The following is a 60948-nucleotide window of genomic DNA, read 5'->3' on the forward strand; positions in this document are numbered from 1 at the left end:
TTTATTGAGATATATTCATATACCACTCAGTCATACAAAACAAATCGTACTTTCGATTGTTCACAGTACCATTACATAGTTGTACATTCATCACCCAAATCAATCCCTGACACCTTCATTAGCACACACACAAGAATAACAAGAATAATAATTAGAGTGAAAAAGAGCAATTGAAGTAAAAAAGAACACTGGGTACCTTTGTCTGTTTGTTTCCTTCCCCTATTTTTCTACTCATCCATCCATAAACTACACAAAGTGGAGTGTGGTCCTTATGGCTTTCCCAATCCCCTTGTCACCCCTCATAAGCTACATTTTTATACAACTGTGAAGAGACTTCTTTTTAAACAAATATCTCAGGCCGTCCAGAAGTTCACAGGTGTACTTTTGTTCTGGTTCATCAGGGGAGTCCACCGTTACTGCGGTTTTTCGGCTAATGGGAGGTGGGTCTCTGTCCTGGAGAGTTGTGGCTTGACTCTGGTGTGGTGAATCCAAGGCTTTATTCCCTGTAACTTAAGAGAGGAGTAAGTAACCAGTAATACCAAGTAAGGTCCAACCCATTTAGGATTTAGTCGAGCCTGGGGTTGTTGGTCCTTCCAGTTACGGAGCCAGACCCAATCCCCAGGCTGGCAATGGTGTAAGGGGGTATTAGTGGAGAATTTAAGATGATTAGAGGCATAATGATTAATTTCAGTTAAAGTAGCACTGAAGGATTTTACATTTTGAATTGTAGCTAATTCTGAACTGGGATGCACGTTGCCTGCATGCTCAACCTTTAGAGATGGCCTTCTAAATGTCACTTCATAAGGGCTCAAACAGAGCTTGCTTCGGCGTGTTACTCTTATCCTCAAGAGGGCAAGAGGCAGAGCTTTGCCCCATTTCAAATGAGTTTCCAGGCAAATGTTTGCCAGGCTGTCTTTTAAAGTTCGATTCATGCGTTCTGTTTCTTCTGTGGCCTGTGGCCTGTAGGTGGAATGTAGCTGCCAGTTGATGCTTGGGAGTCCTGAGGCATCTTTTACTATCTTTAATATAAAAGCTGGTCCTAGTTGTATAAAAATGTAGCTTATGAGGGGTGACAATGGGATTGGGAAAGCCATAAGGACCACACTGCACTTTGTCTAGTTTATGGATGGATGAGTAGAAAAATCGGGGAAGGAAACAAACAGACAAAGGTACCCAGTGTTCTTTTTTACTTCAATTGCTCTTTTTCACTCTAATTATTATTCTTGTTATTTTTGTGTGTGTGCTAATGAAGGTGTCAGGGATTGATTTAGGTGATGAATGTACAACTATGTAATGGTACTGTGAACAATCGAAAGTTTGATTTGTTTTGTATGACTGCGTGGTATGTGAATATATCTCAATAAAAAAAAAAAAAAAAAAAAAAAAAAAGCTGGTACTTTGTTGCTCTGAATAGAAAGTGAGAGTTGGGACCTACGGATTATTTTTTTAAGTAACCATTTAACAACTTCTTGTGTTTTCTCAGTTAGTCAAGGTAAAGCTTCTCCCACCCAGTAAAGCTGTCCACAAGTATTAGCAGATACTTGAAATTTCTGGGGACTTTGGGCATTACTGTAAAATCTACCTGCCAGTTCCACCCCCACCCCCATCCCACAACATAAGCCTCTCTACTGTACTCCTTTCGTGAACAGAAGAACTTTGCAGCCGGGTCAGAGATTAACTCTGGCCCAGGTTACACATTGACTTCTTACATTTTGTATGGTTTGGCATAGGTTAGAACCAACCAGGAACCAGCTTATTCACTGGAAGAGTTTCTCGTCCATAATGAGTTATCTGATGGAAATAAGTTACAACAGGCTTTACCAAGTTCTCAGGAATAAGTAATTTATAACAGTTTTTATAGTCCTCTCCCCTCCTAAGCCAGCCTTGATATGTTAATGCAGTAAATTCCCACTCCCTTGCCCTTGCCAAGTCCTTATCTGTGTACTGGGGCTTTCCAAATTTTAAGAGTCTAGGGTCCCATTCACTCTGTGGCAGTAGTGGGGGCTTTTGATTAGGATCATGAGCAACAGCAACCGTTCCTGGGGTAAGCTTCTGCCTGGCTGCTTCTGTGGCCACCTTGTCTGCCAGCCTATTTCCTATAGCCTCCCTATTATTCATGGATTGGTGTCCTTTGCAGTGGGCAACGGCTAATTATCTGGGATCTATTACTGCATCTAACAATTCCAAAATCAGATCTACATGTTTTATGTCTCTGTTGGCTGCAGTTAACAGACCACGCTCCTTCCAGATCATTCCGTGAGCATGCAGAACAGCAAAGGCACACCTCGATTCTGTGTACACGGTGACTCTCCGTCCTGCACTCAGTTGTAGAGCTCTCAGACCAGCAACGAGCTCTGCTTTCTGTGATGAAGTTCCTGGAGGTAGAGGCTTTGCCTCCAGTGTTTCTGTGAGGGTCCCCACTGAAAATCCTGTTCTCCATTTACCCTGGTCCATGTAACTATTTCCATCAGTAAATATTTCTAGATCTGGGTCAATACATTATATACTTTTTTTTTTTTTTTTTTTAATCATCATTTTATTGAGATATATTCACATACCACGCAGTCATACAAAACAAATTGTACTTTCGATTGTTTACAGTACCATTACATAGTTGTACATTCATCACCTAAATCAATCCCTGACACCTTCATTAGCACACACACAAAAATAACAAGAATAATAATTAGAGTGAAAAAGAGCAATTGAAGTAAAAAAGAACACTAGGTACCTTTGTCTGTTTGTTTGCTTCCCCTACTTTTCTACACATCCATCCATAAACTAGACAAAGTGGAGTTTGGTCCTTATGGCATTCCCAATCCCACTGTCACCCCTCATAAGCTACATTTTTATACAACTGTCTTCGAGATTCATGGGTTCTGGGTTGTAGTTTAATAGTTTCAGGTATCCACCACCAGCTACCCCAATTCTTTAGAACCTAAAAAAGGTTGTCTAAAGTGTGCGTAAGAGTGCCCACCAGAGTGATCTCTCGGCTCGTTTTGGAATCTCTCTGCCACTGAAGCTTATTTCATTTCCTTTCACATCCCCCTTTTGGTCAAGAAGATGTTCTCCATCCCACGATGCCGGGTCTACATTCCTCCCCGGGAGTCATATTCCACGTTGCCAGGGAGATTCACTTCCCTGGGTGTCTGATCCCACGTAGGGGGGAGGGCAGTGATTTCACCTTTCAAGTTGGCTTAGCCAGAGAGAGAGGGCCACATCTGAGCAACAAAGAGGCATTCAGGAGGAGACTCTTAGGCACAAATACAGGGAGGCCTAGCCTCTCCTTTGCAGCAACCGTCTTCCCACGGGTAAAACTTATGGTAGAGGGCTCAACCCATCAAACCACCAGTCCCCTATGTCTGTGGTCATGTTAGCAACCTGGAGGTGGGGTAGGCGAATACCCCTGCATTCTCCACAGGCTCCTCAAGGGGGCACTACATCTTTTTTTTTTTTTTTCCTTGTTTGTCTTTTTTCTTTTTTTTTTTTTTTAACTTTCCCTTCTTTTTTCAAATCAACTGTATGAAAAGAAAAGTTAAAAAGAAAAAAAACATACAATAAAAGAACATTTCAAAGAGACCATAGCAAGGGAGTAAGAAAAAGACAACTAACCTAAGATAACTGCTTAACTTCCAACATGTTCCTACTTTACCCCAAGAAAGTTACATAATATAGCAACATTTCAGTGAACTTGTTCCTACTACATCCATCAGAAATTAACAGACCATAGTCATTTCTGGGCATCCCCAGAACGTTAAATAGCTTATCTGTTCTTCTTGGATTATTGTTCCCCCTTCCTTAATTGCTCTCTACTGCTAGTTCCCCTACATTCTACATTATAAACCATTTGTTTTACATTTTTCAAAGTTCACATTAGTGGTAGCATATAATATTTCTCTTTTTGTGCCTGGCTTATTTCGCTCAGCATTATGACTTCAAGGTTCATCCATGTTGTCATATGTTTCACCAGATCGTTCCTTCTTACTGCCGCGTAGTATTCCATCGTGTGTATATACCACATTTTATTTATCCACTCATCTGTTGAAGGACATTTGGGTTGTTTCCATCTCTTGGCAATTGTGAATAATGCTGCTATGAACATTGGCGTGCAGATATCTGTTCGTGTCACTGCTTTCCGATCTTCCGGGTATATACCGAGAAGTGCAATCGCTGGATCGAATGGTAACTCTATATCTAGTTTTCTAAGGAACTGCCAGACTGACTTCCAGAGTGGCTGAACCATTATACAGTCCCACCAACAATGAATAAGAGTTCCAATTTCTCCACATCCCCTCCAGCATTTGTAGTTTCCTGTTTGTTTAATGGCAGCCATTCTAACCGGTGTTAGATGGTATCTCGTTGTGGTCTTAATTTGCATCTCTCTAATAGCTAGTGAAGCTGAACATTTTTTCATGTGTTTCTTGGCCATTTGTATTTCCTCTTCAGAGAACTGTCTTTTCATATCTTTTGCCCATTTTATAATTGGGCTGTCTGTACTATTGTCATTGAGTTGTAGGATTTCTTTGTATATGCAAGATATCAGTCTTTTGTCAGATACATGGTTTCCAAAAATTTTTTCCCATTGAGTTGGCTGCCTCTTTACCTTTTTGAGAAATTCCTTTGAGGTGCAGAAACTTCTAAGCTTGAGGAGTTCCCATTTATCTATTTTCTCTTTTGTTGCTTGTGCTTTGGGTGTAAAGTCTAGGAAGTGGCCTCCTAATACAAGGTCTTGAAGATGTTTTCCTACATTATCTTCTAGGAGTTTTATGGTACTTTCTTTTATATTGAGATCTTTGGTCCATTTTGAGTTAATTTTTGTGTAGGGGGTGGGGTAGGGGTCCTCTTTCATTCTTTTGGATATGGATATCCAACTCTCCCAGCCCCATTTGTTGAAAAGACCATTATGGCTCAGTTCGGTGACTTTGGGGGCCTTATCAAAGATCAGTCGGCCATAGATCTGAGGGTCTATCTCTGAATTCTCAATTCGATTCAATTGATCTATATGTCTATCTTTGTGCCAGTACCATGCTGTTTTGGCAACTGTGGCTTTATAATAAGCTTCAAAGTCAGGGAGTGTAAGTCCTCCCACTTCGTTTTTCTTTTTTAGAGTGTCTTTAGCAATTCGAGGCATCTTCCCTTTCCAAATAAATTTGATAACTAGCTTTTCCAAGTCTGCAAAGTAGGTTGTTGGAATTTTGATTGGGATTGCATTGAATCTGTAGATGAGTTTGGGTAGAATTGACATCTTAATGACATTTAGCCTTCCTATCCATGAACATGGAATATTTTTCCATCTTTTAAGTTCTCCTTCTATTTCTTTTAGTAGAGTTATGTAGTTTTCTTTGTATAGTTCTTTTACATCTTTGGTTAAGTTTATTCCTAGGTACTTGATTTTTTTAGTTGCTATTGAAAATGGTATCTTTTTCTTGAGTGTCTCTTCAGTTTGTTCATTTCTAGCATATAGAAACATTACTGACTTATGTGCATTAATCTTGTATCCCGCTACTTTGCTAAATTTGTTTATTAGCTCTAGTAGCTGTATCGTCGATTTCTCAGGGTTTTCTAGATATAAGATCATATCATCTGCAAACAATGACAGTTTTACTTCTTCTTTTCCAATTTGGATGCCTTTTATTTCTTTGTCTTGCCGGATTGCCCTGGCTAGCACTTCCAGCACAATGTTGAATAACAGTGGTGACAGCGGGCATCCTTGTCTTGTTCCTGATCTTAGAGGGAAGGCTTTCAGTCTCTCACCATTGAGTACTATGCTGGATGTGGGTTTTTCATATATGCTCTTTATCATATTGAGAAAGTTTCCTTCAATTCCTACCTTTTGAAGTGTTTTTATCAAAAAGGGATGTTGGATTTTGTCAAATGCTTTTTCAGCATCTATTGAGATGATCAATTGATTTTTCCCTTTCGAGTTTTTAATGTGTTGTAATACATTGATTGTTTTTCTTATGTTGAACCATCCTTGCATGCCTGGAATGAACCCCACTTGGTCATGGTGTATGATTTTTTTAATGTGTCTTTGGATTCGATTTGCAAGTATTTTGTTGAGGATTTTTGCATCTATATTCATTAGGGAGATTGGCCGGTAGTTTTCCTTTATTGTATCATTTTTACCTGGTTTTGGTATTAGATTGATGTTAGCTTCATAAAATGAGTTAGGTAGTGTTCCATTTTCTTCAATGTTTTGAAAGAGTTTGAGTAAGATTGGTGTCAGTTCTTTCTGGAAAGTTTGGTAGAATTCCCCTGTGAAGCCATCTGGCCCTGGGCATTTATTTGTGGGAAGATTTTTGATGACTGATTGGATCTCTTTGCTTGTGATGGGTTGGTTGAGGTCTTCTATTTCTTCTCTGGTCAGTCTAGGTTGTTCATATGTTTCCAGGAAATTGTCCATTTCTTCTACATTATCCAGTTTGTTGCCATACAGTTGTTCATAATATCCTCTTATAATTTTTTTAATTTCTTCAGGATCTGCAGTTATGTCACCTTTTTCATTCATTATTTTGTTTATATGGGTCTTCTCTCTTTTTGATTTTGTCAGTCTAGCTAGGGGCTTGTCAATCTTGTTGATCTTCTCAAAGAACCAACTTTTGGTGATATTTATCCTTTCTATTGTTTTTTTGTTCTCTATGTCATTTATTGCTGCTTTAATCCTTGTTATTTCTTTTCTTGTACTTGGTTTAGGATTGGTTTGCTGTTCATTTTCTAGCTTCTTCAGTTGATCCATTAGTTCTTTGATTTTGGCTCTTTCTTCCTTTTTAATATATGCGTTTAGTGCTATAAATTTCCCCCTTAGCACTGCTTTTGCTGCATCCCATAGGTTTTGGTATGTTGTGTTCTCATTTTCATTCGTCTCTATATATTTAGCAATTTCTCTTGCTATTTCTTCTTTAACCCACTGATTGTTTAGGAGTGTGTTGTTTAACCTCCAGGTATTTGTGAATTTTCTAAGTCTCTGATGGTTATTGACTTCTAATTGTATTCCATTGTGGTCAGAGAATGTGCTTTGAATAATTTCAATCTTTTTAAATTTATTGAGGCTTGTTTTATGTCCCAGCATATGATCTATTCTCGAGAAAGTTCCGTGAGCACTAGAAAAGTATGTGTATCCTGGTGATTTGGGATGTAATGTCCTGTAGATGTCTGTTAAATCTAATTCATTTATCAGATTGTTTAGGTTTTCAATTTCCTTATTGGTCTTCTGTCTGGTTGATCTATCTATAGGAGAGAGTGATGTGTTGAAGTCTCCCACAATTATTGTGGAAACATCAATTGCTTCCTTTAGTTTTGCCAATGTTTCTCTCATGTATTTTGTGGCACCTTGATTGGGTGCATAGACATTTACGATTGTTATTTCTTCTTGCTGAATTGCCCCTTTTATTAGTATGTAGTGGCCTTCTTTGTCTCTCAAAACATCCCTGCATTTGAAGTCTATTTTATCTGAGATTAATATTGCTACACCTGCTTTCTTTTGGCTGTAGCTTGCATGAAATATTTTTTTCCATCCTTTCACTTTCAGTTTCTTTGTGTCCCTGTGTCTAAGATGAGTCTCTTGTATGCAACATATTGATGGTTCATTTTTTTTGATCCATTCTGCGAATCTATATCTTTTAATTGGGGAGTTTCATCCATTTACATTCAACGTTATAACCGTGAAGGCATTTCTTGAATCAGCCATCTTATCCTTTGGATTATGTTTGCCATATTTTTCCCTCTCTCTATTAATATCCTTTATTGTACCCATACCGAATCTCTTTAGTACTGAACCTTTCTCCAAGTCTCTCTGTCCTGTCTTTGTTTCTCTGTATGTAGGGCTCCCTTTAGTATCTCCAGTAGGGCAGGTCTCTTGTTAGCAAATTCTCTCAGCATTTCTTTGTCTGTGAAAAATTTAAGCTCTCCCTCATATTTGAAGGAGAGCTTTGCTGGATAAAGTATTCTTGGCTGGAAATTCCTCTCACTCAGAATTTTAAATATATCGTGCCACTGCCTTCTCACCTCCATGGTGGCTGCTGAGTAGTCACTACTTAGTCTTATGCTGTTTCCTTTGTATGTGGTGAATTGCTTTTCTCTTGCTGCTTTCAGAACTTGCTCCTTCTCTTCTATGTTTGACAGTGTGATCAGTATATGTCTCGGAGTGGGTTTTTTTGGATTTATTCTATTTGGAGTTCGCTGAGCATTTATGATTTGTGTATTTATGTTGTTTAGAAGATTTGGGAAGTTTTCCCCAACAATTTCTTTGAATACTCTTCCTAGACCTTTACCCTTTTCTTCCCCTTCTGGGACACCAATGAGTCTTATATTCGGACGTTTCATATTATCTATCATATCCCTGAGGTCCATTTCGAGTTTTTCAATTTTTTTCCCCATTCTTTCTTTTATGCTTTCATTTTCCATTCTGTCATCTTCCAGGTCACTGATTCGTTGTTCAACTTCCTCTAGTCTTGTACTATGAGTGTCCAGAATCTTTTTAATTTGGTCAACAGTTTCTTTAATTTCCATAAGATCATCCATTTTTTTATTTAGTCTTGCAATGTCTTCTTTATGCTCTTCTAGGGTCTTCTTGATTTCCTTCATATCCCGTACTATGGTCTCATTGTTCACCTTTAGTTCTTTGAGTAGCTGCTCTAGGTGTGTCTCTTCTGGTCTTTTGATTTGGGTGCTTGGGCTTGGGTTATCCATATCGTCTGGTTTTTCCATATGCTTTATAATTTTCTGTTGTTTTTGGCCTCGTGGCATTTGCTGAACTTGATAGGGTTCTTTTAGGGTTTGTAGACCAGTTGAAGTCCTTATCTCTAATTTGTCAGATCTACAGCTTCGTGGAGTACACTTTCTCTAACTAACCAGCAGGTGGCGTCCACGAGCCACCTGTTCTCCACAAGCCAGATCTCCCCTGCTTAGCCTTTTTGGTGAGTGGGGGAGTGAGTCTTGTGGGGCCCAATTGGTGTACCAAGCTTGCGTGTGTAGTTGGTGTTGCCTGCCCTGTATGTGGGGCGTGTTTCTGGGCAGACGGGGAGGGGGGGTGGCCCTAACAATCAAATCTCCCTGATGATCCTAGAGTTTTAAAGCTACTGCAATAGTCTAATCCTTCAGTTCAGTCCTGCCACAGTTTGTCTCTGCCACTGACCCACAAGTCTTTGGTATTGGCGTATGGCTCCTGAGACTTGCAAGTGGGCCCCTCTTCCAGGCTGTGCACCCCGGGTCCTCTGTTGAGGGATGACTGTGCTATGTCACAGGTGAGTGCCGTCCCCCCAGGGCAGTTCTGGGCTGCTGGGCTGTGTTGGGAGGCTCCCAGTCTGCTCAAATGATGGCTGAATGGGGCTCTGTCAATTCACACTGCTCCCCCTTCCCAGCTCTGGGACATTCAGCTGAGGTTGCAGGGAAGGCTAATGTCCACGCCCAGTTTTGTGGTGTGTGCCTGTTATTTGAAGCACTTCCGTCACACTGGGTTGTCTGGGGCAGCTCTGGGCTATGGGGCTGGCGATGGGCAGGAGTGTTTCCTGTCCACCAGGATGGTGGCTGTGAGCGGACACCCCCCTTTTCTTGGGAAGTTGTGTTGTTTAGTGAATTTTCTCAGCCACTGGATTATTGCCTTTTTTCTCAGAGCTCTCTTAGTTCTGCTCTTGACTTGACGTGCCCAAATTTCAGTTCTTTGAAGCTTTCTGTATTGAGCTTCTTAGAGTAATTGTTTTAGAAAAAGCAAAAAGGATTTAAAAGAAAAAAAAAAAAAAAAAGCGGCCCTCCTCAGAGATCTAATGGGTTATTGAAATGCTAATAGACAAAGCAACCAGGGCCATTAAGGAAAGGTGCATAGGGCAGAGAGATCAGCCTTGCTTCCGGATTTGCATATGCGCCTCAAGGCCTGATCTCCGCCCTTCCCCTTTCTGTGTTCACCAGAACTCCAAAAATCCTCTGCTTTTATTTTGGAGTTTTTCGTGTTGTTTTTTTTCTATGCCTGTCTCCTCTCTGCTGGGCTGGCTGCTCTCAGAGTCTCTGGTGTCTGGTCTCAGTCTATCTATGGTTGGAGTTTGAATCAGTAGAATGAGTTTCCGATAAGAGCAGCCACTGCAATTCTCCCTTCTCCTTCCTGGAGCTGACAGCCCCTCCTCCCCCGGGACTGAGCCTGGCAGGGAGGGGCGCGGGTCCCCTGGCCGCAAAAACTTACAGATTTCGCTGATCTCAGCAGTTCCACGTTTTCATGAGTGTTGTATGAAGTATGCCCAAAGACAGATTGCTCTGTGGTGTCCAGTCCACGCAGTTCCTGGCTTTTTACCTACTTTCCTGGAGGAGTAACTAAAACATACAGCTCACCAGTCTGCCATCTTGCCCCGCCTCCATTATATACTTTTTATGTGGAATTTTACTTTTTCTCATTTTCAGTTTTTAGGCATGCTTCCATTTGGTATAAATGTGTCTGAAGTACAGTTGTCTATCCTTTTGTTATACTTTTTATGGGTTAGGTTGTTTCAGATCTTTCTCAGGTGAGCAACATGTATTTGGCTTTTATTTTGCAAGACTTTTAAAATATCTATGATTTGTTAAAAATGGAAATCGAACAGTCCACATTTTTTTTAATGTTCATTTTATTGAGATATATTCACATACCACACAGTCATACAAAACAAATCGTACATTCGATTGTTCACAGTACCATTACATAGTTGTACATTCACCACCTAAATCAATCCCTGACACCTTCATTAGCACACACACAAAAATAATAAGAATAATAATTAAAGTGAAAAAGAGCAATTGAAGTAAAAAACAACACCGGGTACCTTTCTCTGTTTGTTTGTTTGTTTCCTTCCCCTATTTTTCTACTCATCCATCCATAAACTAGACAAAGTGGAGTGTGGTCCTTATGGTTTTCCCAATCCCATTGTCACTCCTCATAAGCTACATTTTTATACAATTGTCTTCGAGATTCAGGGGTTCTGGGTTGTAGTTTGATAGTTTCAGGTATCCACCACCAGCTACCCCAATTCTTTAGAACCTAAAAAGGGTTGTCTAAATTATGCGTAACAGTGCCCACCAGAGTGACCTCTCGGCTCCTTTTGGACTCTCTCTGCTACTGAAGCTTATTTCATTTCTTTTCACATCCCCCTTTTGGTCAAGAAGATGTTCTCCGTCCCACAATGCCAGGTCTACATTCCTCCCCGGGAGTCATATTCCACGTTGCCAGGGAGATTCACTCCCCTGGGTGTCTGATCCCACGTAGCGGGGAGGGCAGTGATTTCACCTTTCAGGTTGGCTTAGCTAGAGAGAGAGGGCCACATCTGAGCAACAAAGAGGCATTCGGGAGGAGGCTCTTAGGCACAATTATAGGGAGGCCTAGCCTCTCCTTTGCAGCAACCATCTTCCCAAGGGTAAAACCTACGGTAGAGGGCTCAACCCATCAAACCACCAGTTCCCTATGTCTGTGGTCATGTTAGCAACCATGGAGGTGGGGTAGGCCAATACCCCTGCATTCTCCACAGGCTCCTCAAGGGGGCACTACATATTTTTTTTTCCGGGTTTTTTTTTGGTTGTTTGTTTTGTTTTTTTAACCTGTTCTTCCTTTTTAAATCAACTGTATGAAAAAAAAATTAAAAACAACAACAACAACAACAAAAAAAAACAAAAAAGAAAAACATACAATAAAAGAACATTTCAAAGAGACCATAACAAGGGAGTAAGAAAAAGACAACTAACCTAAGATAACTGCTTTACTTCCAACCTGTTCCTACTTTACCCCAAGGAAGTTACATAATATAGCAACATTTCTGTGAACTTGCTCCTACTATATCCATCAGAAAGTAACAGACCATAGTCATTCCTGGGCATCCCCAGAACGTTAAATAGCATATCTGTTATTCTTGGATTACTGTTTCCCCTTCCTTAATTGCTCTCTCTCGCTAGTTCCCCTACATTCTACATTATAAACCATTCGTTTTACATTTTTCAAAGTTCACATTAGTGGTAGCATGTAATATTTCTCTTTCTGTGCCTGGCTTATTTCGCTCAGCATTATGCCTTCAAGGTTCATCCATGTTGTCATATGTTTCACGAGGTCGTTCCTTCTTACTGCCGTGTAGTATTCCATCGTGTGTATATACCACATTTTATTTATCCACTCATCTGTTGAAGGACATTTGGGTTGTTTCCATCTCTTGGCAATTGTGAATAATGTTGCTATGAACATTGGCGTGCAGATATCTGTTCGTGTCACTGTTTTCCGATCTTCCGGGTATATACCGAGAAGTGCAATCGCTGGATCGAATGGTAACTCTATATCTAGTTTTCTAAGGAACTGCCAGACTGACTACCAGAGTGGCTGAACCATTATACAGTCCCACCAACAATGAATAAGAGTTCCAGTTTCTCCACATCCCCTCCAGCATTTGTAGTTTCCTGTTTGTTTAATGGCAGCCCCTCTCATAGGTGTTAGATGGTATCTCACTGTGGTCTTAATTTACATCTCTCGAATAGCTAGTGAAGCTGAACATTTTTTTATGGGTTTCTTGGCCATTTGTATTTCCTCTTCAGAGAACTGTCTTTTAATATCTTTTGCCCATTTTATAATTGGGCTGTCTGTACTATTGTCATTGAGTTGTAGGATTTCTTTATATATGCAAGATATCAGTCTTTTGTGAGATACATGGTTTCCAAAAATTTTTTCCCATTGAGTTGGCTGCCTCTTTACCTTTTTGAGAAATTCCTTTGAGGTGCAGAAACCTCTAAGCTTGAGGAGTTCCCATTTATCTTATTTTTTCTTTTGTTGCTTGTGCTTTGGGTGTAAAGTCTAGGAAGTGGCCGCCTAACACAAGGTCTTGAAGATGTTTTCCTACATTATCTTCTAGGAGTTTTATGGTTCTTTCTTTTATATTGAGATCTTTCGTCCATTTTGAGTTAATTTTTGTGTAGGGGGTGAGGCAGGGGTCCTCTTTCATTCTTTTGGATATGGATATCCAACTTTCCCAGCCCCATTTGTTGAATAGACCATTATGACTCAGTTCATTGACTTTGGGGGCTTTATCAAAGATCAGTCGGCCATAGATCTGAGGGTCTATCTCTGAATTCTCAATTCGATTCCATTGATCTATATGTCTATCTTTGTGCCAGTACCATGCTGTTTTGACAACTGTGGCTTTATAATAAGCTTCAGAGTCAGGGAGTGTAAGTCCTCCCACTTCGTTTTTCTTTTTTAGAGTGTCTTTAGCAATTCGAGGCATCTTTCCTTTCCAAATAAATTTGATAACTAGCTTTTCCAAGTCTGCAAAGTAGGTTGTTGGAATTTTGATTGGGATTGCATTGAATCTGTAGATGAGTTTGGGTAGAATTGACATCTTAATGACATTTAGCCTTCCTATCCATGAACATGGAATATTTTTCCATCTTTTAAGGTCCCCTTCTATTTCTTTTAGTAGAGTTACATAGTTTTCTTTGTATAGGTCTTTTACATTTTTGGTTATGTTTATTCCTAGGTACTTGATTTTTTTAGTTGCTATTGAAAATGGTATCTTTTTCTTGAGTATCTCTTCAGTTTGTTCATTTCTAGCATATAGAAACATTACTGATTTATGTGCATTAATCTTGTGTCCCGCTACTTTGCTAAATTTGTTGATTAGCTCTAGTAGCTGTATCATCGATTTCTCAGGGTTTTCCAGATATAAGATCATATCATCTGCAAACAATGACAGTTTTACTTCTTCTTTTCCAGTTTGGATGCCTTTTATTTCTTTGTCTTGCCAGATTGCCCTGGCTAGCACTTCCAGCACAATGTTGAATAACAGTGGTGACAGCGGGCATCCTTGTCTTGTTCCTGATCTTAGAGGGAAAGCTTTCAGTCTCTCACCATTGAGTACTATGCTGGCTGTGGGTTTTTCATATATGCTCTTTATTATATTGAGGAAGTTTCCTTCAATTCCTACCTTTTGAAGTGTTTTTAACAAAAACGGATGTTGGATTTTGTCAAATGCTTTTTCAGCATCTATTGAGATGATCAATTGATTTTTCCCTTTTGAATTTTTAATGTGTTGTAATACATTGATTAATTTTCTTATGTTGAACCATCCTTGCATGCCTGGAATGAACCCCACTTGGTCATGGTGTATGATTTTTTTAATGTGTCTTTGGATTCGATTTGCAAGTATTTTGTTGAGGATTTTTGCATCTATATTCATTAGGGAGATTGGCCGGTAGTTTTCCTTTTTTGTAGCATCTTTGCCTGGTTTTGGTATTAGATTGATGTTAGCTTCATAAAATGAGTTAGGTAGTGTTCCATTTTCTTCAATGTTTTAAAAGAGTTTGAGTAAGATTGGTGTCAGTTCTTTCTGGAAAGTTTGGTAGAATTCCCCTGTGAAGCCATCTGGCCCTGGGCATTTATTTGTGGGAAGATTTTTGATAACTGATTGGATCTCTTTGCTTGTGATGGGTTGGTTGAGGTCTTCTATTTCTTCTCTGGTCAGTCTAGGTTGTTGATATGTTTCCAGGAAATTGTCCATTTCCTCTACATTATCCAGTTTGTTGCCATACAGTTGTTCATAGTATCCTCTTTTTTTTTTAATTTTCGTTTTATTGAGATATATTCACATACCATGCAGTCATACAAAACAAATCATACTTTCGATTGTTTACAGTACCATTACATAGTTGTACATTCATCACCTAAATCAATCCCTGACACCTTCATTAGCTAACACACAAAAATAACAAGAATAATAATTAGAGTGAAAAAGAGCAATTGAAGTAAAAAAGAACACTGGGTACCTTTGTCTGTTTGTTTCCTTCCCCTATTTTTCTACGCATCCATCCATAAACTAGACCCGGCATCGTGGGACGGAGAACATAGTATCCTCTTATAATTTTTTTAATTTCTTTAGGATCTGCAGTTATGTCACCTTTTTCATTCATTATTTTGTTTATATGGGTCTTCTCTCTTTTTGATTTTGTCAGTCTAGCTAGGGGCTTGTCAATCTTGTTGATCTTGTCAAAGAACCAACTTTTGGTGATATTTATCCTCTCTACTGTTTTTTTGTTCTCTATGTCATTTATTTCTTCTTTAATCCTTGTTATTTCTTTTCTTCTACTTGGTGTAGGATTGGTTTGCTGTTCATTTTCTAGCTTCTTCAGTTGATCCATTAGTTCTTTGATTTTGGCTCTTTCTTCCTTTTTAATATATGCATTTAGTGCTATAAATTTCCCCCTCAGCACTGCTTTTGCTGCATCCCATAGGTTTTGGTATGTTGTGTTCTCATTTTCATTCGTCTCTATATATTTAGCAATTTCTCTTGCTATTTCTTCTTTAACCCACTGATTGTTTAGGAGTGTGTTGTTTAACCTCCAGGTATTTGTGAATTTTCTAAGTCTCTGATGGTTATTGACTTCTAATTGTATTCCATTGTGGTCAGAGAATGTGCTTTGAATAATTTCAATCTTTTTAAATTTATTGAGGCTTGTTTTATGTCCCAGCATATGATCTATTCTAGAGAAAGTTCCGTGAGCACTAGAAAAGTATGTGTATCCTGGTGATTTGGGATGTAATGTTCTGTATATGTCTGTTAAATCTAATTCATTTATCAGATTGTTTAGGTTTTCAGTTTCCTTATTGGTCCTCTGTCTGGTTGATCTATCTATAGGAGAGAGTGATGTGTTGAAGTCTCCCACAATTATTGTGGAAACATCAATTGCTTCCTTTAGTTTTGCCACGGTTTCTCTCATGTATTTTGTGGCACCTTGATTGGGTGCATAGACATTTATGATTGTTATTTCTTCTTGTTGAATTGCCCCTTTTATTAGTATGTAGTGGCCTTCTTTGTCTCTCAAAACATCCCTGCATTTAAAGTCTATTTTATCTGAGATTAATATTGCTACACCTGCTTTCTTTTGGCTGTAGCTTGCATGATATATTTTTTTCCATCCTTTCACTTTCAATTTCTTTGTGTCCCTGTGTCTAAGATGAGTCTCTTGTATGCAACATATTGATGGTTCATTTTTTTTGATCCATTCTGTGAATCTACATCTTTTAATTGGGGAGTTTAATCCATTTACATTCAACGTTATAACCATGAAGGCATTTCTTGAATCAGCCATCTTATCCTTTGATTTATGTTTGTCATATATATTTTTCCCCTCTCTCTATTAATATCCTTTATTGTACCCATACCAAATCTCTTTAGTACTGAACTTTTCTCCTGGTGTCTCTGTCCTTTCTTTGTTTCTTTGTCTGTAGGGCACCCTTTAGTATCTCCAGTAGGGCAGGTCTCTTGTTAGCAAATTCTCTCAGCATTTGTTTGTCTGTGAAAAATTTAAGCTCTCCCTCAAATTTGAAGGAGAGCTTTGCTGGATAAAGTATTCTTGGTTGGAAATTTTTCTCACTCAGAATTTTAAATATATCATGCTACTGCCTTCTTGCCTCCATAGTGGCTGCTGAGTAGTCACTACTTAGTCTTATGCTGTTTCCTTTGTATGTGGTGAATTGCTTTTCTCTTGCTGCTTTCAGAACTTGCTCCTTCTCTTCCGTGTTTGACAGTGTGATCAGAATATGTCTCTGAGTGGGTTTATTTGGATTTATTCTATTTGGAGTTCGCTGAGCATTTATGATTTGTGTATTTATGTTGTTTAGAAGATTTGGGAAGTTTTCCCCAACAATTTGTTTGAATACTCTTCCTAGACCTTTACCCTTTTCTTCCCCTTCTGGAACACCAATGAGTCTTATATTAGGATGTTTTATATTATCTATCATATCCCTGAGGTCCGTTTCGATTTTTTCAATTTTTTTCCCCATTCTTTCTTTTATGCTTTCATTTTCCATTCTGTCATCTTCCAGGTCACTTATTCGTTGTTCAGCTTCCTCTAGTTTTGTACTATGCGTGTCCAGAATCTTTTTAATTTGGTCAACAGTTTCTTTAATTTCCATAAGATCATCTATTTTTTAATTTAGTCTTGCAATGTCTTCTTTATGCTCTTCTAATGTCTTCTTGATATCCTTTGTATTCTGTACTATGGTCTCATTGTTCATCTTTAGTTCTTTGAGTAGCTGCTCCAGGTGCTGTTTCTCTTCTGATTTTTGATTTGGGTGCTTGGGCTTGTGTTATCCATATCATCTGGTTTTTTATATGCTTTATAATTTTCTGTTGTTTTTGGCCTCTTGGCATTTGCTGAACTTGATAGGGTTCTTTTAGGATGTGTAGACCAATTGAAGTCCTTATCTCTAATTTATCAGATCTACTGCTTCGTGGAGTACACTTTCTCTAAGTAACCAGCGGGTGGCGTCCACGAGCCACTTGTTCTCCACAAGCCAGTTCTCCCTTGCTTTGCCTTTGTGGTGAGTTGGGGAGTGAGTCTTGTGGGGTGCAATTGGTGTACCATGCTTCTGTGTGTAGTTGGTGTTGCCCACCCTGTATATGGGGTGTGTTTCTGGGCAGTCAGGGAGGGGGGGTGGCTCTAACAATCAAATCTCCCTGGTGATCCTGGAGTTTTAAAGCTGCTGCAATAGTCTAATACTTCAGTTCAGTACTGCCACAGTTTGTCTCTGCCACTGACCCACAAGTCCTTGGTATTGGCATATGGCTCCTGAGACTTGTAAGTGGGTCCCTCTTCCAGGCCGTGCACCCCCTGGTCCTCTGTTGAGGGATGACTGTGTTATCCAGTCCACATTTATATTCATAAGTAATGTCAGGGGTTTTATGTTGTGAACTTATTTTATGCTTTCAGTATTTTGTTTTCTTTATTTCTTAATTTTATATCTTTTGTTATGCAGATATGTATATGTGTTTTGCCATATGTTCTATTGACATGATACAGAATTTTGGTTATGTACATGGGAATCTAGGAAAATAGTCCTTGGGTTTGATTCCCAGGTATAACACTCCCTAGTTGTGTGACCTCAGGCAAAGTACTTAACTTCTCTGTGTCAGTTTCTGTATCTTTCAAATGCGGATAATACTACCTGCCTTATGGAGTTGTTCAGAGGATTACAGTAGTTATTTCAATGTAAAAAGTTTTAGATTTGTAAAATATGTGGATGGTTTGCATAAAAACCTGAGCTCCTGTTATAGAGTTTATAGGGTTTATTTGCTTTTAGCTTGACCCAGTTATTGGAATATGTAAATTCTATTATTAGACCACTAGAGGTCATCTCTGTATTTATTAAAAACAATTGAGGCAATTTTCTCTAGCCTTAAGCACGATTTCCTCAGGAAATCAAAAGTGTGGGCTGGAGGATGAACCTCTTACCCTTCTCGTATGATTTTCCATGGTGGGGCATCAAACAGCACCATCTCAGACAGCATTCTGGTCTGCAAGCTCCAGGACTCTAAAGGGTAAGGAATGTGGGGACAGTGATTGTAATCGAGGTAGTGTTGATGTGGTGCTGAGCAAACTACAGTTACAGTAATACGTTTTTACGTACACCCTTTTCTGTACACTCTACCTTTTCTGAATTCATGGCATCAAGTAATGTGTTGAGGCAGCCACCGGGTGTGGGACAGCAGTGTAAAAGAGAATTGGCTGTGGAATCTTAAGAACCTGGCTGGACACTTAGTAAAGGTGAGGTTTAATATGAGATTACCTCCGAATGCTTCAGTTTCTGCTAAAAAGAAAAAGTGGATTAAAACACATGTCTCATCAGATTGTTTAAATAAGATAATATGTTTTCAGAGGCCTGCCCTTTGTAGTACTCTGTAATTGTTAATTACCTCCTGATTTTCCCAATTTTGTCCCACTTTTCTTAGGTTATATGTCTACATGTGATTAGATTAGTTTTCTCTACACTCACATCTATGCAGCAACAAACGGCATTGACTAGGGGAGAACTCAGTCGTTAAAATGGGAATAACATTTTTTACAGTTTGGGAAAGATTCCATAGTGACTTGGCGATTACTACCAGGAGAATCAGGTCTAGTAAAGCTTTCCTGAAGACACAGGCATTTCTGAATTTCTAATAACAGCAATGAGAGGTTCTTTCCTGGCAGCAAGGAAAGGGAAGAACCATCCCTGCAAAGGGGGTGTTGGGGTTGAGTGGTTGGAAGAAGAATTACAATACAATTTTCTGATGTTCATTATACACAATTTGCTTTTAGGACCCAGCAGCTATTCAACCAGGACTCAATGGCCATCTGTAACCTGAGCAGCTACCACACAGGGCCCTTAACCCTTTTGGGCATCCCGGGGTTAGAGCAGTATCACACCTGGATCAGCATTCCCTTCTGCTTTATCTATCTTGTGGACATTGTGGGCAACAGTGTCCTTCTCTACCTCATTACCATGGAGCACAGTCTTCATACACCCACGTTCTTTTCCCTTTCCATGCTGGCCACTACTGACCTCATATTGTCTATCACATGTGTCCCCCAAACCCTTAGCATCTTCTGGCTTGGTCCCCAGGAAATCAGTTTCCCTGCATGTCTTATTCAGTTATTCTTCCTGCACTACAGCTTTGTCCTGGACTCGGCTATACTGATCGCCATGGTATTCAACCGCTCTGTGGCCGTCTGCTCCCCTTTAAGGTATAGCACTATACTGACCCCCAGGAACATTGTCAAAATTGCTGTGGGAATCTGTTTCCGAAGTTTCTGTGTTTTTGTCCCATGTGTTTTCCTTGTGACTCGCCTACCATTCTGCAGGACTCATCTTATCCCCCACACATATTGTGAGCACATAGGAGTTGCCCGGCTCGCGTGTGCTGATATCTCCATCAATATCTGATATGGTTTTTGTGTTCCCATCATGACAGACATTGCAGATGTGATCTTAATAACTGTCTCGTACATTCTCATCCTCCATGCCATCTTTTACCTCCCCTCTCGAGAAGCCCGCCAGAAGGCTCTTGGCACATGTGGTTCCCATGTCTGTGTCATCCTCATGTTCTATATCCCAGCATTCTTCACCTTCCTTGCACATCAGTTTGGGAATAATATTCCACATACATTTCCAATTATGTTTGCCAACCTCTATGTAGTTATCCCACCTGCCCTCAACCCTATCGTCTATGGAGTAAAGACCAAACAGATCCGAGACTAAATCATTCTTCTGCTCTTTCCCAAGGGGTCCCAGTGACACAGGCCTGTAATTTTGTGTCTGGGGACAAGTTCTAGTGTATGTTAGGTCAAAGACAAAAGCATTACCCAGTGGCCCCAGACAAAGGGTGAACAAATATTTCCTAATTCAGCAGAACTGTGGTTTTGCTTTCTTTGTCATTTTAGGCAGGCATCTTCTCAGTCATTCCAATTATAGGAAAGTAAATTCAGAGCCTTGGAAAGAGTAAATGTTTTTTACTTCTATAAACTAAAACATTTTACAATTCTTCATGATTGCTCCAAGGGAATTTAAAACATTTTAATGAAAACAATGAAATAATCAGCATCTCTTTTTCAATATAAATTGTCTGTAAGGAATATGATTTTTTTCAAATTTATACATCATGGTAACTTTTTTATTTGTCAGAGTAACTCAGCGAATCAATACCATCATGACTCTGTGAGGTTCTGGACATTTAGTTTTGTAGTTCTTTTCCATTTCTGGGAGCAGAAAGTATAGGATCTGTCAAATACTAGGTACAGAATCAAAGTTTATAAAATAAATGAAAGAGATACAATGATGAATGTATTCAATTAAGAGTTCAGGTGTTTGTTTTGGGCAAAGGAAGAAAGTAATGAAGAAACCCAAAACTCATTTTTCACTTGATCCTGAGAAAGTCAAATTATATGAGTGGCTGGAATCCCCAAAAGTTAAAAAAACAAAGGAAGGCTAAATTCCTTTGTCCAATGAGAAGATGGAAAACAGTATACAGAATAAGAATTGTATTTGAGATTCAAGCAGTTAAAGCACTCATGGTCCCAGATTTTTTCTTCCTGTTCATCTCAATAGACATGAAGTCTTATGCTAAAATTTATTCCATTTGTACTTATTTTTATAATTTTCAAACCAATATGCCTAACTTGGATAGAGTGAATCATTCACTCATTCAAACAGTTTTAGGTGTTTGGTAGGTGTCAATGACAGTTAATATCTAATTTTGCCTTATATCTAATATGTCCTCAAAGCCTATTGCTTCTTCCTGAAGAGCCTCTTGGATTCAGAAATCCAGTGTACTCCACTCCTCATGTCTCACCACATTAGTCCAAACACCCATTTCTTTCCACTAGAATCAAAATACCAGAGTTCTACATGGTCTCTCTACCTCTAGTCTTGTCTCCCACCCCATGCCCATGTCCCTACATTTATATTTCTACAGTAACTCTTCATGTATAATGTTTATAGGAAAGATATGCCCTTGGACACAGAAGCTCAAGGCTGAATCTATATTTTACCTCTTTCTGAGTGACAGCAGGCATGTAATGAATTTCCACAATTATTTAATGTATTTTAACTACCATAAATAAAAGTACTATAAATAAAAGTGATAGAGAATGTAGACAAAAAGGAAACCAGGAATAATGACTCTTTGAAAAATATTATGATGAGAAATAGACTAATGCTTTTTGTTATTACACGTGGGCCAGGAATTAGATTCCTACCTGTGTTGCAGTCTATTTGAAGAGGTAAGGAACATCATTTACACAATTCACAATGCCTATAAATTAGAATCCAGTCAATTGTTCAGAGAAGGAAAAATATTTCTGAGATGAGGAAGAGAAAGAGAGATTTTTGGGAACTGCTATGAAAAATGATGCTGAATGATGTAATTCACCACGTTGTTACACAATATATACTTTCATGGGTACTTTAGTCCCTTATGCCTCAGCATAAACCAGGGGAACCCCCTAAACTTCCATTCAATAGAAGCTAATCATTCTGCTGGGGAAGCCAATAAGAGGCTAATCTCTTCATGTCTGCATTCACCCAAGTGTTCAGAGTAGTAGGTGGACTCCAGCAATCTTCATTCATTACTCAACGATGGTTTCCAAATATTTGACAAACATTTTCTAGGTCCCAAACACTGCGTTAAGTACTTTCTGTTCCATGTGGAACAAAACAGACATGGCCCTTTTCTTTGTGGAGTTTGTAGTCTAGTGAGGGAGGCAGCCAGGGAAGGATGCAGGAGCAATCATGAAAATATATAAATGAACATTTAATTGTAGTTTGTGTTAAGTTTATGACAGAGCTAGGGATAGGTGAAATAAACAAATAAAACAAAGAAATTAACAGAACAGTGCTCTCGGAGACAGCCCATTAGAGGAAAACAGCTTTAAATTAGGTGTGTCTCCCTGAAAGAAATGATATTTTCTCTAGGAAAGATGGGAATAATGAACATGAATCAGTCAAGTGCAGTGGGGTGCCCATGACGTAGGCAAAGAGACAATTTAAAAAAAAGGCTCAATGCATTAAAGAAACTGGAGAACAGTGTTGTGGTAGGGTGAGTTTATGTAGAAGGAACAGCAAAAAGTGAGCTTTCAGAAGGCTGAAGAATCCAGATCATTTCATGGAGTTTGTTTAATATTCTAAGATGAATGGGAAGCTGTGAAGGAATTTTCTTCTGTTCAGATGTTCTATCCATTGTGAAAGTGGTGTATTGAAGACTTCAACTATTATTGTTGAGGTGTTTATTTCTCCCTTAGTTTTGTCAATGTTTGCCTCATGTATTTAGAGGTGTAAAAATACACTGTGGAGGTTGTAAATGCAGATTCTGGGGCCCCACTCTGAAAGAGAATATTATAATGCCTTGGAGCTGGCCACATCATCTTTGTTTTAATAGGCATTCTGGGTTGTTATGATTTAGGTGGTAATGGATTGAAGATGGAAAATCATGATCTACACTATGATCAGGATTTTTACATGCACCGTCCTACTTCATTTGTCAATTCTTAGGATAATCTTGTGAAGCAGGAACAAATATTATCACCTTTTCATGGACATTAGTTAACCTGCTGGAAGTCCATTATCTGGTGTATTAGTCAGAGTTCTCTAGGGAATCGGAACTGACAGGAGATATCCATAAATACTATAAAATTTGGAGATGCATGAGTCCAAATTCTGTAGCTCAGGTCACAAGCTGGAAACTCCAATGAAGGTTTTCCCCAAATTCCCCCGGAGAAGCTGGCCTGATGAAATAGAGATGAAAATTCTCTCCTCTGACCACTGAAGTCATTAGTTCTCCTTTTAAAGCCTCCAACTGAATGGAAAAAATCTCATTGCTGAAGGCAGTCTTCTCAGTTGATTGAAGATGTAATCAGTCATAGGTGCTGTGGTTGTTTGAAACTGTATATACCACAGAAGACAGCCTGTTCTTTTCATCCATTCATGTGGGTGTAGACCTACTGTAGGTGGGAACTTATCATTATTTTAGTTGAGGCCTGCAGAAGGGTGTGTTTTAATTCTCTTACCAGGGTCCTTTATAAAAGGGTAAAAGAGACAAAAGCTTACAGAAAAAAACCCTGGAGAAGTTAAGAGAGGACCCACAGAAAACAGAGAGGAAACCACTGAAGCCAGAACCTAAAAGCAATGAAACCTGGGAGAAAAGGACCAGCAGATGCTGGCTGTGTGCCTTCTCAAGTGACAGAAGTGTCCTGGATGCTGGATGTCTGGCTCCAGAATCCGGATATCATCCTGTTGATGCTTTGAGTTGGGCATTTTCATGGCCTAAGAACTATAAAGTGTAAGCTAGTAAGTCCCCATTATGAAATCTAACCTCTTTCTGGTATATTGCATTCTGGCAGCTTTAGCAAACCAAAACAGATATAATCAACTTACAGAAGATTCAAGTCCTTGAAATGTCCTCACAGTAACAGTTAGGCCAGTGCTTCTTTGACCAACAATTGGGCACCATTACCTGGCCACACTGACACATGAAGCTAACCACCACATCCACCCTTTGTCAACTTGGCAGCTATACACGTCACCTCAAACCATACTTAATCTCCAAATAAAAGGAAAATAACAGAATTTTTTTTGCATGACAATACTCAACTGCCCTGCCTACAATCAGAAATACACTAAATCTCTCCAGAATAGGGTACAAGTCCTTGGGTAATGTTCACTCTGAAACTTGATACCCTGTAGCTTAAATACTATGAGGTGAACTAACACAAATTATGTCATATGATAAGGGGATTGATAGAGAAGAAAACAGAGCTATTTGTTTTATGTACAAATACAAACATACTCTTAACAAAACAAAGAAGAAATATTCATACCATTATAGCCCTTATTTCTGTAACCGGTCACATGGGCGTAGTTTGCATTTATCACCACCTTCTTCCACTATCCATTCCATGTTACCTTTACCCTCAGCAACCACCTCAGCTGGTTGTAGTTTTTTGCCTGGTGAGGTGACCCAAACCTTCATTCCTGAACTTTCTGGGCCATTGGTAGTCCTGCCTGGATTGGGTTGTAGTTTCCATTGACTTTAATCAGAAAGTGTGGAAGTACATAGAGTTGACGTAGGAGATCACCTGTATTCCAGGAAAGCAATTCTTTGCCTCCATTTTGTAGCTGCAGTCATACTTCTCTTTGATGGTCAGACTCAGTCACCCCAGCCAGTTTCCCGGGATGCCAGCAGCCGGTCTTCAGAGTCCAGGTATCATCCTCTTGATACCTTGAGCTGGACATTTTCACACCCTAAGAACTGTGAATTGTAAGTTAATAAATTCCCGCTGTACAAGCCAACCCACTTTCGTATATTTCATTCCAGCAGCTTTACCAAACCAAAATATGTGGAAAGTCAGGAAATGAGTTTTGCCTAATTGTTCTGATAGGTGTGCTTATATGACTACACAGAGATTTGTATGTACACTCACAAGAGCATCAGTTCACATGTAAATGAACAAGTGAACTCACAGGCATGGGAAGAGTTAATAGAAACTACTTCAACTTCTTCCCTTGAGGGTGAGAAGAGAGGCCGTCAGGGTCTCCCGGGCCATAACTACCCACCTCTTCCTCACCTTGGGCAAAGCCCTGAAAATATAAATGTGGACACAGAATCAACCTCTCTATTAGTCCTTTCCTTTCCCTTCCACTCATTTCTTTGGTTGGTGTGTCTGCCCCTTTTACAGATGTGCTGTGTCTCTGTCAGCATAGTCTTCCTTCTTTCCCTTTGGACATATTCCCAAGAGTAGGTGAGTATTGGCTGCTTAAAGGAGTTTGGTTAGTGCTAAGTCTTGGTGAGAAACAGGGAGTAAACGTGAAGATCAGTACTTCATTTTCTAGTGGCCATGGGCAATTCCTATTTATTTGATGAAGTCATGGTCTCCAGTACTTGAATATATGCTCCCTTGAACAGACACCAAAAGAAGAGAAGAGATTGGGGGTGATACACTGGGCAAGAATGACCATGGCTCGTGTTTTACAGTAAACATATTTGACTGGCATGTGTCAAGGCACATAACCCTAACCTCAGTGGTGGAATAAATGGGTGTATATATGTGTATGTGCAGGGGTGCTTTTGTTAGTTTTCATTCATCTAAAAGTGCCTGCATGTTCTCTTCTTCACCATGTGGTCTGACTGCTAATGAGTATAGTGATGGCATAAAATACAATCCAGTAGCAAGCAGTAGGACTTTAGTATGCTTGCTATGTGTCAGGCACTGCACTGAGGAGTAAATTTGGGTGTGTCTTATTTTGTCTTAATAACAACTGTAGGAAACAGGAGTAATATGCCTTTTTTATCAATGAGGAACCTGAGCATTAGATAGGTCAAGTATGTTGCCCAAGTTTTCACAGCCAGTATATTGTAGAGCTAGAATTAAAGTTCCTATGTTTCTGGCTCCATAGAAGGTCATCTGCACTAATACATTATTCTTGCATTCCGTGGACCCCTGTGTGTGTCTGAATGTGTGTATATGTGTACATCTGCCGTAATACTTCATCACATCCCGTAAAATCAACACTAATTCCCCCTTAAGTTCTATTGCTAAGTTCATATCTAAATCTCCCCAGTTATATGTTAATTAACTTCCATGCACAGTTTTTTGTAAACAAAATCCAATTAAGGACCACATTGCTTTTGATTTTGAATTCTCTTAGATTTATTTTAATCTAGAAAGGTTATTTCCTTTCCTGCCTGTCTCCTCCTTTTTAATGACTTACAGAAAAGACCAGACTGCATGTCTTGTGGTTTGTCCCATGTTGTGGATTTGTTGATTGCAGAGTGACATAGCTGGGAGTGAACTTCCTACATGCAAGTCAAAGTGTGTTTTTGAATGCTTTTGGATGATGTATAAATTTCTGTTGTGTTTGAGTTCATGGAAATATATAACTCAGAGAAGAACTCCCCCCTCCACCATATTTATGAATAAAGGATAATCTCAGGCAAACCAGGAATATGTGCTTCAAACCACATGGTTTCAGGATGCTGATACTGTGTACTGTTGCATGTGACTAGCACAGGAAAGTGGTTTTCAGATGAAGGCTGTACAGCTTAAACATGTTTCTAATGCTGGCAAGAGGGGAGTTCTAGGCTCGTCACCAGAGAAGAGAATTGTAGTGAAGAGAGAACTGTGGTGAAGGTGTCTGAGCTGGAGAACACCAATACTTAGCAGATGTGGAGGCTGGTCTACGACAACTGTCTGAACTCGGGACTGTGTCTGCAGAACCTCGAATGTGATCTATGAAGACACTCTAGAAGAGGGTTTTCATTACTATTGCTAGAAGAAAATTGCTTTTACTTATAGGTAAGGGGAGCGTCCCAAAGAAAAAGTGATATCCTGTTTCTCTTCTGCCAAATTCTGGAAAGAGGAGAAACTTAACCTTGGCCTGGAAGATGGAAGGGATTGTGAGCTGAGTTCTTACCAAAGAAAGAAGTAAAAAGAGGTTAGGGGGAAGTTTGAACATGATTACTGACCTTGTCAAATTAAGAATCTGAAGGATATAGATATCACACATCTCATCTTAGGACTGATATTAGGTGTTCCTTGCTTTGTTGTATTGTTATATGTAGAGTAAAATTAGCTTTCTGTGTATATACAATAAGGGATTACTAGAAAATAGAGAGGGTTTATGACCTATTATTTAAAGGAGAAACTCCATGAGTAAGGGTTTTGGGAATTTACAAATGTGTGGCATTTCCAGAATGCATACATGAAATCTTTGTGTTCTCTGTCTTCTGTGCATGCTGAGTGTGTATGTGCATGTGTGTGTGTGTGTATGTGTATGTGGGACAGAGAGGGAGAGAGAGAGTTAGAGAGAGAGAGAGAGAGAGAGAGAGAGAGAAATGGGTTTGGTGACTTTTTTTCTGTAAGATTATGTGTGGGTACAATATATGAGTGTAAAATGTATTAAAGAATGTAAGCATGGATAAGAGTATATCTAAATAGAAATTATTAAATTTGTAGGTAACTGAGATAGCATGTTTCTTGGGGTTTGTTGGCTATGTATGATATTATCTGCTTGTAAAAACAAACTCCTTTTGTTCAGAAATCTTGACCAATAATGTTACTAAATCAAAAGTGTTAGGATATTATAAAAATGTAATTTAGGGTGCTGGAAACTGTTCCTTTGTAAGAACAAGGGAACATGATCCTCAGCTCTTGAGGACTTTTCTAATTTGTGTTTGAGTTATAAGTGGTACCAAAAATAGCATAGGAATTCAGTGAGGCTTTGTTGAATGGAATTCAATTTTGGGTGGTAAAAGGAGCATTGAGCTCACAACTGTAAAGTCACAGCCATCTAGTAGCCTTGAAAGGAAGGAGCAGTTGCCGTGGGTCAGTGATGCATATTCCTCTCTAACAGATCAAGCCAATCTTAAAGAATTATGATTATAAAGGCATGTAAATTATAATTGTTATGTCCATGCAAAAGTATGTTCTGTAATCTGTTAACTTGTGTCAGTGGAGACTGTAATGGAAAGGGTGAATTTAGACAGTCTGTAAGGCTTCCTGATGTTTCAGTGAAGACCAGGGTGTTGGTCAGAAGAGAGAAGAGGTTCTCTTTATGTAGAGTGACCATTCATCGTGATGTGCCTGGACCAATCCCGGTTTACATCTGTTGCCTGCTGTCATTATTCATCTCAATTGTGTTTCACTCTCAGACGTATCCAGCTTTAACTAATTTTATCATAGCCCAGTTTTAGGTGTCAATAATGTTGAGTGGCTGGAATTAAGTCTGTCATCACATGCCCCTAACTACCTTTTATCACTCTTTGTCCTAGGGCCTGGACCTTGTGCCTTCCCTGTTTGCAATGATCATTTTCAACCTGAGCAGTTACAACTCAGGTCCTTTCATTCTGGTGGGGATCCCAGGCTTGGAGCAGTTCCATATGTGGATTGGGATTCCCTTCTGTGCCATCTACATTGTGGCTCTTGTGGGAAACTGCATCCTTCTCTCTCTCATTGCAGTGGAGCGCAGCCTGCATGAACCCATGTGCTTCTTTCTCTCCATGCTGGCCACGACTGATCTCATCTTGTCCACAGCCGGGATGCCGAAAACACTCAGTATCTTTTGGCTTGGGGATCAAGAAATCACTTTTGCAGGGTGCCTTACACAAATGTTCTTCATCCATTACAGTTTTGTTTTGGACTCAGCCATCCTGATGTCCATGGCATTTGATCGCTATGTGGCCATCTGTTCTCCCTTGAGATATACTAGCATCTTGACTCCCAAGACCATCATCAAGATTGTTGTGGCCATTTCCTTCCGAAGCTTCTGCATCATCCTGCCAGTTGTATTCCTGCTGACTCGGCTGCCTTTCTGCAGGACACACATCATCCCCCACACATACTGTGAGCACATAGGTGTTGCCAGACTTGCCTGTGCTGATATCTCCATCAACATCTGGTATGGCTTTTGTGTTCCCATTATGATAGTCCTCTCAGATGTCATTCTCATTGCCATTTCCTATATCTTCATCCTTTGTGCTGTCTTTCGTCTCCCCACTCGAAAAGCCCGCCAGAAAGCCCTTGGCACCTGTGGCTCCCATGTCTGTGTCATCCTCATGTTCTATATCCCAGCCTTTTTTTCCATCCTTGCCCATCGGTTTGGACATAATGTCTCCCACAGTTTCCATATTATGTTTGCTAACCTTTACATTGTTATCCCACCTGCACTCAACCCCATTGTCTATGGAGTAAAGACCAAGCAGATCAGGGATAAGGTCATGCTTTTGTTTTCTATGAAGGATCCAGGTTGATCGTCTACCGGGTAATGGTAAGAGTAGAATAAATTCATGGTGTATATAAATGTAGAAAAAAAATCCTTAAATGGTATTTAAAGCAAGAACTGCTTATAGCTGCTTTTGTGTACCAGGAAAGTGACATAATCTATAGGAGGTAGTTCCATGGATTTAAAAAAAAAAAAAATCCTTCATGACTTCTTTGCTTGTGGAATATGGAATTTCACCAATATAGAACAGAAGAAGGGGGTGAAAGCAAAGAGCTTGAATTATTTTAAATGGAAGAAACAGTAAGAATTTGGAAATTGGGGATTTGCAGTTAGGATAAGAGAAAAGATGTCTGAGTTGAGACAGAGAGAAACTGAAGAAGAGAGACAAAATAAACAGATCAGTGTGAAAATTCTCATTTCGCGGTAAGGAGATAGAGATATTTATCATAATATTCAGTTGTAATTATTGTCCATTTTATGATTTACTCTAATTCCTTTTAAATATCTCAACCCCACTAAAACTTTCAACACAAGTCTGCTCTAAGCAATGGGTTCTAATAATAGCGCTATAATGGGAATGAGAGAAGTACGATATTGATCTATGCTAGGGTTGTTGGTAGTAGATCTGGGAAAGAGGAGCAGCTGCTGTGCTCCAGGCTGCATTAGAGAGGTAAACTGCAGAGTTAGGGTCCAGGAGATCATAATCCATGAAAATAGTTGATCCTGGTAAAGAGCTGGACTTCCCACAGCTTATACGTGTAACATCAAGCTAATTCCTTTGGATACTAAAGTAAAAATTTAGCTTCATTGATTGGAGGACATGGGGAACTCTTGCCTACAGTCCATGTTTACTTGATTTTAAGAGAGAATCCATTAGTAGACACATTTTGGTAGTAGAGGTGGGGGTTGACGAGGAGAACACTACAATAAAATAACACACGCATTTTAAGTTGCATCTAAATTTCGTAAGCATTAGAATTGAGAAAATACAATATGTCGTGAATGAATTAGGATCCTAGAAGCATAATAAAACAATATTATGAATTTTGAATTAATCCAACAAGTGAGTTTTTTTTAATGTGCTATTTTTTTTTTTTTAAATTAGGGATGTGGTAGATTTATAGAAAAATCATGCGTAAAATACAGGGTTCCCATATACCACCCTATTATTAGCACCTTGCATTAATGTGGTACATTTGTTACTATTGAGGAAGGGACGTTTTTTATAATTGTACTATTAACTATAGTCCATGGTTTACATTAGGGTTCACTTTTTTTATTGTACAGTCCTATGGGGTTTTAAAAATTTTCTATTTCAGTAACATTTATGCCACCTAGAATTTCCCCCTTTTAACCACGTTCAAATGTATAATTCAGTGCTATTAATTTCATTCACCATGTTGTTCACATAATGTTATGTTTTAACAAGTCCTCTAGGTGATTCTAATATCCACTGAAGTTTGAGAACCATTGATCTAGTCCAATACTACCTTTGTTTTTTTTAATTTTTTTATTGGAGAAGTTGTGGATTTACAAAGCAATCATGAATAAAATACCAGTTTTCCATATAACACCCCACCACCACCACTTGCATCAGTGTGGAAAATTTGTTACAATTGATGATAGTACTTTTTTTATAATTATATTTTTTAACAGTAGTTACATTCATTACAAGTGATGAAAGATTATTAAAGTAATACTATCAACTATTGTCCATAGTTTATGTAGGGGTATTTTCCTCCATATTCCCAACCTATTATTACTTTTTTTTCATGCATGTCTTTATTTTACTGCTCATCTACCCATAACAGGATAAATGAGGTGTCAATCCCAAGATTTTTGCAATCACACATTCACAAGATAAAAGGTATATAGTTATAAAATCATTATCAAAGATCAAGGCTACTGAATTACAGTTCAACATTTTCAGGTATCTCCTTCTGTCTGCTGAAATACATTAGAAACTAAAATGAAATAACTATAAATGAGTCAGTAGTTATAATCCTCTGTTAAATCCTAACTTCTCAGTTACACCTCCTCCCTCTCATTTGATTATTCTCTTAATCTTCAGGTATATCTTGGGCCATAATGACCATTCTAACTTCTCTGTGCTGAAAGGGGGTGTTGACATTATGGAGTAGAGAAATTAAATTGGTTGGTGTTCTTGGAGAGACTGCTATCCCTGGGTTTCAGGGTTTGTCTGGCATAGGGACTATCTGGAGGCATTAAGTTTCTCAAAAAATAAACTTAAGAAATAAAACTTTTATAGAGTCTTAGACAGGCCCCGGGTATGTTTTAGGGTTTTCAGGAATACTGTTCATTGGTGCTTGACATAATGTGGCAATTTGCAATATCCATCTGAAGCTTGCATAAGAGTAACCTCCAGAATGATCTCTTTACTTTATTTGAAATCTCTTAGCCACTGAAATTTTATTTTGTTTCATTCCTCTTCCCCCTTTGGGTCAAGAAGGCATTGTCAATCCCATGATGCCAGGACCAGGATCATCTCTGGGATTCCAACATTGCAAGGGAGATTTATCCCCCTCAGAGTCATGTCCGACGTAGAGGGGAGGGTAGTGAGTTATATTGCAGAGTTTGGCTTAGAGAGAGAGGCCACATCTGAACAACAATGGATGTTCTCTGGTGGTGACTCTTAGACATAATTATAAATAGGCTTAGGTTCACCATTATGTAAATAATTCTCATAGCTGCAAGGCTCGAGATTGAGGGCTTGGTTTATTAAATTGGGAGTTCTTAATGCTTACGAGAATATCAGGAATTCCCCAGGTGGGGAAGTTTAATAATTCCACATTTTCTTCTGCAGTCCCTCAAGGGATTTTGAAAATACTTTTCTATTTTCTGCTCAAAATACTCTGGCATGTATCAGAGTATTACATCAACCTGTACAAAAGAACAAGATCTCATTTCATATTCTAGGTTCCATGTAATTAGGTTGTTTAAATAAACTGACCAGACAGGTTAAATTAGATAGTGTGCTACAGAGAATTTAAATTTTGGACAAAATACATATCTCCTTTGGTCTCACACAGATGTTGAAGTTTTAACATACAGACAGTATCATAGACCATACAATATTTGTTGTTTTGTTTCTTGGTTATTTTGCTCAACTAATGTCCTCAAGGTTCATTCACCTCGTTGCATGCCTCACGACTACATTCTTTTCTGTAGCTGCACAATAGTCCATCATATTTATACACCACAGTTTCCTCTCTGTTCATTAGTCGATGTACCCTCTGGCCAACTCAATCCATTGGCAATAGTGAACAATACCACCCTAAACACCAGTGTGCTAATGTCTACTCGTGTCCCTGCCTTCAGTTCTTCCGGGCCTGTGCCTAGTAATGGCATTGCAAGATAGCATGGCAACTCCACACCCAGCTTCCTGAGGAACCATCACACTGCCCTCCAGAGGGGCTGCACAATTCTACTTCCCCATCAACAGTGTATAGGTATACCTCTTTCTCCATATCTCCTCCAGCACTTGTAGTTTTCTGTTTTTATATATTTATATATTTAATACATATATTTAAACAATTTTATTCATATACCATACAATCCATCCTAAGTGTACAATCAATGGCTCCTGGCATAATCACATAGTTATGCATTCACCACCACAGTCTATGAGAACATTCCCATTTCTTCCAAAAATAAAGAAGGAAAAAGGAAGAAAGTAATTAAAATTCTTATAACCCTTCCTTCTATCCCACTGTTATTTACATTTAGCTTTGCTGTATTGCCTTTGTTTCAATTAATGAAAGAATATTACAGTGTTACTCTTAACTATAGACCTTAATGTGCATTAATTGTATTTTCTCCACATACCTTCCCCTTTTTAACAGCTTGTAATAGTGACATACATTGCTCTTATTCATGTAAAAGCTCTTATATTTGTACAATTAACCGCCATCATTGTCCACTCAAGGCTTCAGTTCTTTTTACAGTCCCAGTTTTTATCCTCTAGCTTGCCTTCTGGTGAAATACATGACTCTAGCCTTACTATTTTTAATCATATTCACACTCAGCTTTGTTAAATTGTACTATATTGTGATACCATCATGCAGGATTGTGCTATCCGTTTCTGAACCTTTACAATCAATCTTTTGAACATTCTGTACACCTTAAGCATCTATTGCCCAATTTCTACCCTCTTTCTCTCTCCTGGTAGCCTGTGTTCTCAACTTGAACTCTCAGAGTATGCTCATTGTAGTTAGTTCATATTAGTGAGACCATACAGTATTTGTTTGTTTCTGGTTTATTTTGCTCAAAATAATGTCGTCAAGTTTCATCCATGTTGTTGCATGCATCATGACCCTATTCCATCTTAAACTGCATAATATTCAACCGTATGTATATACTACAATTTGTTTATCTACTCGTCAGTTGATGGACTTTTGGGCTGTTTCCATGTATTGGCCATCATGAATAATGCTGCTATAAATATTGGTGTGCAAATGTTGTTCGTATTCCTGCTTTCAGTTCTTTTGAGTATAAACCTAGTAATGGGATTGCTGGATCATATGGCAAATCTATACTTAGCTTGAGGAACCATAAAACTGCCTTCCAGAGCGACTGCACCATTCTACATTCCCACCAACAGTGAATAAGTGTACCTATTGCACCTTGTCCTCTCCAGGACTTGTAGTTTTATGTTTTTTGTTTTTTTGATAATGGCCATTCTGGTAGGTGTGAGATGATATCTCATTGTGGTTTTGATTTGCATTTCCCTAATAGCTAATGAAGGTGAGCATTCTTCCACTGCCATTTTGCTGGAGCCCCTCAGAGCCCAGCACTGCTGCCTCAGAACTGAACACCACTGCCTCTGACCACCTCAGGCTCGGGGGGGGGGAGGGAGCCACGGCCACCACTCCAGTGGGCTTTTAAACCTGTGCTAAGGAGCCACACTCTCCATGAGATACATATCAAGGTGTGTATGTGAGAAGTTCCCTGTTGTTTTCTCTACATCAAAGCACATCAACCTTTATCTAGTTTATATAGCAAGTGTCCATGGAAGAATTTATTTGAAAAATAGTGTTCTGACAAGAAATGTCTTTGAAAATCTTCCATTTATTTGATACTTATTTAGTATCTGCTGCATTCTAAATGTCGTTTAAACATTCATGATACCAGATTGCATTCAAGAAACTTCCTATCGGAGAGTGAACGATAAGAAGCCAGAAAAATAAATAAACTAATTACTTTAAAATAGTACAGAGCCTCTCGCGGGCAGTAGGAGACTGACGGTGGTGGAATCGCACGTTACCCAGGAGCAAATTAAGAAGGAACCTGAGAAGCCAGTCGACCTGCAGAAGACATGTCTGCTGCTGCTGTGGTTCTTCACCATCAATAACGGCCGCCACCACCGGATGGATGAGTTCTCCCGCGGAAACGTGCCCTCCAGCGAGCTGCAGAGCTACACTTGGATGGATGCAACCTTGAAAGAATTGACTAGTTTAGTAAAAGAAGTTTACCCAGCAGCCAGAAAGAAGGGCACACAGTTCAGTTTTGCAATTGTTTTTACTGATCTTAAAAGACCTGGCTATTGAGTAAAGGAGATTGGCAGCACCATGTATGGCAGAAAGGGGAATGATGATTCATGACCCTGCAGTTGCAGAAGTTCCAAATAGAAGGATGTTTGGATCTAGCAACCACCCTCCAAATAGAATACTACCTCCTTCTGGGCACATGAGACCATATTCAAGTTTTGTTTGCTATTTCTTCAATGTATTCTTCAGTCAGTTATGTAAAATAAAATGACACATTCTTTTCCTCCCCTGATTATTGCCATTAGGCCTTTAAACTGTTAAGGACATTGTAATACATCTATTTAGGTTCAAAGAAAATAATGAAATGAAATGAAATGAAATGAAATGAGAAATGAAAAATGAAATGAAATGAAATGAAAAATAAAATAAAATAAAATAATGAAATAAAATAGTACAACCAATGAAAAAATGAAGACAAATGAGGTGGTGGACCACAGCTGGGCAAGGAGGACAACGGCTAAAGGCCAGAAAATGCAAAGATCCTGGGCGTGAATCAGTTGGATACAAATGGAGGACAGAAAAGACCGAGGTGTGGTTAAAGTGAATAAAGTGAGCTCAGGAAAATGATAGAGGAAGGCGGCAAGGTCAGATCCTGAGACTTGTCTTATCCAAGCCTTCTTTTGGGATGATGAAATGAAATCCCAGACAGTAAAAATGATTTGTGCAAGCAATCAGCAAGAAATTGCAAATGCAGAGTAGGAAAATAATAGTCAAACTCCCAATTCAGTGCTATCCCCACTGAATATTGCCTCCCTCTTGTGAAAACTGAATCCAGAGAAGGAAAAAAATCATCTAGGAATACAGAGCCAGTGTTTTTTGTTTTTGTCTTTTTTTTTTTCTGTTGTGAACTGTAGTAGTCTTTAATTAAGCCACATCCAACTTAATGACGATTATACTTTCTGTGACACTTGGTAAAAACACTCACAGAAACCATAAAAGATGTCCTCTTCTTTATTTCCAACTTGCTGAGAACACAGAGTGGCCAAGAGCTGATGATTTAAAAGATTACGAAAGGAGTAATACATAAATGATTCTCAGCTGAGATAATTTTGAAGTATATATTCCTTTCATCCTACTAGGAAGTGAAACCCATGATTACTCCCATACATGTGTTAACAGCTCCCATGACAGCCAATTGGCCTAGAAAAAACAACAAAGGAAAGTGCTATCTCTTGGACTTTTGCCTTGTCCTCCCACACTCTATCCTTGGCTCAGTGGTCTGCCATGATTTTTCTACCCTCCTTCCCCAGAAGAGTTCATTTATTTCTATGGCTTTAACTGTGGTCTCTTTGCTGGTAACTCCAGCCCTTGGATTTTCTACATGACCTTCCTAATAAATTCCAGTGTCTGAGCTCCTGTAATATAGGTCAGCATTAAAATTAAAAGAAAAGTGCAGATGAATGTGATTTGTAGATTGTAAAATGCTATTCAAATATTAGCTGTTATATTGCTACTTTTACTAATTACTGCTGCCTTTAAGTCATCTCTGAATGGGTGACTCATTATCACCTCATGAGCTTATCATTGTCCTTTAAAATCCTCCCTCCTCTTTTCTGATCTTGTCAGGGACAGCCTGGGAGGAGAACACAGGCAGAAAAAGTTGTAATCTTCCCCCAGGATCAGCTTTCACTACCCTAGCTGCCAGTGGCTCCTTCTGGGAAGGCTGGTTATAAATACTCTGTTCTCATTTAGACCGTGAATGAAGTTACATGTTCTGGTTTTGATTCAAAAGGAATTCTTATACAAAAATTCCCAGTTAACTTCCCCACACATAAACTGACTTCTATCCCACACCCTGTTGTGCAAATTCTCCATCTCTTATACCAGATAATAAGACCCTTTAAATAGGGGAATGTGATTTACCTTCCTAACCCAAGAGTTTAGTATAATATGCTGCAATTACTAATATCAGTGACTATGTACCTAATAGTTTCATCCCACATTTTCTATATATAACCCTATTTAGTTCTTTTGGATTTTGCTTCCTGTTGCTTCTTGAATTTTTAGCTCTGCTCGCTCCCCATCCCATTTGTATCACCTTAGTCCAGGCACTTGCTATTTGTACCTAGACCAGACATTTCACATATGCTCCATGTTATCTGCAATGACAATTGCATGTAGTTCTTGTGTTCAGAAAAATAATGAGGCTATGTTAGTGGTTGTCAAGAAAAAGTAATGGAGTAGATTTACAGTGTCTGTCTGAAAGAGAGAAAGGAGTCTATCGGAGGCTTTTATGTCTTCTAGCTGCCATTTTGAACAAAGATTGTTAAGATCTGTTTACAAATTATCTACCATAATTTCCATGCAATAACATTCTGAAAGCAGTGTTATATGAAAGGAAATGAATGCAAACTTGGGGTAGATATATGGAGTGGGTCCACCTGCTGCTTACAGTCAAGAAGCTTAGCATGGGCAGGGCAAGGTCATAAGCATATAGAAGTGAGAAATTTAGTTAGTCCCCTAGAGCAACTAGTAAATATCCAGGAACAACTAGAAAATAGTCTGGAACAACTGACGGAGGGACATCCATGATCAGACAACACTGTACACAAGTCAGGAATGAGTGGAAGCTGAGAATGTAGCATAGAACTCTAAGTAATGGATCCCAAACTGTGGAGATGGCATCCCTCCCCCACTAGCATGGCATGCTGAACTTCCAAACTTCACTGTGGGAGAAGGAAGCAGTCACTACTGGCAGCAAGGGAATGTAGCTCAACCAAGCTCCAATTGCAGATTAACAAATTTGAACTCCTGAATACATGCTACCATCACAGATCAACCAGGAGCAAGCAGTAAAGGAATACAGAAGCTTATCCTGGCAGGGAGGAGGTGGGGCTGATGGAAAAAATACATAAATAAATAAAAACAGGATTTCAGAATCCAGTGAGCTCAGAATACTGGAAAATGGCTGAGTCACAAGAAAAGGGGCACACAGAACTGGGTATCAACTGTGGTTCTTGCCTGGTGAGACAGAGGGCTGGGGACTGTATTCATTGATACTTAGTAATTGTAGTATATTATACTAAACTCTTGGGATAGGAAGATAAATCACATTCCCCTATTTATAGGGTCTTATTATCTGGTATAAGAGATGGAGAATTTGCACAACAGGGTGTGGGATAGAAGTCAGTTTATGTGTCAGAAAGTTAACTGGCAATTTTTGTATAAGAATTCCTTTTGAATCAAAACCAGAATATGTAACTGTCTCTCATTCTAAGTACCTCATTAGAGAAAACCTCAGGCATTTTCAATTGTCATCACTGATCCAGGCAAGGGTGGAGTTAAGATAGTTAGAAAGACAAAAGAAAAACTCAAGTGTGGGAGACAATTCCCTAAAGGGCTTATCTTCACTAAGAAAAGGGTGGCATGGCTCAGCTCAAGTGGTGGCTCTCTCTCCAAAAACTCAGACTACAGAACCTGGGGGGAAAATAATAGCAGAAACAGCTTAAGCTTGACTTCTGACACCTTTTGTCTCTAGCCAGGACAGGGTCCACTGAGAATTAAATACACCACACCTCTTTATGCTGGTGGGGGGCTACAGGCTAAAAAGCACCACTTGCTGGGCAAGATAGGAAAAGCACAAAGTCTGGAGGTCTCACAGGAATGTCTGACAATCTTCTGGGTCTCATCCTCAGCAAAAGTGGATACTGAATACAGCCTCCTCCTGAAACCTGGGAAAATCTGATTGGGGTTATCAAGGAAACCAAATGCATACACAACAGAAAATTACAGAACAGACTGGGAAGAACAAAGATATGGCCCAGTCAAAGGAAAAAACTTACATGTCAGCAAAGATACAGAAATTGAAACAGCTGATTATTATTTTTTTAGAATATTTTTTTATCTTCATTTTATTGAGATATATTCACATACCACGCAGTCATACAAAACAAATCGTACTTTCGATTGTTTACAGTACCATTACATAGTTGTACATTCATCACCTAAATCAATCCCTGACACCTTCATTAGCACACACACACAAATAACAAGAATAATAATTAGAGTGAAAAAGAGCAATTGAAGTAAAAAAGAACACTGGGTACCTTTGTCTGTTTGTTTCCTTCCCCTATTTTTCTACTCATCCATCCATAAACTAGACAAAGTGGAGTGTGGTCCTTATGGCTTTCCCAATCCCATTGTCACCCCTCATAAGCTACATTTTTATACAACTGTCTTCAAGATTCATGGGTTCTGGGTTGTAGTTTGATAGTTTCAGGTATCCACCACCAGCTACCCCAATTCTTTAGAACCTAAAAAGGGTTGTCTAAAGTGTGCGTAAGAGTGCCCACCAGAGTGACCTCTCGGCTCGTTTTGGAATCTCTCTGCCACTGAAGCTTATTTCATTTCCTTTCACATCCCCTTTTGGTCAAGAAGATGTTCTCCGTCCCACGATGCCGGGTCTACATTCCTCCCCGGGAGTCATATTCCACGTTGCCAGGGAGATTCACTCCCCTGGGTGTCTGATCCCATGTAGGGGGGAGGGCAGTGATTTCACCTTTCAAGTTGGCTTAGCCAGAGAGAGAGGGCCACATCTGAGCAACAAAGAGGCATTCGGGAGGAGGCTCTTAGGCACAACCATAGGGAGGCCTAGCCTCTCCTTTGCAGCAACCGTCTTCCCAAGGGTAAAACTAAACAGCTGATTATTAATCAAACAAATCTCCTAAATCAGATCAAAAATCAAATCAACAAGTTGAGGGAAGATATGGCAAAAGAGATGAAGGGTATACAGACATTGGGCAAACATAAGAAAGAACTCAAAAGTCTGAAAAAACAATTGGCAGAACTTATGGGAATGAAAGTCACAATTGAAGAGGTGAAAAACACAATGGAGACATGAATGAAAGTCACAATTGAAGAGGTGAAAAACACAATGGAGACATACAACAGTAGATTTGAAGAGGCAGGAAAAAGGATTTCTGAATTAGAGGACAGGACATCTGAAATTCTACACACAAAAGAACAGATAGTGAAAATAATGGAAAAATATGAGCAAGGTATCAGGGAACTGAATGACAACACAAAGTGCACAAATATACATGGCATGGGTGTCCCAGAAGGAGAAGAGAAGGGAAAAGGGGTAGAAAGACAAATGGAGGAAATAATCACTGAAAATTTCCCATCTGTTATGAAAACATAAAATTACAGATCCGAGAAGTGCAGCATACCCCAAACAGAATAGATCCGAACAGACCTACTCCAAGACACTTATGATCAGATTATCAAATGTCAAAGACAAAGAGAGAATTCTGAAAGCAGCAAGAGAAAAGCGATCCATTACATACAAAGGAATCTCAATAAGACTATATGCAGATTTCTCAGTAGAAACCATGGAGGCAAGAAAGCAGTGGTGTTATATATTTAAGATTTTGTAAGAGAACAACTGCCAACCAAGAATTCTATATCTGTCAAAACTGTCCTTCACAAGTGAGGAAGAGTTTAAAATATTTTCAGAAAAGCAGTCACTGAGAGAATTTGTGAACAAGGTAACTGCTCTACTAGAAATACTAAAGGGAGCACTACAGACAGATAGGAAAAGGCAGGTAAGAGAGGTTTGGAGAAGAGTGCAGAAATGAAGACTATCAGTAAGGGTAAAAATAGAGGGAAAAATAAAAATAAAATAATATATGACATGTAAAATCCAAAAGACAAAATTGTGGACAGTAGACATTATGTTGAGTGAAATTAGCCAGTAACAAAAGGACAGATATTTTATGGTCTAACTAATATGGACTAATGTTGATGAGTGAAATTTGAGAATTGAGAATACAGGCTATCAGGGGACAGAAAGAGGTTACAGATCAGGCATTTCAAGCTGAAGGAATACAGAAGGTTCAACTAGATTGATTGTATAGATCCAGAAATGGAATGGATAGCATAATAGTGTGTGATAGTAACACAGTATTGTAAGGACTCTGAACAAAAATGAGTGTGAGTGTGCCAGTTTGGACATGTTATGTCCCCCAGAATGCTATTATCTTTGACGTAATCTTGTGTGGGCAGACATATTAGTTTGATTAGATTGTAATTCTTTGAGTGTTTCCATGGAGATGTGATCACTCAACTGTGGGCAAGATCTTTCATTGCATAACTTCCAGTGAGTTGTGGCTCCACCCATTCAACATGGGCCTTGATTAGTTCACTGGAGCCCTATACAAGCTAAGACAGAAGGAGCGAACTTGCTAAGCCAAGAGGGGAACTTTGAGGAATGCACAGGAGTTGAGAGAGGAGCTGCAGATGAAAAACAGTTTGCAGACAGCCATTGAAAGCAGATTTTTGCTATGAAGAAGCTAAGAGAGGCCCAACAACCCCAGATCAACTGAGAGTGACATTTTGGAGAGAAACTGAAGCCTAGAGAGGAACATCCTGGGAGAAAGCCATTTTGAAACCAGAACTTTGGAGCAGAAGCCAGCCACATGCCTTCCTAGCTAACAGAGGTTTTCCGGACACCATTGGCCATCCTCCAGTGAAGGTACCCAATTGTTGATGCATTACCTTGGACATTCTATGGCCTTAAGACTGTAGGGGGTTTTTATAAACCCCCTTTATAAAAGCCAATCCATCTCTGGTGTTTTGCATTCTGGCAGCATTAGCAAACCAGAACAGTGAGTATGGTTGAAAGAGGAAGGCTAAGGTCATGTGTGACCCCAGAGGAAAGATAGAAGATGAAGACTCAGGTTGTACAACTTAAGAAAACCTAGAGTGGTCAAGGATGGTGATTAAATGTAGAAATATAAGAATGATTTTAAATGAGGGAGAACAATTGAATGTCAACATTGCAAGGGGTTGAAATTGGATGGTGTGGGAAAAAATACAGTCAATGCAAACTAGACTCTATAGTTAATAGCAACGTTGTAAGACACTTCCATTAATTGTAACAAAGACAATATACCAAAGCTGAATGTCTGTAAGGAGGGTTATAAGGGAGTGATAGGGGATTCTCAGTGGTGGTGATGTTATCTGACCTTTTCATTGTATTTTATTTTTATTTTTCTTCTATCTTTTGTATTTTTAGTCTTCTTTTTTTTTCCTCCTTTTCCTGTTTCTTTGGGGAAGAGATGGAAATGTCCTCATCTAGATTGTGGTGGTGAATGCTTAATTATATGATTATACTGGGAATCATTGATTGTTTACATAGGGTGGATTTATGGTTTGTGAATAAAACTGTTAAGAAATAAACAGGGATAGAAGTGCTGGAGAAAATGTGCACAGAGGGATGTACCTATTCCCCACTGACAGGGAAGTATAATTGGCACAGCCCAGCTGGAAGGCAGTGTTGTAGTTCCACAGGAAGCTAACTATGGGCTTGCCATATAGTCCTGCAACCCCGTTATTGGGTATATACTTGGAAGAACTGAGATCAGGGACATGAGTGGACATTGTACACTGGTGTTTATGACAGCCATTTTCATGATTCACAATGGGTGGAGATGGCCTAAGTGTACATTGACTGATAAATGGAATGGTTAACTGTGATGTATACATACAATGGAATACCTAGTGGTGGCAAGAACAAATGAAGTTGTGAGGCATGCACCTAGGTGAATGGACCTTGAGAACAGTAAGTTGAGTGAAATAAGTCAGAATAGAAAAGACAAACATTATAATGACTCACTAATATGGACTAACTATAGTGTTCAAACTCTGAGAATTGAATCTGAGAGCATAGGTTATCAGGGAAAGGCTTATGGTAAAGGTTCCTGGATTGTAAACTCCTACAGAAGTCACATCTGTTCATGAGTTGTAGTGGTTATCTCTAAATTCTGAGATGCTGAGCTGTTTGTGTATAACCTGGTTGGTCCTGTAACTTTGGGTATCTGTGTACACCTGAGACTCAGAGACAGAGTACAGCGTCTGTGAATGTCAGCATTACCCCATATGGCAAATGTTAAAAAAGCTGAAAAAGAGATCAGACTTCAATTAGAGATAAGAATGAAATTGGCTTGATTAGAACTAAACTAAACCAGACTAAAGGGTAAAGAATGGTATTGACTTTGTTTTAAACCCTCAACTTCTGTGTGAGACCAAAGGAAGAAGTATTATTTTGGTGCAAAATCTATACTTTCTATACCATGCGATATAATTTAACTTGTATGATCACGTAATTCAAATATCATAATTACATGGAACATTGAATAGGAGGAGAGCTGGTTGGTTTGTACAGATTAGCATGAAGCCCAGATACATCCCAGAGTAATTTAGGCAGAGAATAAGGGGTATTTGCAGTGTCCTCTGGAGGGCCTGGGGAAAAATGTAGAAACATTAAACTTTCCCACCTGGGGAATTCCTGGTGTTCTCACAAGTATTGGGACTACTATTGTAGTAGGCCAAGTCTTCGATCTTGGAGCTTGCCCTTAGGAAACTTTTTGCTACATTGGAGAAATTACGCCTACTTATAATGGTGCCTAAGAGTCACCCCAAGAGAACCTCTTTCGTTGCTCAGATGTGGCCCGTCTGTCTCTAAGACTACTCGGTAAGTAAACTCACTGCCCTCCTCCCCTACATGGGACATGACACCCAGGGGTTTAAATCATCTGGCAACATGGGACATGACTCCTGGGGGTGAGACTGCACCAAACATTGTGGGATTGAGAAAGCCTTCCTGACCTAAAGGGGGAAGGGAAATTAAAAATTGAACAGAATAAAGTTTCAGTGGCTGAGAGATCTCAAACAGAGTCGAGAGGTCATTCTGGGGGTTATTCTTATGCATTATATGATATACTTTTTTAGTTTTTAGTGTACTGGAGTAGCTGGAGGGAAATACCTGAAACTGTTGCACTGCATTCCAGTATCCTTGATTCTTGAATACTATTGAATAACTATATACGTTATACAGTGTGACTATGTGATTATGAAAACTTGTGGCTCACACTCCCTTTATTCAGTGTATGGATAAATGTGTAGAAAAAAGGGGGACAAATTGTAAATGAATAATAGGAAGGAAAAAGGAGTATGAGATGTTTTGGGTGTTCTGTTTTATTTTTATTTTTATTCTTTTTTTTGGAGTAATGAAAATGTTCAAAAAATTGATTGTGGTGATGAATGCACAGCTATGTGATGATACTGTAAACAATTGCTTGTACACTTTGGATGATTTTATTGTATGTGAATATATATCAATAAAATGGCATTACAAAAGAAATGTATAGCTTAGCAGAAGGAGAAAAGCGCAGATAGTTTCAACCTTACCTATTGCAATGAATGAGGTAAGGTGCCTTGGAAGAACAAAGGAAGCATAACTTACCAATTCTGGAGAGTCAAAGAAAGCTTCTTTGAAGAGCTCATTTCTGCCATATATCTCGAAGAACATGAAGAATCTCAGCCACAAGTATAAGGTGAATGGGTCCTACTGACCAGAAGGAATTGCTTGAGCTTTTAGTCAACAGTGTGTTCAAAGATGTGTAAGTCTAGGTTGATGGAATATACATCCAAACTGATGATGGTATTACTCAAAATGGTGGCAGAATTTGGGTGGTGAAGAATATGTGAGCTTATATGCCAAAGTCTTCAGAGAGTGGGGGAACTAATTAGAACATTAACAGATGGAGCTAGTTAACTGTCTAATAGCTTGATGCCATTGTTAGCTTACAAATTTTAATAAACAGATACACAGCTCTCTCTATTCCATCTTCCACAGTTCTTTAGAGATAGGCATAGATTTTAGATGGATATAAAATATGATCTTTATTTATGATAGAGCTGAGTTCAAGAACATTTGTCTATATACTCAGGTTGGCTTCTTAATTCTTTATCTCTACATGTAAACTTTGGAGGACGCACCCAAGGGTGAGTGGATAGGTCATTGGGATCCACAGAACAACCAGAGTAGCTCATCTGTCTGCAGAAGGAAATCATTATATCACAATGCTCAAAAAATGTAGATATATATAAAGAAAATATTCTAGATCAGTTCTTCTTAAAAGTATCTGTGATGAAGAACCAGTATTTAAAAATTAACCCCACATCTGGATTGACACTTTTGAAAAAAAAATTCAAGAAACAAAAATAATATATAAACAGACATAAAAATGCATAGCTAACTTACTATATTAAAGAGACATAAAATGTCTTTGCTTCCTTAATCAATTACATCTCTGCAAATAACACACTCTAGTTTCAGCAATTCACAATTATGGCTGCAAAATGGAATTCGGTATATAAAGTATCATACTTCTGAGTAAAGAGAGTGCAAACTTTTTTATTCAGTTTTATTGAGATATATTCACATATCATACAATCATCCACAGTGTACAATCAATTGTTCACAGTCCCTTTACATAATTGTGAATACATCACCACAATGTATCCTTGCACATCTTCATTGCTTCCCCAAAAATAAAAACAAGAATAAAAATAAAAGAAGAAAGAACACCTAAAACATCACTTCACCCCATGCCCCCCAATTTTCATTTAAGTTTTGTCCTCAATTTTATACTCATCTGTCCATGCACTGGATAAAGGGAGTGTGAGCCACAAAATTTTCACAATCACACAGTAACACCAAGGATGAGCTGGCCTGCTGAAATAGAGAAGAAAATTCTCCATTCTGACTGCAGAAGTCATTATTTCTCCTTTTACAGCATTCAACTGATTGAATGAAATGTCTCTGATTGCTGAAGGCAATCTTCTCAGTTGATTGTAGATGTAAGCAGCTATAGATATCATGGTAGTTTAAAGCTATATGTACCCCATAAAAGAACATGCTGTTTCCATCCATTCCTGGGGGTGTAGACCTATTGTAGGTGGGAACTTCTGATTAGGTTATTTCAGTTAAGGCCTGCCCCATGGTGGATGTTAATCCTCTTACTGGAGTCCTTTATTAGAGGATAAAAGAAACAGAGAAGCTCACAGAGAAAATCCCTGGAGCCACAGAAAACAGAGAGGAAACTAACTGAAACCAGAAGCAAAAGGAATGAAATCTAGGATAAAAGAAGTAACTGATACTGGCCATGTGGCTTCCCATGTGCCAGAGGTGTCCCAGATGCCGGCAGCCTGTTTCCAGAGTCCAGGAATCTTCCTGTTGATGCCTTGTGTTGGATATTTTCATGGCTTAAGAAATAAAAAGTGTAAGTTAATAAACCCCTGTTGTAAAAGCCAACACATTTTTGGTGTATTGCATTCTGGCAGCTTTATAAAACTAAAACATCTGGTAAGTGAGGACATGAGTTTTGCCTAATTGTTCTGATAGTTATTGTGCCAGTTTGAATGTATTATGTCCCCCCAAATGCCATTATCTTTGATGTAATCTTGTGTGGCAGACTATCAGTGTTAATTAGATTGTAATTCTTTGAGTGTTTCCATAGAGATGCGCCCCACCCAACTGTGGGTGACGACTCTGGATAATTTCCATGGAGGTGTTGGCCCGCCCATTGGGTGAGTCAGAATTAAATTACTGGTGCACTATATAAGATCAGACAGAAGGAGCGAGCTTGCTACAGCCAAGAGGGACACTTTGAAGAAAGCACAGGAGCTGCAGATGAGAGAGTTTGAAAACGGCCGTTGAAAGCAGACTCTTGCTCCGGAGAAGCTGAGAGAGGACAAATATCCCAGGTGCAACTAAGAGTGACATTTTTGAGGAACTGCAGCCTAGAGAGGAATGTCCTGGGAGAAAGCCATTTCAAAACCAGAACTTTGGAGCAGACGGCAGCCACATGCCTTCCCAGCTAACAGAGGTTTTCCGGACACCATTGGCCATCCTCCAGTGAAGGTACCCTAAAGCTGATGTGTTACCTCGGACACTTTATGGCCTTAAGACTGTAACTGTGTAACCAAATAAACCCCCTTTTATAAAAGCCAATCCATCTCTGGTGTTTTGCATTCTGGCAGCATTAGCAAACTAGAACAGATTTTGGTACCAGAGAAGTGGGGTGCTTTTGCTGCTGAGTTTGCAAATACCAAACATGTTGGAATGGCTTTTTAAATGGATAAGGGGAAGATTCTGGAAGAATGTGAGGAGCTTTGTGGAAATGTGAACTCTAAAGATACTTCTGATGAGGCCTTGAACAGAAATGATGAATGTGTTTCTGCGAACTGGAAGAGAGGTGATCCTTGTTTTAAAGTGGCAAAGAATTTGGCAAAATTGAGTCCTGGTGTGAGATGGAAAGAATTTGAAAGTGACAACCTGGAACACTTAGCTGAGGAGATCTCCAGACTATGTGTGAAGGATATACCCTGGCTTCTCCTCACAGCTTATAGTAAAATGTGAGCAGAGATTGATAAACTTAGAACTGAACTCTTGCATTCAAAGAAACCAGAAACTTATGGCTTGGAAAATTACGGGCTTCTAGGGGATGGAATCCCAGAAGCTACAGCCCAAGGTGAGGATGTAACCAAACATGGAACCCAGCCACCATTTCAGTACAAGTCAAGATTGGAAAAGGAGTTAAGCAGAAAGGATTTGTGGAAAGTCCTGTTGTCCAAAGGCTTTGACCCCTGTGTGCTTCATGCGAAGCCAACAGAATTTTTGCGAGACATTTATAGACAGAGCTGTTGCTGGTCAGGACTGGAGGAGAAAGACAAGGAACAAATTGAAGGAAAAATTTCTTCAAAGACAGAGCCATGGAGGTTGAGGTCTGGAGTCAAGAGGCCTTGGGCTGGAAGAGTGGAGCAGCCCACATGCATGGAAAGGATGAGCTTGTCCCGGAGGTCGAGGGTGGGCCTTCCACCTCGATGCTCAGGAAATGTTCTGCCACCCCAAGCCCCAAAGAGGGTGGGCACATTCCCAGGGAATTGGGGAGAGCCTGGCTGCCTCCCACTGTTCTGAAGAGGTAGAGCATGTGCCCCGGAGATGGAAGGGAATCCGGGAGCTGCCCCGAGGTTTGAGGAGGGTGGGCCGAGAAGGTGGTCTCCCCACTGTGTGGATATGTTGGAGCACTCACCTAAGTGTTTGGAGAGGAAAGGGCTGCCACAAAGACCCTTAGGAAGGGTTAGACTCCCACTCTCTCAAGCCCAAAGGATGCAACCTCATTCTGTTAATGACTCTCAGACTTTGAAATCTAATGGAGTTTGTCCTGTAGGTTTTAGGAACTGTTTTGGTCCTGTTAACCTTGTTTTCCTTACTGTTTCTCCTTATGGCAATGGGAATGTTTATCCTATGAATGTCCCTCCTTTGTATATTGGAAGCACATAACTTGTTCTAAGTTCACAGATCCACAGCTAAAGGAAAATTATGCCTTAGGACTGACCACACCTATAATTGATTTTGATGGAATTTTGTACTTAACTATTGTTACTAAAATGATTAAAGTTTCCATGATATTGTGGGATGAATGTATTTTGTATATGGAAAGATAATGTCATTTTGGGGTCCAGGAGGTGGAATGTGCCAGTTTGAATGTATTATGTCCCCCCAAATGCCATTATCTTTGATGTAATCTTGTGTGGGCAGATTATCAGTGTTAATTAGGTTATAATTCTTTGAGTGTTTCCATGGAGATGCACCCCACCCAATTGTGGATGATGACTCTGGGTAATTTCCATGGAGGTGTTGGCCCACCCATTGGATGGGTCTGAATTAAATTACTAGTGCACTATATAAGATCAGACAGAAGGAGCAAGCTTGTTACAGCCAAGAGGGACACTTTGAAGAAAGCACAGGAGCTGCAGATGAGAGACAGTTTGAAAACGGCCATTGAAAGCAGACTCTTGCTCTGGAGAAGCTGAGAGAGGACAAATATCCCAGGTGCAACTAAGAGTGACATTTTTGAGGAACTGCAGCCTAGAGAGGAACATCCTGGGAGAAGGCCATTTCAAAACCAGAACTTTGGAGCAGACGCCAGCCACATGCCTTCCCAGCTAACAGAGGTTTTCCGGACACCATTGGCCATCCTCCAGTGAAGGTACCCAAAAGCTGATGTGTTACCTTGGACACTTTATGGCCTTAAGACTGTAACTGTGTAACCAAATAAACCCCCTTTTATAAAAGCCAATCCATCTCTGGTGTTTTGCATTCTGGCAGCATTAGCAAACTAGAATATATGGCTACACAAAGATTTGTAGGAACACTGATAGGAACATCAGTCCACATGTAAATGTATCAGTTAATGCACAGGCATGGGAAGGGTTAATAGAAACTACTTCCACTTCTTCTCTTGAGGGCCATAAGACAGGCCCTCAGGGACCCCCCCACCTCTACTTCACCTTGAGCAAAGTCCTGAAAATGTAATGGGGACTCAGAATCAACCTATCAGTCCCTTCCTTTCCCCTACATTCATTTCTTTGGTTGATGTGTCTTCCCCATTTACTGATGTGCTGTATCTCTCTCAGCACAATTTTCCTTCTTTTCCTTTGGATCTGTCCTCAAGTGTAGGTCACTACAAGCTGCTTAAAGGAGTTTCGTTAGGAAGAGGATTAAGAGAGAACTAGGGAGTGAATGAGAAGATCAGTACCCACCATTTATTGGCCATGGACTTGGCACTACAAGTTCCTTTCTTGAGCAACTCCCATTGATATGATGACGTCATGGTTTCCAGTACTTGGGTTTATGTTCCCTTGAATGGACAGCAAAAGAATAGAAGAGATTGGTAGTTATACCACTGGGTCAAGAATGACCATGGCTAGTGTTTTACAGTTAACATCTTTGACTGGCAAGTGACAAGGCACATAAACCTAACCTCTGTGGTAGAATATGTGTGTACACACACACACACACACACACACACACACACACACACACACACACACACACACACACACACACATATATATATATATACATATACATGCCCAGGGGCGCTTTTGTTAATTTTCATTCATCTGAAACTGCCTGTATGTTCTCTCCTTCACCATGTGGTCTGAATGCTAATGAATACGGTGATGATATGAAATATAATGTAATAACAAGCAATAGCACTTATTATATTAGGCAGTGCACCAAAGATTAATTTTGGGTGTGTCTTCTTTTGTCCTAATAACAGCTGTAAGAACCAGGGGTAATATGCCCTTTCCATCAGTGAAGAACCTGAGGGTCAGATAGGTCAAATATCTCACCCAAATTTTCACAACCAGTACATCATAGAGCCTGTATTTCTGGCTCCATAGGAGGCCTTCTGCACTAATAAATTATTTTTGCACTCCATGGACACCTGTTTGTGTCTGAATGTGTGTACATCTGTACATCTGCCATAATACTTCATCGCATCCAACAAAATCAACACTAATTCCTTCATATTTTTTATTGCTAAGCTTATGCTTAAATCTCCCCAGTTATTTATTAATTGTCTTCTATACCTGGTTATTGAAGCAAAATCCAATCAAGGACCACAATGCATTTGATTTTAAGTTCTCTTAGATTTATTTTAATCTAGAAAGTTATTTCCTTTCCTGCCTCCTCCTCTTTTTTAATGACTTATTGAAAATAGGAGACAATTTCTTGTGGTTTGTCCCACATTGTGGATTTATTGATTGCAGAGTGATAGAGCTGGGAGTGAACTTCCTGCATGCATGCCAAAGTGTGGTTGTGAATGCTTTTGGATGATGTATAAACATCTGTTTTGCCTGGAAATATAAATCCCAGAGAAGAATTTCCCCCTTCACTGTATGTGCGAATAAAGGATCTCCTCAGACAACCCTGGAAGCTGTGACTTAAAACATATATTTTTAAGGAAGCTGACACCGGATATTATTGTGTGTGTGACTAGCACAAGGAAGGGGTTTCAGCCAAAGGCTGAACAGCCAAAGCAGGCCTCTCATGCTGGGCTCCTCACTGGAGAGGAGAATTGTGGTGATGGTGTCTGGGCTGGAGAAGACAAACATTTAGCAGATGTGGAGGCTGGTCTACAAAAAGCTGTCTGAACTGTGGACTGTGTCCCCAGAACCTCGAAGATGTGACCTATGAAGACACTCTAGAGGAGGGCTTCTGTTACTAGAAGAAAAGTGCTTTTACTTATAGATTTGGGAAGATTCCAAAAGAAAAAATATCCTGTTGCTCATATGCCACATGGAGGAAAGACGGGAAACTCCACCTTTGTCTTGAAGATGGAAGGCATTGTGAGCTTGCTTCTTACCTAAGAAAGAAGTAAAAAGGAGGTTAAGGGGAAGGTTGACCATGATAGCTTGCCTTGTCAAGTCAAGAACCTGAAAGATATAGCTATGAACACGTCATCTTCGGACTGAAAGTAGGATTTCCTGGTTTTGCTGTATGGCTATATGCGGAGAGAAAATAGCTTTCTGTATATGCACAATAAGGAATTACTAGAAAATAGATTATAGGACATATTATTTAAAGGAGAAAATCCCCAAGTAAGGTTATGGGAATTTACACAGCATCTGACACTTTCAGAATCCAGTCATGAAATCTTTTATGTTCTTGTGTTCTCTGTTTTCTGTGGATGTCCTGTCTGTGTGTTCATGTGTCTATGTGTGTGCATGGGCATGAGGAAATGCTGTGGATAAAATATATAAGTGCAAAATTTATTAAAGTTTTAAGCATGAATCAGTGTATCTCTAAATTGTAATTATTAAATTTGTAGATATCTGAGAGTATGGTTCTTGGAGTAGAGTGGGAATCTATGATAATGTGTTTATAAAAAATGAACTTCTTTTGGACATAAATCTTGACCAATTAATGTTACTGAATCAAAGGTGTAAGGATAGTATGAATCTGTAATCTACAGCACAGGAAATTGTTTATTTGGAAGAACAAGGAAATATGACCCTCAATTATCAAAGACTTTTTAAATATTTGTTTGAATTACAAGTGGTACCAACACAGTATAGCAATACAGTTAGTGTCTTTTGAAGAAAATACAATTTTGGGTGGTAGTGAAGAAGGATGGAGCTCATAACTCTAAAGCCACAGTCATCTAGCAGCCCTGAAAGGAAGGAGTAGTTGCCCTGGGTAGGGATGCATATTCCACTCTAACAGAGCAAGCCAATCTTAAAGATGATGATCATAAGGACATATAAATTATAATCAATCAATCCATGCAAAAATATGTCCTGTAATCTGCTACAGGAGAGTGTATAATGAAAAGGGTGATTGTAAACAGTCTGGAAGCCTTCCTGAAGTTTCAGGGAAGACCAGGGGGATTGGTCAAAAGAGAGAGGAGGTTCTTTTTATGTAGAATGACCTTTCATCATGATGTGTCAGGATCAAATCATGGTTTACATCTGTTGACTGCTGTCATTATTCATCTCAAACTTTTTTCACTCTCAAACATATCCTGCTTTAAATAATTATGTGGTACCAAGTTTTAGGTGTCAATAATGCTGAGTGGTTGGAATTGAGTCTCTCATGACATGACACTAACTACCTTTTATCACTCTCTGTCCTCAGGGCCTGGACCTTGTGCCTTCCCAGTTTGCAATGATCATTTTCAACCTGAGCAGTTACAACTCAGGTCCTTTCATTTTGGTGCAGATCCCAGGCTTGGAGCAGTTCCATGTGTGGATTGGGATTCCCTTCTGTGCCATCTACATTGTAGCTCTTGTGAGAAACTGCATCCTTCTTTCCCTCATTGCAGTGGAGCGCAGCCTGCATGAATCCATGTTCTTCTTTCTCTCCATGCTGGCTATGACTGACCTCATCTTGTCCACAGCTGGTGTGCCAAAAACACTCAGTATCTTTTGGCTTGGAACTTGAGAAGACTTTTTCAGGGTGCCTTACACAAATGTTCTTCATCCATTACAGTTTTGTTCTGGATTCAGCCATCCTTATGTCAATAGCATTTGATCACTATGTGGCTATCTGTTCTCCGTTGAGACATGCAACCATCTTGACCCCCAAGTCTATCATCAAGATCATTGTGGTCATCTTCCAAAGTTCCTGCATCATTCTGCCAATTGTATTCCTGCTAACTTGCCTCTCTTTCTTCAGGACACACATCATCCCCCACACATACTGTGAGCATATAGGTGTTGCCCGACTTGCCTGTGCTGATATCTCCATCAACATCTGGTATGGCTTTTGTGTTCTCTTTATAACAGTCATCTCAGATGTCATTCTCATTACCATTTCCTACACCTTCATCCTTTGTGCTGTCTTGTGTCTCCCCTCTTGAGAGGCCCGCCAGAAAGCCCTTGGCACCTGTGGTTCCCATGTCTGTGTCATCCTCATTGCCTACATCCCAGGATTCTTCTCCATTCTTGCCCACTATTTTGGGCATAATGTCCCATTTGCCTTTCACATTGTGTTTGCCAACCTGTATGTAGTCATCCCACCTGCTCTCAACCCTATTGTCTATGGAGTAAAGATGAAACACATTCAGGACAAAGTCATTCTTCTGCTCTTTCCCAAGGGGCCCAGTGACAGATGCCTGAGATCTTGAGTTTGGGGACAAGCTCCTAATGTATGTTAGGTCAAAGACTGAAGCTGTACACATTGTCCACAGAGAAAGGATTAAAGTAAATTCTTTACTGAACAGAAGTATGGTTTTGCTTTCTTTGTCATTTTAGGCAATCATCTACTCAGTCATTCCAGGTATAGGAAAGTTTATCCAGAGCCTAGAAAATAGTAAATATTTTACTTCTAGGAGCTAAAATATTTTACAAATCATCATGATTGCTGTAAGGTTATTACAAAAATTTTAAGAAAACAATGAAGTAGTCAATATCTCTTTCATATACAAATTGTCTCTAAGGAATATGATTTTTTTCCAGTATATATATCATGGTAGTTTTTTTATACATCAGAATATGTCAGGGTATCACTACCATGATAACTCTGTGATGCTCTGATGTTTAGTTTGTTTGCTTTTCTCCATTTCTGGGAGCATAATATATAGGATATGGCTTATACTAGGTTGCATAAAAATGTTTATAAAATAGGAAAGAAGATGATGGCATAGAGAGGAATGGAAGTTAGTTAGTCCCCCCGGAGCAACTAATAAACAACCAGGAACAACTAGTAAATGATATGGAATAACAGATGAGGGACAAGCATGACTGTCCACACATCATACACCAACCTGGTTTAGGATGAATGCCTGAGATCGCAGCATAGAATCTGTAAGTAAAAGCTGTGGAACTGTGCTGGGAACCCTCTCCCCCTACAGCCTGAACTGCAAAGCCTTGCTGTGATAGAGAGCAGCACTCTCCGAAGGAGTGAATGTACTTCAGTCCAGCTCCAACTGGGGTTTTAATTAGCAAACATGGACTGATCAATGTAAGCTGTAAATCCCCAATAAGTAGACAGTAGCTTTTTGTGATGACTCACCTTGAAGAGCCAGGGGACTTCTCTGTCTTGGGAGGGAGAGCCCAGAGGACCAGGTGCTATCTCTGGCTGACAGGTGATATGGGGGGCCATGGAGTGACCCTGAAAGGGGGTTTTCTGTCCCTTTTTCTCTCTCTCAACCTGAATGGCTCAGTGGAGAAAGCCTCAGCCATTTTCAGCTTGCAGTGCTCTGCAGTGGAGAAAGCCTCAGCATTTTCAGCTCCCAGTGTTCTGACACAGACAAGGGTGGAGACAGCAGAATCAGAGAGACAAAGAACCTATTTATATGCAAATGAAAACTCCCTGGGGGTGTACTTCCCTAAGGGGAAAGAATTTGTGCCCAGGTCTACTACCTGCCTTACATTCAGAACCAGACCTTCCTCTTTCAACCATAGTCATAGTCATCTTTGCTCAGTGTACTTACATTGCTGTGCTACTATCACCCAAAATTGTGTTCCAAACTTCTCCCTCCTGTCTTTTTCCTATTTGTCTGTAGTGCCCCTTTAATATTTCCTGTAGAGCAGGTATCTTGTTCACAAACTCTGTCATTGCCTATTTGTCAGAGAATATTTTGAACTCTCCCTCATATTTGAGGGACAGTTTTGCCAGATATAGGATTTTTGGTTGGCAGTTTTTCTCTTGCAGTATCTTAAATATACCACACCACTTCCTTCTTGCCTCCATAGTTTCTGCTGAGAAATCTGCGTATAGTCTTATCAAGCTTCCTTTGTACGTGATGGATCACTTTTCTCTTGCTGCTTTCAGGATTCTCTCTTTTTCTTTGACATTTGATAATCTGATTATGAAATTTCTTGGCATAGGTCTATTCATATCTATTCTGTTTGGGGTATGCTGCACGTCTTGGATCCGTAATTTTATGTCTTTTATAAGAGATGGGAAATTTTCATTGATTATTTTCTCTATTGTTGCTTCTGCCCCTTTTCCCTTCTGCAACACCCATGACATGTACATTCATGCATTTAATGTTGTCATTCAATTGCCTGAGCTGTTGCTCATGTTTTTTCATTCTTTTCCCTATGAATCTGTATAGGCTTTCATGTGTCTTTTTCTCCAGTTCCTGAGTGTTTTCTTCTGCTTCTTGAGATCTGCTGTTGGATGTTTCCATTGTGTCTTTCATCTCTTGTGTTGTGCCCTTCATTTCCATAGATTCTGCCAATTGTTTTTCTGAACTTTCAATTTCTACCTTATGTACACCCAGTGTTTTCACTACATGTTTCATCTCTTTTGCCATATCGTCCCTAAACTTTTTGAATTGATTTAGTATTAGTTGTTTCAATTCCTGTATCTCACTTGAAATGTAAGTTTGCTCCTTTGACTGGGCAATAGCTTTGTTTTTCTCTAGTGTAGTTTGTAGTTTTCTGTTGTCTAGGCATCTGGTTTCCTTGCTTAACCCACTCAGGTTTTCCCAGACCAGAACAGGCTCAGGTCCCAGAAGGAAGAAATATTCAGTATCTGATTTCCCTGAGGGTGTGTCTTAGAGGACTGACACACTGTGTGAGGCCTTAAGCCACTGTGCTTTTCTACCCAGCAGGTGGACCTGGCAGCCTGTCACTCCTGACTGGAGTAAAGAGGCGTGGCCTGTGGCTGTTTACTCCCAGGCTCTCAGGTCTGGTTAGGATCTGGGACACCAGAAAGAAAGAGAAAAGATAAAGACTGGGACTATAAAAGTCAGTGAAATCTAGAGTGTTCAACAACTGTGATAAAATGTACAAATATTTGTTTTCATGAGGGAGAACAAATGAATATCAACCTCACAAGGTGTTAAAAATAGGGAGGTACTGGGGGAAAATGCAATCAATGCAAACTGGAGACTATAATTAACAGAAACATTGTATTATGTTTCCTTTAATGTAACAAAGGCAATATACCAAGGCTAAATGTATATAAGAGGGGGGGCTTATGGAAAGGGTGTGGCACTCTTGGAATTAGTAATTTTGTCTGATTCTTTACTTTAGTTTAAAGCTATCTTTCCTTTTGCTGCTTCTTCGCTGACATGTTTTTTTTCTCTCTCTCTTTTTCTTTTTCTTTTGTATCTCTACCTTCTTGACTCTTCCTCCTGCTTTGTGGAAGAAATGGCGATGTCCTTATATAGCTAGTGGTGAAGGTGGTGAACACATAAATATGTAGCTATACTGGGAACCATTGATTGTTTACTTAGAATGGAATGTATGGTGTGTGAACAAAACAGTCTTAAAAAATGGGTTGATGACAAAAACTTGAGGGCAGTATATTGAGTGAAATAAGTCAGACACATAAGGACAAATATTGCAGGGTCTCACTGATATGAACTAATTATAATAATGTAAACTCATAGATATGAAATAGAAGTTACCAGGATATAGAATGAGGCTAAAGAACGGGGAGCAGTTGCTTATTATGAGCAGAATGTTCAACTAGGGTGAACTTAAATGTTTGGAAATGAACAGAGGTGACAGTAGCACATGGTGACAATAACTAACAGTGCTGAATGGTGCACAAATGGGATGGAAAGAGGAAACTCAGTCACATATGTCACCAGAAGGAAAGTTGGAGATTAAAAGATGGGAATGTATAAAACAGTGAATGCTGTGGTAGGTAATGTCCATGATTAACTGTACAAATATTAGAAATCTCTTTCATGAACTAGAACAAATGTATGACTAGAAGTTAATAATGGAAGGGCATATAGGCAAAAATATACCTATTGCAAACTATATACTACAATTATTAGTATTTTAATGTTCTTTCATCAACATTAACATATGTACTATACCAATACTATGAGTCAACAATGGAGGGGGGGATGGTTGGGGATATGGGAGGATTTGAGTTTCCTTTTTTGTTTTTATTTCTTTTTTGGAGTAATGAAAATTTTCTAAAAGTTGACAAAAAATAATTGTGGTGATGGATGCACAGCTGTATGATGGTACCATGGGAAATTGATTATATACTTTGGATCTTTGGATAATTGTATGGTATATGAACAATCACAATAAAAAATTCAAAAAAATGTTTATAAAATAAATTTAGGGATACAATCATGAATATATGCAATTAAGGGTTCAGGTGTTTATTTTGGACAGAGGAAGAAAGCAATAAAGAAACCCCAAACTCATTTTTCACTCAATCTTGAGAAAGCTAAGTTACATGTGAGTGGCAGAAGTCCTCTTCAAGTCAGAAAAAAAGAAGTAAGGTTAAATTCCTTTCTCCAACGAAAAGATGAAAAAGGATATGTAGGCTGAGAATTGTATTTGAGATTCAATAAGTTAAAGCAGTCATGGTCCCAAATCTTTCCTTCTTGTTCATCTCAATAGAGATGAAGTCCTACGCTAAAAATCTTTACCTTTGTGTCATGATAATTTTAAATCCAATATGCCCAATTTGGTTAGAGTGAATCATTCTCTTATTCAAACAATGAATAATTAGTTTTAGGTATTTGCCAGGTGTCAATGACAGGTGCTATCTAATTTTGCCTCATATCTAATATGTTCTCAAAACATATTGCTTCTTTCTAAAGAACCTCTTGGATTCACAAATCCAGTGTACTCCACTCCTCGTGTCTTACCACATAAGTCCAAACACCCATCTCTTTCAACTTGAATCAAAATACCAGAGTTCTACATGTCTCTCTACCTCTAGTCTGCTCTCCCACCCCATGCACATGTCCCTGGATTTATATTTCTACAGTAACTCTTATGTACAGTTCATAGGAAAGATATGCCTTTGGACACAGAGGCTCAGGTTTGAATTTATATTCTGTATCTTTCTGAGTGACAGAAGGCACATAATAAATTTCCAAAATTAAAGTTTTTGAATACCATAAATAAAAATATCAGAAGTAAAAGTAATAGAAAAAGTAGAGAAAAAGGAAAACAGTGATAACAATATTTAATTTAGTTTTTTTTTTTTTACAATCTTTCTGTTCTTTTTTTCCTTGATTTGAGGGGGATTTTTTAAAGTTACCATAGTGATGATGGTCTTTCATGTAATTCCAGTTTTTAGAATTATTTTTTTTTAAATTCAGTTTTATTGAGATATAGTCACATAGTACACAATCATCCATGGTGTACAATCAAATGTTCACAGAGCCATCATATCGTTGTGCATTCATCATTGCAATCAATTTTTAAACATTTTCCTTACTCAAAAAAGAATAAAAATAAGAATAAAAATAAAAATAAAAAAGCACACCCAAAGCATTCCATCTCTCTCATCCTACCCTATTTTTCATTTAGTTTTTGTCCCCATTTTTCCACTCCTCTCTTCATACACTGGATAAAGGGACTGTGATCCAAAAGGTTTTCACAATCATAGTCACACCATGTAAGCTACATAGTTATGCAATCATCTTCAAGAATCAAGGCTACTAGGTTGTAGTCTGACAGTTTCAGGTATTTCCTTTTTGCTATTCCAACACACTAAAAACTAATATAGCACATAAAAATGCCCTCCAGAGTGACCTCTTGACTCCATTTGAAATCTCTCAACCACTGAAACTTTATTTTGTTTCATTTTGCTTCCCCCTCTTGGTAAAGAAGTTTTTCTCCATCCCACAGTGTCAGGCCCATGCTCATCCCAGTAGTCATGTCCTATGTTGCCAGGGAGGTTTACATCCCTGTGTTTCATGTCTCACATATGGGGGAGGGCAGTGTGTTCACCTGCTGAGTGGGCTTAGAGAGAGAATGGTCACATCTGAGCAATGGTGATGTTCTCTGGGGGTGACTCTTAGGCACAATTATAAGTAGGCTTATCCTCTCTGTTGCAGTAACAACCTTCATAAGTGCAAGCCCCAAGATCACAGGCTTGGCCTACTATATTATTAGTCCTCAACGTTTATGAGGGTATCAGTAATAACCCAGGTGGGGAAATCCAACATTTCCATATTTTTCCATGTTATACACAAAGAGCTCAGCACTCAAAATTTGGAGATATATATATTTGGTAATATATATATTACCATTTTACTTCTCCACAAATGGTGATTAGGTATATCCCTTACTCCACATTTTCTCCATCACTTTTATCCCTTTGTTTATTTTTAAACAGTTTTATTCACATGCCATACTTTCCTTTCTAAGTGAACAGTGAAAGGTTCCTGGGCTAATCACATAGTTATTAATTTACCACCACTATCTATATAAAGACATTCCTATTTCTTCCACAAAGTAAGAGGGAGAGGAGAAAAAAAAAGAAAGAAAGAAATGACAACTAAAGAGCAACAAAAGAAAAAATAAAATTAAAATAAAATACAATAAAATGTCAGACAACACCACCAATGCCAAGAATCCCATACCCCTCCCTTATATCCCCCACTTGTAGACATCTATCTTTGGTATATTGCCTTTTTACGATTAATGGAAGAATATTACAATGTTCCGCTTAACTATAGACTCTAGTGTGCATTGGTTGTATTTTTTTCCCCTATGCCATCCCATTTTCAACACCTCACAAAGTTGATATTCATTTGTTCTTCCTCATGCAAAAACTTTCTTCTACATGTACACTGATCCCAATCATTGACCATAATACGTTTCATTAATTTATACCATCGCGGTATTTATCATCTGTCTTTTGTCTGATGTCCTACATGCCCCTAACCTTCCTCTTTCAACCCTACTCACAGTCATCTTTTTTCAGTGTCCTTACAATATTGTGCTACCGTCACCCAAGATTGTGCCATTGACTTCTGGATCTATACAATCAATCCTGTTGAACAATCTGTACTCAATCAGCATCAAATGCCTGATCTTTACCCTCTTACTATCTCTTGGTGTCTTCATTTCTAAACTCTTCTCCAAACCTCTTTCTCCTGTCATTTCCTATCTGTCTACATCACTCTCTTTAGTATTTCTTGTAGAGGAGTTCTCCCATTCCCAAACTCTCTGTGTCTGTTTATCTGTAAATATTTTAAACTTTCCCTCATTTTTGAAGGACAATTTTGCTGGATATAGGAATCTCAGTTGGCAAATTTTCTCTTTCAGTATCTTGAATATATCATATAACCACCTTTTTGCCTCCCTGGTTTCTACTGAGAAATCCACATTTAATCATATTGAATTTTCCTTGTATGTGATGGATTGCTTTTCTCTTTCTGCTTTCACAATTCTCTCTTTGTCATTGACATTTCATAATCCAATTAGTATGTGTCTTGGAGGGGGTCTATTTGGATTAATGCTGTTTGTGGTATGCTGTGCTTCTTGGACCTGTAATATTATTTCTTTCATAAGAGTTGGTACATTTTCATTGATTATTTCCTCTATTATTCTTTCTGCCCTTTTTCCTTTCTCTTCACGTACTGGGACACCCATAACATGTATATTCATTTGCTTTATATTGTCATTAATATTCCTGAGCCCCTGCTTATATTTTTCCATTGTTTTCCCATCTGTGTGTGTAAGATTTCAGATGCTTTGTCCTCTAGTTCAGAAATCCTTTCTTCTGCCTTTCTGAGTCTGCTATTGTATGCCTCCATTGTGTTTTTCATCTTTTCTATTGTCCCTTTCATTCCCATATTTTCTACCATTTGTTTTTTCAAGTTTACAAATTCTTCCTTATGATCACCCAATGTCTTCTTTATATCCTTCAACTCTTTTGTCACATTTTCTTTCAACTCATTGATTTGATTTAGAAGATTTGTTTGAACATCTTTAATTAGTTGTTTCAACTCTTGCATCTTAGTTGAGGTGTTAGTTTGTTCCTTTGATTGGCCATAGCTTTGTGTTTCCTCACGTGGTTCATGATTATTTGCTGTTTAGGCATCTGACTTTCTTGATTAGTTTATTCTGGAAGTTATTTTTTCTCTTTTGCCTTGGGTTTTCTTGTTGGTTTTCTTTGATCTCTTTCTTTCTTTCTTTCTTTCTTTCTTTCTTTCTTTCTTTCTTTCTTTCACAGATTGGCTCTGTCCCCCAGTCTACCCCCAACATCAGGCACCCACCATGGCCTGCCACAGGGATGGTTGGTAGGCACTGAGCACCATGGCAAGTTCACCATGTGTGGTAATGTAGATTTTACAGTGTGGCTTCCAGTTGTGCTCTGTTTCCCTTGCACTTTATCAACTATCCAGCAGATGACACTGTTCAGTTGGTTAATCTTCCTCACAGGCTGCTTTTCCTTCAAGCACAGGGTATATACAGGTGAGTTGAAACTGCAGGATTCCTATGCCTTCACTTCGCCTGCCACAATCTGGCTCGAAGTGGGGATACACTTGTAGA

At 39.1% G+C, this 60948-nt stretch overlaps 1 protein-coding gene and 3 pseudogenes across 1 annotated transcript; all 4 read left to right on the top strand.

The window, feature by feature from the left end:
* The first annotated feature begins 19084 nt into the window (after positions 1–19084).
* LOC119537857 lies at positions 19085–20044 on the top strand (annotated as a pseudogene).
* An 8044-nt stretch (positions 20045–28088) lies between these two features.
* Positions 28089–29048, top strand: LOC119537046 (olfactory receptor 52H1-like). The gene has a single exon (XM_037839670.1). It carries the CDS (start codon positions 28101–28103, stop codon positions 29046–29048), a length of 948 nt encoding a protein of 315 aa, XP_037695598.1. The 5' UTR covers positions 28089–28100.
* Positions 29049–29366: 318 nt separating this feature from the next.
* Positions 29367–34798, top strand: LOC119537047 (annotated as a pseudogene).
* Positions 34799–51880: 17082 nt separating this feature from the next.
* Positions 51881–52853, top strand: LOC119537048 (annotated as a pseudogene).
* The last annotated feature ends 8095 nt before the right edge of the window (positions 52854–60948 follow it).

This window comes from Choloepus didactylus, chromosome 6, assembly GCF_015220235.1.
Source record: "Choloepus didactylus isolate mChoDid1 chromosome 6, mChoDid1.pri, whole genome shotgun sequence".
In the NCBI taxonomy this organism is placed as follows: domain Eukaryota; kingdom Metazoa; phylum Chordata; class Mammalia; order Pilosa; family Megalonychidae; genus Choloepus; species Choloepus didactylus.

Bases quoted from the DNA above. Each gene is read 5' to 3' on its own strand.
- LOC119537046 (XM_037839670.1), top strand. From the start codon at position 28,101: ATGATCATTTTCAACCTGAGCAGTTACAACTCAGGTCCTTTCATTCTG.